The 72,089-nt window shown below is 36.5% G+C and overlaps 1 protein-coding gene across 4 annotated transcripts; it reads right to left on the bottom strand.

Moving 5' to 3' along the window:
- Positions 1-12,159: 12,159 nt before the first annotated feature.
- On the bottom strand, positions 12,160-67,922 carry DNAJC10 (DnaJ heat shock protein family (Hsp40) member C10). 4 transcript variants are annotated; one of them, XM_039239637.1, is made up of 24 exons: positions 67,725-67,922; positions 66,982-67,206; positions 65,912-66,261; positions 64,517-64,679; positions 62,914-62,964; positions 44,288-44,370; positions 43,929-44,060; positions 43,469-43,562; positions 42,363-42,440; positions 38,507-38,550; positions 37,726-37,863; positions 33,495-33,584; positions 32,646-32,759; positions 29,869-29,983; positions 26,953-27,080; positions 26,529-26,645; positions 23,464-23,565; positions 22,320-22,475; positions 21,257-21,390; positions 20,233-20,286; positions 19,827-19,974; positions 16,416-16,535; positions 14,526-14,630; positions 12,160-13,440 (listed from the first exon to the last, which is right to left on the bottom strand). In XM_039239637.1, the coding sequence occupies exons 3-24, from the start codon at positions 66,113-66,115 to the stop codon at positions 13,429-13,431; spliced, it is 2,382 nt and encodes a 793-aa protein (XP_039095568.1). In that variant the 5' UTR covers positions 66,116-66,261; positions 66,982-67,206; positions 67,725-67,922; the 3' UTR covers positions 12,160-13,428. The 4 variants fall into 4 exon arrangements, with proteins under 4 accessions (XP_039095568.1, XP_039095565.1, XP_039095566.1 ...); XM_039239634.1 differs by lacking the exon at positions 66,982-67,206; XM_039239635.1 differs by having other exon boundaries at positions 66,982-67,824.
- Between the last annotated feature and the right edge of the window lie 4,167 nt (positions 67,923-72,089).

The raw sequence follows: 72,089 nt of genomic DNA, 5'->3' as shown, positions 1-72,089 counted from the left end.
ATTTTTCTGCCATTATCTAGGTTGTCTTTTTATTCTGTTATTTTGCTGTACAGAAGCTTTTAAGTTTGATGTAGTCCACTTATTGATTTTTGCCTTTGTTCTTTGTGCTGTTGGTGTCATGTCCAAAAAAAACCATCACCAGGGCCAAGAATGAGGAGCTTCTTCCCTATGTTGAGTTTTATGGTGTCAGATCTTATGTCTAAGGCTTTGACCCATTTTGATTTAACTTTTGTGAGTGGTGCGAGATTGAGATCCAATTCATTGTTCTGCATGTGTTTCTCCGGCTTTCCCAGTACCATTTGTTGAAGATGTCATCCTTTACTCATCGAGTGTTCTTGGCTACCTTGTCAAATATTAGTTGACTCTATATGTCAGAATTTATTCCAGGGCTTTTTTTTCTGTTCCATCGGTCTATGTGTTTGCTTTTGTGGCAGTACAATACTGTTTTTGTTGTGACTTTGTAATATAATTTCAAATCAAGAAGCATAAGTCTTCTGGCTTTGTTCTTTTTTTCTCAAGATTGCTTTGGCTATTTGGTATCTTTTGTAGTTCCACACAAATTGTGATTGTTTCTTCTATTTCTGTAAAGAACGCATTTGGTATTTTGATGAATATTGCATGGAATATGTAGATGGCTTTGGGTAGTTTGGACATTGTAACAATATTTATTCTTTCAATCCATGAACATAGGATATCTTTCTATTCATTGTGTTGTCTTCCATTTCTTTCAACAAAGTCCAGTAGTTTTCATTGTCCAGATCTTTCACTTCTTGGGTTGAATTTATTCCTAAGTATTTTATTGTTATTGATCATATTATGAATGGATTTTTTTAGATGATTTATCATTCGTGTAAAGGGATATAATTAACTTCTGTATGTTGATTTTGTATCTGAAACTTTACTGAAATTGTTAATTTGTTTCAGCAGTTTTTGATTGACTCTGGAGTTTTCCATATATAAGACCATATCATCAGAAATAACAATAATTTTACATCTCCCTTTATGATATGAGTGCCTTTTATTTCTTTATCTTGTCTAGTTTCTCTAGCTAGAACTTCCAGGACTATAGTGAATAGAAGTGTGGGAGTGGGAATCCTTGCCTTGTTCTGGATCTCAAGGGAAAAGTTTTAAATTTTTTTCCATTGAATATGTTAGCTGTGGGCTGGTCAAATACAGAATTTATTATCTTGAGGTATATTCTTTGCACATTCAATCTTTTAAGGGTTTTTTAAAATCATGACAGGATGCGTCGTATTTTGTCAAATGCTTTTTCTGTATCTATTGAGATGATTATGTGATTTCTATAATTTATTATCTATTTACTGATTTTTATATGTTGAACCATTCTTGCATCTCAGGGATAAATTCCACTTGGTCATGGTGTACACTCCTTTTAATGTGTTCTTGAATTCAGTTTACTAATATTTTGTTAAGAATATTTGTATCTATATTCATTGGGAGTAGTGGTTTATAGTATAGTTTTTTTTTTTTTCTTATGGTATTCTTACCTGGTTTTGGTATCAGGGTAATGCTGGATTCATAGAATGAATTTGGGAGTGTTCCCACCAACTCAATATTTTGGAAGAGTTTGAGGACTAGCATTAATTCTTCTTTAAATGTTTGGTAGAGTTCCCTTGTGAAAAACTGTCTGATCCTGGAGTTGGATTTTTAATTTTTTTTTAATTTTTAATAAATTTATTTTAGAGAGAGAGTGTGAGGAGGGGGGATGGAGGAAGGGAGAGAAAGAGAGAGGGAGTGAGAGAGAGAGGGGGAGAGAGAGAGAGAGAGAGAGAATCTTAAGCATGCTCCATGATGAAGCAGGCAGGGTCCGACATGGGGCTTGATCCCATGACTGGGATCCCACGACCTGAGCAAAAATCAAGAATCAGACACCCAACCAACTGAGCCACCCAGGTGCCATTGTGTTGAGTTTTTTCATTACTGATTCAACCTCTTTAATCATTATGGGTCTGTTCAAATTTTCTGTATCTTCAGGATTCAGTCTTGGTAGGTTGTGTGTTTCTAGAAATGTATGTAGTTCTAGGTTATCTAATTTGTTGGCATGTGATTTTCATAATAATCTTGTATGACCCTATGTATTTCTGTCATATCAGTTATAATATCTCCTCCTTAATTTCTAATTTTGAGTCTCATTTTTTCTTTCTTTTGTCTATTTCTAAATATAATTTATTGTCAATTGGTTAATGTACAGCATATACAGTGTCCTCTTGGTTTTGGGTGTAGATTCCTTGAGTCATTGCTTACATACAACATACAATGCTCATCGCAACAAGTGCTCTTCTTAAGGCCCATCACCTATTTTCCTCTCTTCCCCACCCTACCTCCATCAACCTTCAGTTTGTTCTCTATATTTAAGAGTCTCTTACTATTTGCCTCCCTCCCTCTGTTTGTAACTATTTTTCCCCTTCCCTTCCCTCCATGGTCTTTTGTTAAGTTTTTCAAGATGCACATATGAGTGAAAACATATGATACCCATCTTTCTCTGCCTGACTTATTTCACTTAGCATAATACCCTACAGTTCCATCCATGTTTTGGAAATGGCAGGGTTTCATTCTTTCTCATTACCAAGTAGTAATCCATTATATATATAGACCACATCTTCTTTATCCATTCATCAGTTGATGGACATTTAGGCTCATTCCATAATTTGGCTATTGTTGAAAGTGCTGCTATAAACATTGATTCATGTGCCCCTATGAATCAGCACTCCTGTATCCTTTGGATAAATTCATAGTAGTACTATTGCTGGGTCGTAGGGTAGTTCTATTTTTAATTTTTTTGAGAAACCTCCACACTGTTTTCCAGAGCAGCTGCACCAGTTTTCATTCCCACCAACAGTGCAAGAGGGTTCCCATTTCTCCACATCCTTGCCAGCATTTGTTGTTTCCTGAGTTGTTATTTTTAGCCACCTTGACTGGTGTGAGGTGGTATCTCAGTGTGGTTTTGATTTGTATATCCCTGATGAGGAGGGATGCTGAGAATCTTTTCATGTGTCAGTTGACCATCTGGACGTCTTCCTTGGAAAAGTGTCTATTCATGTCTTCTGCCCATTTCTTCACTGGATTATTTGTTTTTTGGGGGTTGAGTTTGATAAGTTCTTTATAGATTTTAGATACTAGCCCTTTGTCTGATAAGTTGTTTGCAAATATCTTCTCCCATTCCATCAGTTGCCTTTTAGTTCTGCTGATTGTTTCCTTTACTGTGCAGAAGATTTTTTATTTTGATGAGGTCCCAATAATTCATTTTTGCTTTTGTTTCCCTTGCCTCTTTGAGATGTATTGAGTAAGAAGTTGCTGTGGCCAACGTCATAGAGGTTTTTGCCTGCTTTGTCCTTGAGAATTTTGATGGCTTCCTGTCTTATAGTTAGGTCTTCTATCCATTTTGAGTTTATTTTTGTGTATGGTGTAAGAAAGTGGTCCAGGTCCATTCTTCTGCATGTCGCTGTCCAGTTTTCTCAGCACCACTTGCTGAAGTGACTGTCTTTATTCCATTGGATATTCTTTCCTGCTTTGTCAGATTAGTTGGTAATATGTTTGTGGGTCCATTTCTGGCTTCTCTATTCTGTTCCATTGATCTGAGTGTCTGTTTTTATGCCAGTACCATACTGTCTTGATTATTATGGCTTTGTAATACAGCTTGAAGTTCAGTACCCTATGTCTTTTGATTGGAGAATTTAGTCCATTTACATTCAGCATTATTTTTTTTTCCTTTTTTTTAAACTTTTTTTTAACATTTTTATTTTATTTATTTACTTTTTACAGATAGTTTATTGTACATTCAGCATTATTATTGAAAGGTGTGGATTTAGTGTCATTGTGTTCTCTAGGTTTCATGCTTGTGGTGATGTCTCTCGTCCTTTGTAGACTCTGTAGCATTCCACTCAGAGTCCTCCTTAGGATGTCTTGCAGGGCTGGTTTAGTGGTCATGAACTCCTTTAGTTTTTGTTTGTCTGGAAAAGCCTTTATCTCTCCTTCTATTCTGAATGATGGCCTTGCTGGATAAAGGTTTTTTGGCTGTATATTTTTCCTATTGAGCACGTTGAATATTTCCTGCCACTCCTTTCTGACCTGCCAAGTTTCAGTAGATAGGTCTGCTACTCTCCCTATGTGTCTACCCATGTAGGTTAAGGTAAGAATGCTCAGAATTCTCTCTTTATCTTTGTATTTTGTCAGTTTCACTATGTTGTGGAAATGACCTATTCCTATTAATTCTGAACAGAGTACTCTGTGCCTCTGGATTTGGATATCTGGTTTGTTCCCCAGACTGGGGAAATTCTCAGCTATAATTTGTGCAAGTAAACCTTCTGCTCCTTTCTCTTCTTCTTTTTCTTATGGAACTCCTTCAGTACAGATATTATTATGTTTCACTAAATCACTTAGGTCTCTAATTCTCCCCTGTGGTCTAGTATTTTTTTTTAATCTCTCTTTTTCTCAACTTCATCATTTTCCATAATTTTATCTTCTATTTCACTTATTCTCCTCTGCCTCTTCCATCCTTGCTTGTCACCGCATCTAGTTTATTTTGCACCTCATTTACACCTTAATTCATCTTGACTATTTTTTAGTTCCTTTATCTCTGCAGCAATAGATTCTCTGCTGTCTTCTATGCTTTTTTCAAGCCCAGTGATTAATATTATGACTTTTATTCTAAATTCTTGATCACATATGTTGTTTATATCTGTTATGAACAATTCTTTTTCTTAATTTTTATTTTTAGTTTTTGAGACAGAGACAGAGCACAAGTGGGGGAGGGGCAGAGAGAGAGGGAGACACAGAATCTGAAACAGGCTCCAGGCTCTCAGCTGTGAGCACAGATCCTAACGTGGGGCTTGAACTCACGAACTGTGAGATCATGACCTGAGCCAAAGTTGGCAGCTTAACTGACTGAGCCACCCAGGTGCCCCTGTTATGAGCGATTCTTTAGCTGTCATTTCTTCTTGGAATTTCTTTTGAGGAGGATTCCTCCATTTCATCATTTTGGCTTGTTTTCTGTCCCTTGTGTGTTTTAAAAGCTTGTTATGTGTCCTGTACCTGTGAGCACTACTATATTAAAGAGGGGTCATACACTGTCCAGGGCCTGGACCTTCAGGAGGTATTTTTGGAGTATGTTACCTGCTCTCTGTTCTTGGGACTCTGGTTGTTTTATCTCTCTACTCATAGTGGTGGTTTGAACCCTCTACCAGGTGTGCTTTCATTTGTTTAAAAGTAACCCTGGAAAAAATTAAATAAAAAAAGGAGGAGCAGTGGTGGTGGTAGAGGCCTTATCCCGTTCAGAGAGAAATGACAGGGGAGGGGAAAAAGAAAACAAAATAAAACTGATGAGGCAGAGAAACTATAGAGCTTAATCCAGAGATAGGAAATTAAAGAAGGAGGAGATACAGAACAGGCATAAAGAGAATAGATCAAATATGTCTGCCTAAACAAACCAACAATAAGAATTACTAGACTAGAGAAGGGAAGGAATAAGAAGAAGCAAAAGGAAGGAAAAAACATATATATTAAGAATTGACCAATATTTAAATCAGAAAATGTAAAACTGCTGGGTGCCTTGCAACTGGTGGCTACACTGGTCTGGAGGAGGGGCTGTCTGATTGGTCAGTGTCAATCTTGCTCTGGCAGATACACAGTTAACAGGTTTGGAGAGTCGTGGTTTGGTGTAGGTGGGTCCTGCCACCACTGTGGTCCCTTGTCTGATCCTTGAAGCCCCAGCTTGGTGATGCAGAGAAAAATGACGACACCTGGGTTTCTCCTCCCTGGACAAGGGGTCCCAAACCACTCTATTCAGGTGGTCCTCACAGTGCTGCGTGTGTGTGAGCAGGCCATTTTGTCTTTCTTCTTTTTTTTTTTTTTTCCCCCCGACTCCACAGTCTCCTGCGCCTCCTAGGCACTCTGCTGGGATTCAAACCCTGATGTCATAAAGGCCCCCTCTCCGTGTACCCTCATTCCAGGGTAGAGCCACTCTGCCCGCCAACTAAGGGCCTCTGGCTCCTCACAGTGCCATGGGCCTGAACAAGGCGGTTTGTCCCACTCCAGCGACTCTTGCGCCTACCTAGTGCTTCTCTGGGATTTAGCGCCCCCCCCCCCCCCCCCCCGCGGTGTCTTAAAGGATCCTTCTTCAAGAGCCCCAGTTCCGGGGAAGTGCTGCCCACCCCCCTCGGATAAAGGGCCTCCGGCTGGAGGGCACAGGCAGCCTTTGTCTTTGGAGTGGCTGTATCCCTTCTTCCCACAGCACTCAAGGGAGGGGATTTCTTTCTCCAACCATGGACTGTGCCACTGAGCTAGTTATGGAGCCTGGGGCTGGCTCCTCTACTCCCCGGCAGTTAGAAGTTGGATCTTTCTCCCATTTTTTCCAATCTTCTGTCTGTGGTTTTTCTCTTGGCCAAATACATTCCGACATTTCCACAGCCTCTCTTTCTTTTGCCTCTCCTAAGTTCTGCCCTCCATGCCTACACTGCCTGTTATATCTCTCCCAGTTTGTAATCACACACCCATAGCCTGCCAAGCTGTTCCCTTGGGCTCCTGGAGACAACTCTGTCCCTCTGCACCTCAGACTCTTGGAATTCGAAGTCCTCTACAATGCTTTGTTTGAGAGACAAGGGAACTTTGAAGTTCCCTACAATTAATGTAGTATTGTTATCTATTTCTCAAGATCTGTTAGTATTAGCTTAATAGATTTCAGTGCTCAGGTGTTGGGAGCAAATATGTTTTAATTGTTTTATCTTTTTGATGTATTGATCCCTTTATCATTGCATAATGATCTTTGCCTCATTACCATTTTTGCCTTGAAGTCTATTTTGTCTGATAAAATTATGGCTACCCCCAGTTTGTTTGTTTCTTTTATTTCTGTTTGCTTGAAATGTCATCTTCCAGCCCATCATTTTTGAGTCTAAATGTGTCTTCAGAGTTAAAACAAGTCTTCTGTAGACAGCATATAGTTGGGTCTTGAGTTTTTATCCATCTAGCCACTATGTGCCTTTTTATCAGTGAGTTCAGTCTAATTATACCTAGGGTGGTTGTTTATATGTAAGGATTTACTACTACCTTTTGCCTCTTGGTTACTTTGTTTCTCTATTGTTCGTTTTCCCTTTTTCTTTCTTTCTTTTTTGATGTTTATTTGTTTTTGAGGGAGAGAGTATGTGTGTGTGTGCACAAGTGGACGAGGGGCTGAGAGAGAGGGAGACAAGATCTGAAGCAGGCTCTGCACGGACAGCAGAGAGCCTGATGTGGGGCTCGAACCTACCAATACTGTTTCACTTAGATCTTCAGCCTTGTCCTGTTTTTTCACGTGGGGAAAAATTCCTCTGTCTTCATAATTTGTGTGAGTCTGTGCAAGTTTCTCTGTGTAATGAAAGTCAGCTATATCTCCTGTTCTTGAGGGTAATGGCCTAATGGTGAGGTCCTACAGTGCCCTGTATTGTAGTATCTCTTGCTCCCCAGGGCCCGCTGCTTCTGGGAGTGTCTCTAGTGTGTGCTGTTGGTGCTCTGCGGCTGTGTCCTGGCTGCTTTATCCTTGAGGCCTGCTGTCTGCAGAGGTTCTCTCTGCCTGTTGTAGATTGGTCCCTGGCCTGAATGTGGTGCATTTTAACAAGGGGTGCTCTGGCCTATTTGTGAAATAGGACATGTCACCACTGCCACTGGAATCAAGACCTTGGTAAATTTGTGTTGGGAGTATGGTGTAGGCAGGGGTTTGGGCCAGCCTTCTTGGGGGAAGGCCCCACCATGCTGGGACTCAGGCAGTTATGACTGGGAATGATGGTTCCAGTAGAGTGCAGGGGACAGGGCTTGGTGTAAGCAAGTTAGGTAGCAAGTTCCCTGGGTACTGCACTGGTTCCCACAGGTGGCCCTGTGTTTATGGTGAGTGGTGAGTGAAGGAAACAGCTTTGCGAGTTTTTATTCCTGGAGGGATCTCTCTGTGAAGGCTGACTCTCTGCAACATGCTCCAAGAGGAGCTAACCTCCCTAATATGTGACCCATGTTCTCCCTAGATCGCTGTTTCCTCACTGTATTTCCATGGGCTGTTTGTCCTTCCTTTTCTCCAGTAGTTCCAATGTCCTCCAAGCTCTCCCAGAGCCAAACACACTGACCTTGAACACTCCAGGCTTTAAGTCACATTGGTTGTAAGAACTCATGGAATTCAGGCCTCTCACATTCCAAACTAATTGTTATGAGGATTAGTTTTCCCTGTGTGTTAGTTTGTCTCTTGCCCTTCTCTGGGTCTCTGGCTCCCTCATCACTGCAGCAGCTACAATCCTTTTCTCTCCCAAGCTCAATCTCCACACTTCCTATCTTATTTTATGTGGCCTCTTTTTCTACCTTCAGTTGTAGAGCTTTTTCAGCCAGTCTTCAGACTGAGTTTTGAGGTGTTTAGGATGATATGATCGCTATCTCATATTCGTGGAACACAGTGAGCCTCGGGTCATGATACTCTGCTACCTCCTCAGATCTTTCCTTTTTCTTAATGTAGGTTTTTGATCGTTATAAACTTACATTGGAACTGCTTTTGTTGCACCTTATTAAGATTTGATGGCACCTTAAGATTTGATGTGTTATATTTTCATTTGTCTCAAGGTATTTTTTATTTGTTTGATCCACTGATAGTTCACTAGAATGTTTAATTTCCATACATATATCATTTTCCCATTTTTGTTTTTATACCATGAGAAAAGATACTTGACATGATTTAAAACTTCCTAAATTTACTAATACTTGTTTAATAGCCTAACAAATGGTCTATCCTGGAGAATGTTGCCTGTGCACTTGTGAATGTCTATTCTGCTGCTTTTGGGTGGCAAATTCTGTAAATATCTGTTCATTTGGTCTAATGTTTTCTTGATTTTCTGTCTGGATGATCTATAGATGAAAATGAGATATATCCTATTATTGCTATTTCTATCTTTAAGTGTTAACATTTGCTTTATATATTTAGTTGTTCCTAATTTGGATGCATAATTGTTGGGTTGGTCCCTTTATTTTATAATGAGCTTGTCACTTATTACAATCCTTGTTTTAAAGTATATTTTATCTAATAAGCAGTTGTATCAGCTTTTGGTTTTCACTTGTAATTTCTTCTTCACTTCGAGCTAATAATGTGTGTATTGAATCTGTAGTGTTTCCAGTTGGCAAGCATATCATTGGGTCTTGTATTTTTTTAACCCATCCAGCTATTCTATGTATTTTGACTGGAGAATTCAACTCATATATATTTAATTATTGATGGGCAAGCCCTTACTAATATCATCTCTTAATTGTTCACTGGCTGTTTTATAGTTCCCTTGTTCTTCCTCTCTGTCTTGTGAGTTGATAATTTAGAGATTCATTTTTAAATCTATTCTAACTTGTGCACATCTATTATAGGTTTTGCTGTGCAATTCCCATGAGTCTTACATAGAACATCTTTATATCCATCAGTCTATTAGACACTAACAATTTAATTCTACCCTCCTACAAAAAGTACCCTTTTACTCCTTTTGTTTACTTGATGTCCAAATTAAAATTTTTACCTTTAGTATGAACAGAGTTTTACCTTTGTCTTTCAACCTATATACTAGATTTATAAATGGAATCACCAGCATCACATTAGAGTACTGTGATTTTAAGTATATAATTTGGCCAGTGAGATTTCTATTTTCACAAGTTTTGTATTTACTAATTAATGCCTTTTCATTTCAGTTTGAATAAGTCCCTTTAATATTCCTTGTAAGGCTTGTCTAATGGTGATGAATTCATTCACCTTTTGCTTCTCTGGAAGACTCTCACTTTCAATTCTGAAGGACAGTTGCTGGGTGTTCCTGGTTGGCAGTCTTAAGTTTCCTCCTTGCTGTGACATTGCAGCAGGAGATGGGGTTTATGATGAGATTGTGCCATAGCTTCTCTGGCCCACTCCCAGTGTGTGTGTGTGTGTGTGTGTTTTCCTCATTCACCTGATGTGTAGGACTCACTTGGCTAGTGTCTGGATTTCTTTCAAAGGGAATTGTTTTGTACATAACTGTACATTCAGTGTATCCTTGGAAGAAGGTGACAGGGGCCTCCTATTAACTTCTGTTGGAACTATATATACACACACATATATACACACATATGTATGTATATACACACACATATATACACACATATGTATGTATATACACACACATATATACACACATATGTATACACATGTATACATACATATGTATGTATAATGTTCACCTCTCAAAATATTTGGAATAGCAGTTAATGAAAAGTTCTCTATCAGTAATTAACATGGAAAACATTTTCACAGGCATTAGCACAGATCCTTTTGAATAGGTCTTTTGAAACTGTATCTTGTTGAACAGACAGCAGGTGCTAAGGACCAGATAATGCAATGAACTGATCAAAATACCATATCAGCTAGTCTGGCCACCGTAATTTGGGTTAATCACTTTTCACAAAATGGATCCAATTCTTTTCTAACAAGGGGACTGGATGACAGGACATGAATCTAAGTGCAAATCTACTGTTAAATATAAAAGAGACTCAAATTGTGAATTACTGACATTTTTATATAGACTCAATAATACCTTTTTATTTAGCTTGGTGGCTGGCCTGTCATTATTCTTACTGAAAACGAGCTATTCACCAGTGGAATTTGGGTGTATTTAGAAGTTTCAGCATACTACTATAAAGATACATGTATATATATGTGTATACATATATATACACACATCAAGGATATACACACTTTGTACTACAAAGTGATACAAAGATCACTTCCTTTTATCTTCAGAATCAGTTATAGGAATCACTATAGAAAATTTAAAATGCATTTTGTTAATTTATACTATTTAACAGTTATGGTGGACTGAATAGGTGTAATTTAAGACATTTATGTGAGTTTGGTAGACTTATGGACTAATTATACAAAAATTCTGTTAAAATGACTTAAAAATATTACCTCATTAAAGGCTTATATAAATGTAAATGTGTCCCATGGGAAACAACACAGCAATTCTGATCACTGTACCTAAGAAAATTCCTGCTTTGAATAGTCAGAAAATGAAGCACAAAAATTTAAAGAAAACTTTTACAATCTAAAAATAATTTCACTTTTATCTTAATCATATACTTTAAAAACGATACAAAAGATCTTTAAAAAATTTGGATAACTGGAATAAGTAAGCACATTAATGTCAAAAGCACACACTCCACATTCTATATAGCCACATATTTAAATGTATCTAATTTCCAAATACAGATGCCTGACAGAATACTCTTACTCCCTGGTCTACCAGAAATGGTGCTGTGATACCCAAGGCCAGTTACACACAATCATGGTGTTTGGGGAAAAAAAGGGCATGTTTTACCAGGCACTCTTCAGAGTGGCAGTTAAAAGCTTTAATTCTGCCAGCTGTTTTCAAAATACTTACACCGAGATGACTGTAGACAATAGCCTCTTGTATACTGTAGGTTAAATATTATTTCACAGGACTCCCAGCAACCCTGGCTTTAGAGCCAATTCTACAGGCACATACTTAGACCAAGTTACAGGACACATATTGTTTACTAATTTTTTTTTTTATTGCCTAAAATGTTTCTCAGTAAGTCTGGAATTAATTTATGGGTAGTAGTTTAGGTACCCTTAAACCTGCTTCTGGGTTCAGTGTCCGATCCGTGACTTACAGACATGCAGGAGACCGGGACCATCCCTTGGATTCCGTCTACATATGCTTCCAGCATCACTGTCCAGCACAGTGGTATACAAATCACTGGTACATGAATTCAATAAATATTTACAAAGACTTCTTTAGGTCTTTGATTTTGGGATTCTTGTAGAAGCAAGCCAATTTTGAAAGATTTCTAGGCAGTGAAAATTTAATAAGTGAAAGGCACTTGCCATTACTGATTATAATTCAAAAAGGCTGAACTAAGGTTAGAAGTAGGGCAGGTGTTCTCTAACTGCCCACACAGGAGACATGGAATCCAAGGTTAGGACTTCAAGGACACAACTGAGGCAAAATAGGAGAGAATACGAGTCGTAGGGTTAGATTTGAAGATAAAACATTTTTGTAGAAATTACAGTGATAAAATTATGAGGAAATATTAGGGAAGGAGAGAGAGTGACATTAAAAACGTAAAACTCTTCCAATACAATAAAGCAGAATCCTAGGAAGTTTTTCCGAAAACTGTTGTTTAATTCACTGACCTCTTTTCATTGCAATTTTTACTATTCCATAACCTCTGAATTGTAACTAAATAACCGCACATTACTGACAATGTTTTGTGAAAATGGAAGCAAAATCTTTTTTGATTCTTTTAGTCTGAACAACCAAGAAATTAAAAGATCCCATCCTTAGATTTATATACTTGATTTTCTTAAAAAAATAAGTTCATTTTGACAATATTAATCTGGAAACAGGAGCCTCCAGCAGGAAACAACTGGAATATCCACAGTGCCATTATGAGCCATAGTGAAACAAACCTGCAGTTACTCTTCATATTTGAGTAACAAATCAGACAAAAGCGTAAAACCACAACTGTGAGCAAGGCAAACAGAGGATCTACATCAAAAACAAAGTCCAAAAGGCAAAACCATAAATATTAGAACGATGCTTCAAAAGTCAATTACAAAACAGGGCAAACATTTATGAAAGCAATTCAGAAAATAAACGCACACAGATCTTTAAAATATAGAACTCTAAATACTCGCTATATTTGGGATACTCTACAGTGCCCAGTTAATAGCTATAAATATTGTTTTCTTCAGGTTATTTCTAGATGCTGTAGAAATCTATTGGATTTATTTACTGTTACAAAAATTTTTCTCAATTGTGAAAAATTAAAATCGGTTCTTTAATCTTTAGAAAGGAAAGAAAAAAGAAGAAAATCTCTTCACTATAATCCAGCATGAAAATAGGTTATCTGCTTGCCACATCGTATGTTTTTTTTTTTTTTTTAAATGAAACTATGGTCAGAATCCATTTCAGACAATTTTTAAAACAGGTAACTAACTACCAAGTTATTTTTCAGTCCAGCCACAAAATCGAAGGAATAGATCCTAGACATATATGTACATAACAGAGCAGGCTCCTGTTTGAGCCAGCCAGTCTAAGTATCATTTCCAGGAGTCTGCAATCTGGGTTGGCCTGTTTGTGTATGGCCATGAGCAAAGAATAGTTTTTATACTTTTTAAAGCATTGTAAACAAAGCAAAAACAAAGGAATATGTGACAACTGTACATGGTCTACAAAGCTTAAAATATTTACGATCTGGCCTTGTACAGAAAAAGTGCGCAGACCCTTCTTTTATACGAATGTTGTACAGAATTCAGACAGTGCAATTACAATTCCAAGATAATGTTCATTTATTCCAACCAGAATGTAGTAACATCCTAAAAAGAGGTCTTCTGATGTCATTTGTTAGACTCTTTTTTCTTCATCTTCACCATCATTAAAGTTCATCCTACAATAATGTAAAAGTGATTGGGGAAAAGCAGCATGAATTTACATTAAAATGTTGGTTAGTTTACAGTACTTTACCTTTTAAAAAATAATTATTTAATGGATTACCATATGAAATATACTTTGCCTAAGTGTAACAATGGGAACAAAAAGGGATATCACTTATTTATAACTTACCTGCTTGTGCAGATACTACCAATTACAGTTTTATAGTCATAGTTAACTTTTTAACTTAATTTCAATTCTAATATTTAACTTAACTTCAATTCTGATATTCTGGCTTATGACTAATAACATTTTCTATTTCAAAAGTTTAAGATAAAAGTCATACTTTAAAACTTCTTGAGGAAGCTAAAATAAATCAAAACACCAGAAAAACATTTTTTCCCCTAAACCCAAGGCAATAAAGATTTGTAACCATCTCTTTCCTATCTTTTAGATTTGGATAAAATGTAACTCTTGGTACAAATGTAAGGCTTTCTATACTGGAGTGTGTGCAGTTCTAACAGGGTTCTATAAAGCCAGACACTTCTAGCCCTGTTCTTTTGTCCTTCATTCGCCTTCTAGGGAAAGAATCCAAGAAACTTCCTATGTGATTTTATTAAGTTCCACTCAGAAAGCACTCCAGCATTAATGGATTCTTTGGTCTGTTTGTGAGTATGTCCTGGAATGACAATGATTTAAAAAAAGAAAAAATGAACAGGTCTTCCAAAGAATAGCAAAGAGGTTGCACTGCTTCTTAACATAAAATTCTAGGAGGGGCCAAAATGAATATGGTTTCTGATACAACCTGACTATACCAAAAGAAATCTGCAATGCAAAGTATGTTATGAGGCTTCAGTATATTTATTCCTAACAAGTCAATGCTTCATTTACATTTTGTAAACAAAATTTAAATAATTTATAGTTCACGATGTGTTAAATGGTTGTATTTATCAATGTATAGAAGCTACATTCAGACTGTCCTATTTTCAAATTGAGAAACTTCAACTTTATGATTTTTTGAGGCTTCCATGTACCTGTTTATTGATACATATAATGTACAGTATAAAGTATGCTGAAGGCAGCTCTAGATTTAGTCCTTACCTTATCTCTCTTCCCATGATTTTGGAGATTTTTCAATTTTTCATATATTAAGGTAGCAATCTCTTTTGCATCTCTGGCATCTATTTGGTCTCCCCAAATGTTTCTCTAAAATAAAAAACACTCTTCTTATAATCTTTATGTATCTAATCAAAACATGACATTTCCACCTAAGAGACTTGATTAAATATTCCTTAAAATTCTAAATGTTTGAAACTCAAATTTCTTCAAGAAAATAATGCTGCAAAAGCAGTTATCTCATAATTTACTCAAATATGATACTCTTATGAGAACATGTAAAATAATTCTTTGGAAAAAATGCATTGCCAACTCTAATTGCCTCAAAACAACTAAATATAAAGAAAAGACATCCCCCAGGGGACTCAAATCATTGTAATCTTATACAGTCATTGGCACAGTTAAAATCTTGACCAACTACAACACTGGGAAGTAACGTGTATCTCCTGGTTCTCATATGCCAACAGTAGGAAGGTGGCTGAAAAGCAGCAAAGGGGGCAGGTCAATATACCAAGCTTTATTTTGGATCTGGAGTCATTTGTTTCCTTCCTCTACACTATCTGTTAGGATCTTGTTTTTGTGTGTAACTGTCCACCTGGTTTGTACTGCTGTTAACTGCAATCATTATTCTGCTTTGGTTTCTAGTCTGGTCTTCTGGATGCCATCTGTCTCTTGGTTTGCACTGGGATATTTTAGGGTCTAATGTCCTCGGGGTTCCCTCTAGACACATGGTAACATCTTTTCAAAGAGCTCCGTCTGTATAAGGCCTGATTAATTCTGAGCCTGCTCATTATATTTATACTTTGATAATAACCTCATTCTACCTGAGGATGAGCCCTATGTATGTTACCCATTTCTCAGCTTTTCTGAATGAGAAAGTAGAGCTAGTGATTCCAAAGGGATGAAGTGGCTTCTACCAGGTCCTGGTAGAAGCTCTGTTACTCTCACTGAGTTGTTTACCCTAGGCTGTTCTTAGATTAGCCTCCTGGACAAATCAAAGTCCTTCACTGAAACACCTAGTTGACAATTCTGGAGTTATAAAATTCATCATCTACTTTCTTTAACCCTATTTCAAAATATAATTTCCAATAAACAGCTTGAGATCTTAAGCTGATATTCCTTCTCAAGAAGTATAAAAATATTTATTTGCAATGTTTTACCATGAATACATGGTAAATCCGTATTTATTTAATTACAGTTCTATTGTCAAAAATGTCATTCTTTTACTCAAAAAAGTCATGAGTACTTTCAGTTAGCCACTAGAGTGGCTGAAAGATATATGCATTTATATAAATGATAGTGGAGGTTATCATCTGAATTTTAAGATCCACTGGTAGATGTTTAGTTTTCTTTTTGGGGGGGAAAAAATCATATTGTCAGTAGCTCAAAGAAGGGAGTTGTGATCAAACCATGGACTGTGACTTTTATTTGCAGTCTAAACCACTAATAAATATTCCTCAAGACAAGTAGTCTACCTTAAAAATATGATAGTATTCTTTTAATTTTTTCCTTTCCTGGAAAAAAAGAATTATAAAGGTAATATGTTAATTGTATTAAAGTAGGAAATACAGAACTTCACAGAATATAGGTATCTTGAATTCTCTACTCAAAAAACTACTCTAGTATTCTATGTCTCTTTAGTACTTGCTGTAATTCATCAGTATAAAAATTTTAAGGCAGTGGATCATATCAACTCTGAGACAGAAAAACTTTTAAAGTCATTTGAGGTATATGTAAAAAGAAGCTTCAGTAATATGCAATTAAATAAAAAAAGCCAAAGGGAGAAGAAACTAATGAAAACCTTCACACTAATAACAAACCTTTTCAACTTGGTCTGCTACAAGAAAGGCACATACGGGAACGTCCTGTACGTACCTTTGTTTTTTCATAGGGATAAAATTTAACAGTCGGATAGGCTCTGATCCCAGCTTTCTGGCAGGTTTGAGCATAAGCCTGACAGTCTACTTTTCCAGCTTTCACTTTTCCTTTAATCATCTGAAAAAAGAGAAATGGGGTTTGCCATTCAGCGTGGCATAAACTATTTTGGCAACCACAGACAATATGATACTTAAATTTTCACATATTTATAATACTAATGACTTATTTCAAAAACTTAAGTTTTAATTCTTTCCATACTAATAAGAGTGCTTCCAAATTTTTAGTTGCTCTTGTCAAAAAAAGCTCCTTCCTGGTCCCAAAATCTTGTCCATCATGGCACAAACACCTGATTCTGTCCTCACCCGCCTTCTTCTGTTCTCTGGTCTCACGTGCTGAGGTAGCAGAAGGAAGGCTGACGACACCTACGTTCTCCAGTTTCTATAAGGTGTCTTACATGCTCTTCAGGGTATGTGCATGTGGTCAAAATAGGATTCCTTTCTTAATTGTACTGGTTCCTCTAGCTACCTCCTTGCTTCAACCCCCCCCCCCCTTTTTTAAGCAGGTTAAGTCTTTCATTACTTTTCCTCCCTCATCATCTCCTTATTTATCAACAGATTTTAGTCTAGCTTTTGTTCTTCCACTCCTTTCACTGAAACTGCTTTAAGTTCTGCAGTGACTATCTGACCAAACTGAATGGATACTTTCCACTTTTAATGGGTACCTGACATTGCTAAATAGGTCTTTCTTTTTTCTTACTTGGTATTTATCACTATTCTCTCTTGGCTTTCTTAGTCCTCAGGCTGTTCTACCTCATTTCTAGCATGGGGACCTCTTTGTACACCTGTCTATAAAATTATAATATTTAATCACAGTTGTATCTATGGTGAATAATATTTTCACTGTGAGCAATCTCCCAGGAAAGTTTTATATATAAATGTGCTGATATGTGCTGCTGACCCCTAACCTCCCCTGAATTCACACTCACCTATGTACTGACCTGCTTCTGCTAAATAAGCATCTTGCACACAAGATTTCTAACATGGATCCTCTCCCCTTAACCTACTCTTCCTTCTATCCTACTATTCACTCATTCAAGCCAGAAACTAGGGCCATCCTAGACTTCTTTCTCTCACATTTATCACAATCAACTGAACATTAAGTCCTATTCTTGTATCTCTTTGATATTTGTCCCACTCTTTCTATCATTACTGCCTTCATCCCAGTTCAGATAATAATCTCTCACTTTAGGACAGTTAAAATACTTTTGCTGCCTCTAGTTTTGTGGTCAATGCTGGCTGACTTAAGAGGGGGTGTGGCAGCAGCAAAGCTGCACAGAGAAACACATTTATACTAAGGGTCAGAGAAATCTAAATATGCTGGTTCCAGTTATTTCCAAAATGTTTATTTTATATATTAGCTGACTTGTATCTTCAATTACTTATAAAGGAACACCATATTGTTTCTAGTGCTCTCACTATAGTTCTCTGGCCTTGCTGGCCTGTGTACTCTTCCACCCAATCTGCTCTTTCTAAAACGTAAAACAGATTCGACCATGTCCAATAGTTCTCCCCTAGTGCTTATAAAGAACTTATTCTGAACAATATGAAATCACAAAGAAAGAGGACCAAACCTCCTCCCCCATTACTTAGTGAGCCTCAGTTTTTGCCATGCCCCTTCTGTCTTTACACTCTGGTAATACTGGACCAACAGTGAAGATGACTGAACACGCACCATTCTCTAGCATCCCTGCATCTTTGCAAATACTGTCCTCTCTTCTTGGAGTACTCTCTAGCCAACCCTTTCAAGTGCCAACCTCGTGGTCATCTTGTAATTCTCATCTCCAACCCTAAGTTTTCGGGGGAGACTTTTGTCTTTTCCTGGCAAGACTCTTTCTTCCTCCCATGTCCTTGCTTCCCTCTTACTTTGTATTACATACACTTATTAGCATGTTATCTTCCCACTAGAATAAAACCGCAGACATGTGACTTTTGTCTTTCAATTTCTGTAGCCCCGGTATTTACCACAATGCTTCTCACCTAGTACTTAGGATTTGTTAAATGATCTTTTTCGTATTTAATAACTTTCTGATATATCCAAGATATAGCTGTGTTACAAAATATATAACTCAGCTAAGTTTTTCAGTATACAAAAGAATGAAAACATTTTGTTAGAATTACTGGAGAAAAAGGAAGCAGAAGAGGAAAAGAAGATCAAGTGAGTGGAAAAAATGAAGAACTTCTTTGAAGGATGATCCTATAACTAATCTTTTATGACATCTAGGAGCTTTGAAGTCCCTTTGCTAAAAACTCCCCATGGCTTGGGATTGTCAGCTTTTGCATTAGACTGGTGAAACTGGAGCTTCCTCATACTAAGTGAGTGTTTTGTAGCCCAGGGCAAAGCTCCCTGAAGCAAGAAAGCTAACAATCAGGATTAGGTCATTAATAGGATGATGGAGACAGAAACAAGGAAAAATCAGACTGTATTCAGTTTATGCATCCAATTACATTTTATAAGCATTTACTGAGTTAGACAAGACTTGTACCTTGCCCTCAAGAAGCTCCGGTCTTATGGAAGAGACAGATATCTAAATATTTATCCACTGTGTAAATACACCAAATGGAGTACAAGACAACAAAGTGACAATGACTGAGAAGGACAGAACACAGAAGTGCCAATGAAGCTGGGTTTTGTAGGCTAAGGAGAAAAAAAAAAACAGATGATGAATAAGGAAAAGACATTTTAGAGAAAGAGGATAGTATGTATTTGTTCAGCAAACCTGGAGTATTTTGCTGTGTCTGAACTATAAGGCGTGGAGTGGGGACAGAGATAAAGCTGAAGAGGTAGGTAGGAAGGGTCCTACCTACAATCAAGGGTACAAGTCAAGAAACAGTTAATAGGAAGCCAGAGAAGTCAGTATTTTAGAAAGATTTGCAGGGCAGGACTGAAAAAGGCAGACTGGCAATGTAACACTAGTTAAAATGCACACATGAGAAATCTAGAAGAGATGAGGGCTTGAAGAGAGAGGCTAGCAGTGGACATTGAGAGGAGATGACAGATTTGAAAGGGTCTTAAGAGAACTGACAGGATCTAGTGATGATGGCTTGATGGGCAGCAGAGTAATGGTGGTGAAGGAAATAGGGAACAAGCAGAAGTGAGTTGTCTCGAATGGTTAGGTAAAGGATGTCATCTGTCAAAATAGAGATGTTAACTGAAAGTATTAATAAAGAAGGAAGAAATCTACTGCAAAGATTATACTCATAGAAATGAAACAGGAGCTTTAAAAACATCACAGGAAGCTTCTAAGAAAAAAACAATCATATTTAAAATATAATTTTATCTAATTCTTATTTTATCTAATTAAAACGTGCATGTAACTACAACTTACTTAAATAGACAGACAAAACTTACCCTCGCCAAGAGCTCAAACTCTGGAGCAAAATTTTGGCAAGGTCCACACCAAGGCGCATAAAAATCAACCACCCAGTGATTTTTCCCTTGTATAACTTTTTCATTGAATGTCTGAGGCGTTAGATCTATGGATGCTTGAGGTAAAAATCTGTGGCAAGGGACCAAAATTACTTTTCGTTATATGAAACCAAGGAAAACATCTAAAATATAATATAGTAAAAGTTTCTAAGTGAAAAGTGACTTCACAGAATGACAATAAAGCATAACTTTGGTAAATTATAATTCTTTAAGTAGTTTAACATGTGAGAGCCTTAAAAAACTTACAGTAAATTTAACTACAGACATAAGACGAAGGTAAATAGCACTGAATCTATTTTATGCAATGATGCATATTTTGATTACTCACCCTAGACCCCAAATTCTCAGGGAATAAGCATCTCTATTCCAACCACTGTAACTACTGAAAGAAAGGAAAATGTGAAAGCTTTAAACACTATTTTCTATTATTGGATATGTTCAGTAAACAGTCTCATTAAAGCCATTTTACTACTTAGCATCTCTCTTCTCAGTTAAATCTACCTATAAATGCTGCTTATATGGTTCCCAAATCCATTTTTTCCTAGTCTTGATGTCTTTTTGTGCTCCAGATAGCCCTAAATGTTTAGCTGCCTGCTAGACATCTCCTATAGAAGCACGGGAACGGTGAAACTCAAAATGTCTAAGATTTCAGTTTCTGAACCTTTACTCTGGTTACTATGTCTGTCAAATTCCTACACACTTTTTTAAGCCCCATGTCAAAAGCCACCTCATAAATGCATCCTTTCATGATTTCCTCTCATAGCTGTGATCCTTTCCTTCTTTTGAAATTCATGGTCCATTTTTACTTTTTAAAGAATTTTCCTTATATTCTGCCTTGCACTGGAGTTTTCTACCTCAAATACCACGTGGTGTTGTAGAAACTATGGGCACTGACATAGACCTGGGCTGAAACCCCAATTACAAATCTTAGCAGCTCTGTGACTTGAGTTCACTTATCTGTAATAGTAGGAAGGGTAGTAATTCTTATTCCTCAAGGTATATGTGAGGACCAGTGGAAAAAATGTGAGCAAAGGATCAAATATAGCACCTGAAAGCAAACACTGACTTAATAAATGTTAGTACTTCCTCTCTTTATCTTCTTCTATACTCGAGTGCCAGCTTCATTAACACTGGGATTGTTCAATTCTCTTTTCATCTTCTGAGTTTCTCCCTAGCATACTGTCTTAAAACATGGTGGACTCCCCAAAAATATTTGTTATTTTATCTCTACACCCAACATGGGGCTTGAATTCATGATCCCAAGATCAAGAGTGGCATGCTCTTCTGGCTGAACCAGCCAGGAGCCCCTAATGGTTCTAATAAATGTCTTTAAAATTTTAGGCAACACTTACTGATACTGAAAAGCTTTACTGGATTTTTGGGGAAACAATCTTATCTCAGGGTATCTCCGAACATTTTCTTGGGCACAAAAAGAATGATACTGTTGGCAGTCTATACTGCCCACATTGATCAGTCCAGTTAATGTCTATAAAAGAGAAAAAGAGGAGATATACAGATGAACGTGATAATTAAATTACCTCCATAACTATGTTTACAATAGAAAAATCATTTTGAGAGGATTATTATTTACCAGTGATTTTCACCAGATAAAGATGGGTAAGGGTTTAAAACCTAACAGAACACTTACAGTAATGAACTGAAAATGTAATGTAGTTAAGACTTTACAATTACTGCAGGTTAAATAATAGATTTCATGTACCTTGTGGGGGTGGGGGGAAGGGAATGAAGTATTTCTAAAATTTAGTGCTAGAAACCAGGAACTAATGAAGGTCTCTGCAATGGTATTTCAAAGAGTTATTTTTCAAACAGAAACCTTCATTGCAGCACATTGACTCATGCCTGAATTAAAATTTAAAATAAAATTTAAAAATTTTATTGAAAAGAGCACAAAATTGTATTATCTTAAATGTTAAGATACTAGAAATCACTTTTAACTCTTCTGTTCATTTTTTTTCTGAAAAATATATAAGTTGATTTCTTTTTCCATTCTCATATTCAAATAATTTTTTCCCAATCTTTCATGATTAATAGCACTATGTCTATTTAAAATTCCAAATGTTTTACTGATCAAAGCTATTTTTTAAGTCTCACAATATTGTGAAGAAACTGTATTGTTAAGCTCGAACAGTTTTAACAGAAAATAAGGGGATCTTTGGGTTGACTTTGGCAGAAATTTGGTCAGATACATACCAAACAAGTGACACAGGAAAAATAAGGTTAGATTACTCTATACCATTCACCTACCAGACAGAAACAGAATTGAAATCTAAGTGGTGTAATTAAAGCTACTGGGAGTGATAATCTAGAGGTGAGTTCATCTCAGTTTTAAAACAATTCTGTTAAAAACACATTAATGCTAACGGTTTAGATTTAAAATAAACTACTGTATTATACCCGGGCCATTCTTTTCCATTCTGGCATTAGCACTTGACATGGATGACACCATGGAGAGTAGAAATCAACCATCCAGACTTCATCATGTTTTCTTTGTTTAACTAGTTCAGTGAAAGTGGTGGGTGTCAGGGAGATCACTGAAGGATTCATAAGATCCTAAAGAGAACACAACTTTGATTATAACAGATATAAAAGGTATTGATATATTCTGGGCAAACTGTTATCACTTAGTAAAGCTCCTGGTTTGCTTTTTGTTTTTAATTTGAGAGAGAGACAGAATCCCGAGCAGCCTCTATGCTCAGCATGAAGAAAGACACAGGGCTCAATCCCACAAGCCTGGGATCATGACCTGAGCTGAGATCAAGAGTTGGATGCTCAACCAACAGAGCCATACAGAAGCCCCTTAATTCCTGTTTCTGAAGAATCAAGACATACTTATATTTAAAAGACAATCTAAAGTGAATTATTTTAAAAAGGACAAATGATTCCTAATTAAGTTTGGACTTTGCCCATCAATCTTCTGAAATCAAGATATATTTTCTTCTTACTACTATATATCATTAAAATCATCTTCGGTAGGGAAAAGAGGCAACTGTATTTAAGGTGATAGGAGATGGGACAAAAAGCTCTAAGAGGTGCCCAGATGTCTTCACAGGCCATATAGTTCTATTCTAGAACCAACAACCGGTTTGGAAATAATCCTTTAATTATTAGTGGAAAGCCTACTATTCTATTTTCCTGACAGTCTGACTGGAGATACTGCACAAGCTCCTTAACAACTCACTTGCTCCAAATGCTGTTTTAACAAAGCTTCAGTCTAGATGGGGTAATAGTAACAAAAGCGTTAGCTTCACTGGGGAAATAATTGTAACTAATACAACACAAAACCAAAAGCTATTTAAAAATAATTTAGGGGTGCATAGGTGGCTTAGCTGGTTAAGAATCCAACTCTTGATCTTGGCTCGGGTCATGGTCTCAATGTTCATGATATTGAGCCCTGGGTCAGGCTCTGCGGTGACAGCACAGAGCCTTCTTAGGATTCTTTCTTTTCCTCTCTGCTCCTCCCCCACTTGCTCGCTGTTTCAAAATAAAATAATTTAAATTACCTCTATACTTGACAATATTATAAATTAATTTAAAATACCTCTATGAATTCCAAGATCTGTTCAGCAGAGTGATGTCCTTCATATTCATGAACATTGGACTGGTTGAATACCACTGTTGTTGGATAAGCCTGAATGTTATACTGTTAGGAATGAGAATACATATGAAAGATTTTATGCATTTTACCTATTGGTTTCAAATTTATAAACAGCTTGCTTTTAAATAACAGTAACACTTAAAAAGTTCATTAATAAATTGCTAGGTTATTGAAAAAATTTTAACCTGGCTAAATCTGGCAAAGCAAATAGATTTACAGTTGCACTGATAAACTACCCTTTTTTTTTAAATAGCTACTCCATTAGCCATAGAATCCATGGGCAATGAAACACTGAAAAATGAGTATGGGACCTTTTGACTCTCCTGAACTAAGATGGATAAGGCTGTAAAGAGCAGGCTTATCACTGGTTGAGTCTTTTTGAAACCATATTTCATTTGTCTAGAAGAAAATAAAGGAAACAAAGGAGCAAGGATAATAATGTGTATCCAACCATATTTTAAGTTAAGGAATTATGACTTACTTCCTAAGAATATGGTCACCTTTTATTCTTCATTCAAGATAGTTTTTATGGTACAAAATACTCTAATTTCCTCCTCAAAATTAACATAAATACTGGTCCAGGAAGCATTTCTTTGAAGTTTTAATTTTAATTTTTCTAAAAGTTAATAAGGATATCTCTGAATTTACTGTACTAAACTTTGCACCCTTAAAGTTGACAAGCACTCAAGAGTAAACTGGAATCTTTGACTAGAATTCAAAAATAATTTTAGGAAAAACAATGGAAATATTTATCAAAATTTTGTAAAATGAGTGTAAATTCAAATAAGTCATTAGATGTAACTGTTGTTTTGTTAATCTACTTAATGATTAACATGTGTTGGGAATCTTTTCAGCACTTAAATATGTAGTTTCCAGTCTATTCTTCACAACAACTCTATTCAGAGGCTAAAATACTAAGTCAACTTTACAGATGAGAAAACTGAAGTGTCAAGAGGGTACGTGACTTGGTTAAGGTCCACCAATTAGTGAGTAATGACTCCTGGCCTCTATTGCAGGTGAATTTGACACCACAGTTTTAAATCCTCACATTTTACTCAATTATCTAAAGAATATTTAATAGTTTAGATTAAAAAGAAAAACTAGAAGAATTCAAATTAAGATAGTTTGCTTAGCATCTTTTCAAAGTCACATATAAGACATTCAAAACCAAAGTCCTTATTTTTTAAACATAGTTCAGTTAAATTTCAAACAGAATGAAGAGAGAAATCATCTAACAAATACCCACACATCTCTTCCCTATGTTTAAGGAAGATTAACTTCTTTATCACAGTCAGATTGCTAGAAGTTCTTTTTCTTTTTTCTTGATCCAATTTCCTTTCCTTCCTGAAAGTAGGAGCAATCAATGCCCTCAATAAGTATATATCCATCCATCCCACTTAGGTTTTCATACTTGGCAACATGCTCATGTATCCCTGGGCAGTATAGTAAAATGTTTGCCCATTTAAAATTTTTCTGTAATTCTATCATACTCTGTAAGCTATTTTGCAACTTGCGCAGTGTAGTTTTGAGACTTACCCATGCTGGTGAAGATAGACCTAGTCTTAAATGCTCTATGATATTCCATTGTGTGACTGGATAATTTATCAACATACTTACAATTGTCAGATTTCTAAATTTTTGTTAATTTGAAGGATTGTTGTAATTTGTACTTTTCTGATATCTAGTGAAATGCAACATTTTTTATGTTGGAATTCTTTTTAAATATTCTGGCACTAATGCTTTGTCAGTTACATGTGCTACAAAATAGTCTGTTGTCTTAACTCAGAGTGTCTTTTTCTTTAGCAAAAGTTTTTAACATTTAATATAGTCAAAATCATTCACATTTTTAGCTTGTGTGTGTGGACTGAGAAATTACTCTTCACACAGATGTCATAAAGATTTGACCCTACATTCACTTCTACTATGTTTTTAAAACCTATTGTTTTCTTTTCTCTTCCTTTTCCCTCTTCTGTTTATTAAAAAGTTTGCTTTTATAAAATATTTAAAATATACACAAAAGCAGAGAGCAATAAATTCTCAAGTACTCTTGTAGCTACAACAATCATCTGCCCATGGCCACACTTATTCCATCTAGTCTCCCTTCCAACTCTACCCCTACACCAACATTATTTTAAAGCAAATTCCAGATTTATCATTTCATCCATATATCATATTTAAAATATATGGACTTTCCCCTAAATCCAACTACACTATCATTTTCACACCTAAAAATTAGCAATTCCTGATAATTATCAGATACCCTGTCAATGTTCAAATTTCCCCAATTATTGCTTGCTCCTCTTTTTTGCAGTTGGTCTGAATGGCATCCAAACAAGAAGACCTAATTTCTTCTGCTTTTCAATGTATCTGTCCAATAAATTAGGTGTTTGCCCTGTAAAATCCTCCACATGCTGGGACTTGCAGATCTCATGCCCATGGTGTCACTTAACATGTTCCTCTGTCATTAGAATTCCTTCACACTGATGTCACAGCTCAATTTGATTTAGGTTTCATATACTTGTTCTAAGTATGTTTTATAGGTGGTATTATATATACTTTCATCATGAGATATATAATTTCTACTTATTCTTGGAATGAAGAATGAGTATTAGTTAACCTAAGAACATATTTTTATGTATACAAAAGTTTCAAAAAGCTTGTTCCTTTTTAAAATTTCTAGCTACTAATTACACTTAGGAGACAATTATGAGGAAAACCTAGACAAAACTATAGACTGCCAAATAGTGATAGTAAATAAAAAATTATAAAGATTTTAAATAATGAGAGATCATGTATTTTATCAAATGTTTTCCTGTTTGATAAACAAGACCATGCCTACTTTCAATTACTTATGCTGTCTATACATGTTTTAATCCAATCATAATTTTATATCATTTTGTTGAAATTGTTCAAATAATGTTACTATTCTAAACAAAGATATACATTTGAAAGAGAAAACTATGTTACAACAATGGTGATTAGAATAACTACTTCATATTTAGCCTTACCATGTTACAGAGTCCCTCGTGAACCGTACAGTCTAGTGTACCAAACTTAAGCTGACCATAAAGATGCTTGGATGCTTTGCGTAACTCTGGCAGTAAAGCTCGACATGGTGGACACCACTATGAAAGAAAAAAATAATCATAAGCACTGAACTAAATGAAACAAAAAGCCACATTTCTGCAACAAGCAATATACGCTAGATAAATCATACTTAGTGGCAAACTGTGTGTGTGTGTGTGTGTGTGTGTGTGTGTGTGTATTTAATTCTTAGAGGGGCAAGTACATCCCTGCTCTCGTAGAAGCAATATGTGATAGTGGCCAAAATTGAGTAACACAATTCTAGTGCCCAACATTACCTAGCAAATGTCTTTTTGCTGTGACAAGAGAAAATCTGAAGCATGGACATTTGACAGAAAAATAACTTACTGGTGCAAAGAAATCAACGAGCCACGGTTCCTTGTCATTGGCAGGAAAATTCTGAGGTCCTAGTGTGGTAACATGAGAATTAACACTTTCTTTGGCAAAGGCAAGTATATCATATAGAATCTTCTTTCCTTCGAAAGTGAGTAAGAAGAATTAAAATCCATGTTTTGCCTTTCTATCCATAGAAACAGTTCAAAGTTTTTAGACTTTAAATATTAAAAGATAAACTTATTGACTAAATTGATTTTGGTGAGGTTTCATCCTCAGAGGCAGAGTAATCAGTTCTTTGCAACATATGCTGTGTTCTTTATGCTTACCTGAACTATTACTGTTGCCTACCTACTAAATCTGTTTCTTCTAACTCAACTTCCCTTACAAATTCACTGTATTACCAACTGCCCAGTAAAAATATTTATGTGGATGTCATATAAACATTTAAAGAACATTAAAATTGAAGTTATTTTTCCCCAAACTTGCTCCTTTTCTCACCTTCCCTATCTCAGCATTGGTATAATTATCCACCAGGTGCCTAAGATTTCCCAGAGTGATACCTATCTTCTTTCTTAGACCAAGATCAATTAGACTACTGCCTAAATTCAGTCTTGCCTATTACAATAACCAAACTGTGGTCTTTGTGGACTATCTTCCTTAACTAATCATTTTTTACACTGCTACCACAATCACTTTATAAAACCATTTATCTGATTACACTGTTCCTTGCTTAAAAACCTTTGATGATTTACTGTTGCCTAAACAATATACTCCTTGGTTTGGCAAAAAAATATTTTATCCACTTTCCCTATTCACTCAGTAGGCAATATTAAGTCAAATACCTATTATGTGTCATCCTGGTTTTAAATGTCACAGGGCATGCAAAAATAAAAAGATATAGGCCTTCTCAGAGTGGGGGAGAGAGGGAGACACAAAATCCAAAGCAGGCTCCAGGCTCTGAGCTGTCAGCACAGAGCCTGAGGCAGGGCTCGAACCCATGAAACATATGATCATAACCTGAGTCCAAGTCAGAAGCTTAACTGATTGAGCACCCACGAGGCCCAAAAGTGAATTACTTTAAAAAGAAGAGTGAAGGGAATAAACAACTAAATATAATTCAAAATACCTTTCTCCAAAAGAAACGTATTTACTAATAAGTTATTTACAGTGAGTATGTTTATACAAAGCAAGTTACAAAGAACCACAAAAGACCCCAAAGAGCCAAAGCAATCTTAGAAGGGAGAACAAAGCTAAAAGTATCATGCTCCCTGATTTCAAGATATACTACAAAGCTGTAGTAAACAAAACAGTATTGGTACTGGCACAAAAACAGATTCTTAGTTCAATGAAACAGAATAGAGAGCTCAAAAATAAACCCATGCTTATGTGGTCAATGTCTGACAAAGGAGGCAAGAATATACAATGGGGAAAATATAGTCTCCTCAGTAAGTGGTGTTGGGAAAACTGGACAGCTACATACAAAAGAATAAAACTCAACCACTTTTGTATACCATACACAAAAATAAGCTCAAAATGGATCAAAGGCTTAAATGGGGAACCTGAAACCATGGAAGTACTAGAAGGAAACATAATCTACCATTACCTTAGCAATAATTTTTCCAGACCTGTCTTCTCAGGCAAGAAAAACAAAAGCAAAAATTAACTATTAGGATATGCCGAAATAAAAAGCTTTGCAGAGTGAAGGAATAATAAAAAAAACAAACAAAAACAGCCAACCTACTGAATGAGAGAAGATATTTTCAAATAACATACCTAATAAAGGATTAATATCCAAAATATACAAAGAACTCCTACAACTCTATACCAAAAAAAAAAAAAAAAATTCCAATTAAAACTGGGCAGAAGACCTGAAGAGACATTTTTCCAAAGAAGACACACAAAAGGCCAACAGACCAATGAAATGGTGCTCAACATCATTAATCGTCAGGGAAAAAGAAATTAAAACCACAATGAGATATCACCTTACACCTGTAAGAACAACGAATACCAAAGAGCAAGAAATAGCCAGAGTTGGCAAGGATGTGGAGAAAAAAGAACCCTCATGTAGGCACTATGGAAAAGAGTATAGAGGTTCCTCCAAAAATTAAAAATAAAAATGCCATACAATCCAGTAATTCCACTACTGAGTATTTACCCAATGAAAGCAAAAACACTAATTTGAAAAGGTATCTGTACCCCATGCTTATTGCAGCATTATTTACAATAGCCAAGATATGAAAGCAATGCAAGTGTCCATCAATAGATGGATAGAGGATGTGTGTACGTAAACAGACTACATCTCTCTCACTCACACACACACACACACACACACACACACACACACACAGGAATATTATTACTCAGTGATGAAAAGAATGAGATCTTGCCATTTGTGACAACAGAGATGGACCTAGAATGAATGATGTTAAGTGAAATAATGATATTAAGTGAATGTCTGAGAAGACAAATACCATATGATTTCACTTATGTGGAATCTAAAAAACAAAGTAGAAACAGACATAGAGAATTGGTGCTTACCAGAAGGGAGATAACTGGGGGGTGGGGGTGGGCAAAATGGATGAAATGAAGTGGGAGCTACAGACTTCCAGCTCTGCAAATGCTCTACCCCTGAGCTATACCCCCAGGCCTTACAGACTTCTAGCTCTGGAATGAGTTAGTCATGGAGTACAGCACAGGGAATATAGTCAATGGTATTATGAATACCATCATATGGGGACAGATGAGAACTACACTTGTGGTGAGCATAGCATAATGTACAGAATTATGGAATCACTGTTGTACACCTGAAACTAATGTAACACTGTGTGTCAACTACATTTCAGTTAGAAATAACTAAAGAAGTAGAAAGTACAAATAAAATTATTATTTGAAAATACATATACTTTTATCATTTTTTCCCCTTCTTACCATGATGAATTTCATATTCTTTGGTTCCTTGTCCTTTAAATACTGCTAGACATGGCTGAAACACATAGAGATTACTACAGATGTCTGGTGCGGAGGAGCAGTCAAACTTGCCAACCTAAAGGAGAAAATTTAATTTGATGAAAACAAAATCTTATGCATTCATTTTTTAAATATTCATAAAGAAATGCCATTGCTCTACCAAAAGTTTCTAAACAGAAGTTAACTGGCCGTGAAAATAAGAGATAAAAATAATTAATTTACATTGAACACTGAAACTAAATTTAGTGAAGGAAAAAAAAGCCGCCTAGAACATTCAAAAACTTGAGAGAAAATTTTCTAAAAAATATGAAGTTGCTTAAGAAATTCACTCTTCTAACCATGTAGAGGATACTTATATAATCTTGGAGTGGGAGAGATAGAAAACTTTTTAAGGCCTCAAAAGCAGAAATAAGAAAAAGCTTGACAATTTCATACAGTGCGAAAGAAAACAGCATAAAGAATACTAATAGGCAAATGATAAACCATGAAAATATGTGTGCAGGATTTTAGAGGATCCACTAAGAAATAAAAGATAAATATCCTTTCAGAAGAAAGAAAATAGGCCAGAGACAGAAAATAGAGAATTATGATTTGTCAATAATCACAAAAAACTTTTTCAACCTCACTATAAAGCAAATAAATGAAAATGAATATTATTAATATATCGCTTTTGGTCTATAAGAATGGTGATTACAAAAAGTGACACCATGATTGGCACAGGTGTGGAGAAATGGTTACTCACATGTTGCCAATAAGAATATAAAATGATACAAACATTCTGGGAGGACACTTGTAATGAGGACAATTTAAGAAAAAATCTTGGTTAAAAAAATTCCTCATATTGCATTTTGCAGTATATGTTTCTGATATAGAAATAATAGAAAAACATTAGTAAGATGGGTCTGTTAAACAATTATGGTATAACCTTATAATGAAACACTACCTAGTCTCTTAGAGATGAGGATATCTATATGATACAAATGTCTATATTCATCATATATATTTAATACAGATATACAGTTCATATATATATGTGAACTAAAAACTAAGTTCATATATATACATATAAGAAAAGCATAAGGAGTCTTATAAGGCATTTAAGAAAATACATGATATTGTCAAATGGAAATTCTACATGAGAATATAGTAGTTCCCCAGCTTATCAGTGGTTTTACTTTCTGTAGTTTGTTTCCATTGGTCAAACTATAGTCCAGAAGCACACGATTTTCCTTCTAAACCACTGTCAGGTCGGTAGTAGCTTAACACTACATCTTAATGCCTACGTTATTCACCTCACTTCATCTCATCATTTAGGCATCTTACCATCTCATATCAATTCACAAGAAGGGTGGGTGCAGTACAATAAGATATTTTGAGAGAGAGACCATATTCACATAACTTTCATTATAATTATCCATTTTATTATTGTTAACCTCTTACAGTGCCTAATTTATGAATGAAACTATTATAGGTATGTACATATAAGGAAAAACATAATATATATTGGGTTTGGTACTATCTGTGGTTTCAGGCATCCACTAGGGGTCTGAGAACAGATCTCTTGCAGATAAAGGAGGGACTACTGCATAGTGAATCCATTTTTATTTAAAAAGTTCATGTATAAATTTACATGTATGTCTATTACAATAGCCATTACAATATGTAGTATGTGTACGTATGTACCTATGCCCACATACTACAACATATGTAGAAAAAGTTTGAAAGGTTACATCATATATTTATAGTAGAGCTATTAACAGTAGTGAGAATATGGGTAATTTTTAAATATTTATCTTATTTCTTTAAATATTTAATTCATCTTTGTTCTTGTTTATATATCCTAATTTTTAAACTATGATTACAAATTACTTAAATATGAATTTATTTTATTTTTTAAAAAATGTTTTTAATTTTATTTTTGAGAGAGAAAAAGAGAGTGAGAGAGCGAGCAAGCAGGGGAGGGGCAGAGAGAGAGGGAGACACAGAATCTGAAGCAGGCTCCAGGATCTGAGCTGTCAGCACAGAGCCAAATGTGAGGCTCAAACCCATGAACTGCGAGATCACGACCTGAGCTGAAGTCGGACACTTAAATGACTGAGACACCCAGGCGCCCTTAATTTTACTTTATTAAAAAAAAATGTTTACTTTGAGACTGCATGCATACATAAGAGGGGGAGGGGCAGAAAGGGAAAGAATTCCAGGCAGGCTTGAACTCATGAACCAGAGCCTGATGTGGGGCTTGAAATTATAAACCATGAACCGAAATCAATGAAATGAGTTAAATGAAAGTTAACTGCTTTTAGATATCACTGTTGATTTAACAAAAATTTTTTTTCATCTTTTATTTCTGAGAGAGATTGAGAGACAGTGTGAGCAGGGGAGGGTCAGAGAGAGAGAGAGATACAGAATCCGAAACAGGCTCCAGGCTTTGAGCTAGCTGTCAGCACAGAGCCCGATGCGGGGCTCAAACCCACGAACTGTGAGATCATGACCTGAGCCCAAGCTGGACGCTTAACCAACTGAGCCAACCAGGCGCCCTATCACTGCTGATTTTTAACAGGCAAACAAAATTACAACAGAAAAACAAAAGCATTTAGGGTTTTTTTTTTTTCCATTTAGGGGTTTCTTAACATAGAATCTCAAATAAACATATTTATGTTCCTTAAAATATAATTTTATATATTAAATTAGTAAGAAAGCACACTAGCTGAAGGCTAAGCAGAATGCATTTTTCTTACCTGAATATGTTCACTTTTAAGAAGAGTTTTGAGTTTCTTCAACTCAGGATCATTTGAATCTTCATGTTTTCCAAAATTAAAAAATAAAAGCCACCGATGATGAGCCAATCGATCCTTAGAAGCGATAAAAAAGGGGAAAAAGTGATAAAATAATGTCAGAGTCAAGAAATTCTAACGGTTCTAATCTTTATTTCTTTGATTTAAATTTTAGCCACCCTACCCATTACTTCAAAATATTGCCTAAAATTCAGACCCATTTATGCTTTGTCTATTTCTTTTCAATAATGCAATGTAAATCAATCCTCTATTAAAGAAAGATTTAAAATCACTAAATTATGAAGTCTTAAAGCAGACAACTGTACCAAAAATATGGTTTTAACAATATGTAGCTAAAACTTTGTGGGTACAGAAGCAAGCTTTTTCAGGCTTAGCAAAGTTTGGTAGGGATACGACTTAGAAAGTTCTGAGATCAAGAAGCAGGAAAAAAGGGTTGATTCTACTGCAAACTGAGCATTTCTAAAGCTGCTTCTTAATTCTCAGTGAACAACATAAATAGTTCTGTAAGCAAGAACATGAAATTCCAAAACTGCTGCTTTGTGATAATCTTGACTTTCCTGACACTCCTGCTGAAAGCCTTCATTCAGGACTGGTTACGTTTTCCTGAACTCTAGATCCACCATGAAGTTGCAACTCCAGCAATTAGTTTGCCAGAGATTAACTGATGCTTATATAAAATCCATTGAAACTGTTACATTCTGTCTAGTGATGAATGAGACAAATGCTGATTTTAAAATATTAGAGATGTTACCAACATTTACTACTATTTATTATTATTAACAGAAATATTACCTCTAGTGTATTTGCCGAAAGTAGTTCAAAATCTGGAAGATTATGCATTATTTCCAAGTATATTTCTTTAGCATCCAGTGAATTAAGGAACTAAAATAAAAGAATCATATTGTAATCTTTTTAATCAATATCCATTTATTTTAGTGTCTTTTTTCCACAGAACTCTTTAAAAAATATCACAAAAGTTAAAAACAGTTTTTAAGCTATTTATTCTAAATGTAGTTTTTAAAAAGTATATCATATTTTAGCAATTATTTAAAAAGTATGTAACTGGGCTGTTTCTTAAAAATACTGATGTAAAATTCTTGATAATTGAATTAGTTAATTGTGGTGCACATTCTATAATAATCCTCATGATAACCTGGAGCAACCTCCGATTTACTGGGGAAAAAACTGTATTATGTTCAGATTAATTTTAATGCTCATCATGTCTTGTGGAAGGCCAATGCTTTACAAACTTTTTAAAGAACTGTTAATTAAAACATTAGCATATTTGATGACCCAAGACAACTGTATACCCCAACCAATAATTAATCAGGAATTAAGAACTTATAACTGGAAAATTTGGAATATTCTTTATTATATAGGTTTTCAAAAACAAAGTCCCAAAACCTAACCACCTAGAAGTTTTGCGGAGTAAAATATCCTGATAAACACCTTATCTTAAAGGTTTAAAACACAAAGAAGTTAAAAAGGCACACATCTTTTGTAACATATTTCCTTTATTTCTGTGTTTTATCCTTAGCACATTTTTCTCACACACTCCCTGCTTATATAATCCTCAAGGAAGTAGCTGTTACAACAAAGAATGAAATAATGGTGACATCAGGGAAACATATGGGGGCTGACAAAAAAAGAGTTTAATCATGAACCACCTATGTCTGATCATTAAAGTATTACTTGAAAGATCTAAAACTCCATCACAAACCTGTTGGAATTACCATGGTGTTCAGAGCTCAACTATGCTCAACATGAGACTAACCATTTGGATAGAAACGACAAGTATAAAATAACACAAAACTGCTTTTCCTGTTTCTTTTCTTAAAGCTTATTTTTCTGTTTTTCTTTTCTTAGATTTTTAGCATATTGTTTTTTTTTTTTAATTTTTTTTAAAAAATTTATTTCTAGGAGAGAGAGAAAGAGAGACAGCGTGAGCAGGGGACGGTCAGAGAGAGGGAGTCACAGACTCTGAAACAGGCTCCAGGCTCTGAGCTGGCAGTCAGCACAGAGCCCGACGCGGGGCTCGAACCCACGAACCGCAAGATCATGACCTAAGCGAAAGTTGGACGCTTAACCGACTAAGGCACCCATGCACCCCAGATTTTTAGCATATTGTTAAAGATCTATACGAAATATTTTCTGTTACCAAAGGGCTTAAAAGGCCCAAACAGAAATCTTTCATGCCACAGTACTATAACTCATTGGCATCAGTTATATTTATTGGGAAGATTTTACTAAAACTCCTACAGCAGCTTATATAAATATGAAAGTGACTAATTCACTAGAATCTCATGATAAACCTGTTTGCTGTAGGGTAAAATGTGGCAGTCACACTTATGTAGGATATTGTCTAGCCTCTGAATTTCTTCTTTCATCCCTCCTTTCCTCCCTCTTAAAAAAGCTATTCATTATACATAGAATATGCCTCCTATAAAATACACATGTAAATCACTTTTAAAAAGTGTCAATTTGGTGGACACTTTAATTAGATAACATACTAAATCAGTTGAGACAATAGCTCTCTGCCTCAAAATAACCTAATTATAGCACCCAGAGTCGTCTTAATATCTAACGCAAAGTTACATACTTGTTTTGGGATTATTTCCCAATATGTGTTTGAGGAGACAAAATGAACAATTTAATAAAACTCTACTATATTACAGTCACTGCCCAATAAATCAGTTTATTACAAACTGAATTTTTTTCATTATTGATGGAATGCAAACAGAAATACTGGGTACTTTTAAATGACAGATAACCACAAAATTACCTTTGATAATGGTATTTTGGGTTTTAGAATTACATTGGATATGAATGGTGGAAAACACTGTTATAAATATACATTTTAAAACAATGAGGCCATACTGTAATGATTCACTATATGTGGACATTTATCAAATTAAATGAATTTTCTACTCAATTACCCAGTACAATTCTGTCCACAATAAGGACTTGGTAAATAAACATTTGCTGAATAAACGGACTAGGAAAGGGTGAAAAGATGGATGTCAAGTCCTATAACTGGAATTTACCTGGGAAAGACATAAACTACATATGGCATACAAGTAAATAAACTCAGACGCCAATAAAACAAACCATCATGCAGAAAACACTGCCACAAGAACAAGCCAAGATTTGCCAATAGTGAAAACGGAATGGTATTTAAGAGATAACCAAGAAGATGTTTAAATGAGACCATACCTTTTCTGAGTCAATTCACTTTGAGACAGACCACTAGATATTTTACTTTTTAAAAAACTCGAATGCTTTTACGAGTGACAAAGACTATTTAATTCATCACTCTCTGTTACTACAGTATTACCAGAAATCACTCATTTATGTCTCCTAGGGTTGTACCTGAGCTTGCAGTTTTATATCAAAAAGCAGAAAGATTTCACTAAAACATGAAATCATGGTACTGAAGGCAAGAGCTTGTATTAAGGGAAGAGGCATGCTCGTAAACTGCGGCACGTATAAACAGAAATTTTCTATAGGTGCAATCTGGCAAAGGGAATTGAAATTAAAATAGCTGTGGCTATTTTGTGCACAAAGATGAACAGACAACACTGTTCATTACAACATTGCTTATAACATGAAACAGTAGGTAACCTAAATATCAAGAGAAGACTGATTAAACTAAGCATGTCACAGTCTATGGATTGCTACTTAGGGACTGTTGATTTGTATATACGTATCTCTAGCACTTAGTATATAACACACATGGGCAAATATACACGTGCCAGATAATCCTCTAGGGAGTTGAGTGAAAACACAAATTTAAAAATGCATTGTGGGAGAAAAATAAAAATAAGAAGGTAAGATATTAGTGTATACTATAAGGTCATAAATGCTCTAATATCAGTGGAAGTGGGTTTTAGAAAGACTTTAAAGAGCTACAAATTCTCCTGACAAAGGTTACAGAATATGAGAAAAATAAGAATCAAGAAGGACTCCAAGGTATCTGTCCTGAATGATAAAGGATGGGGTTTTTATCAGCTTAAACAGGGAAAACTGTGGGTGGAGCAGATTTATGGGAGACTACTAGGAGTATAGTTATAGCCATCTAAGTTTGAGACATCAATTCATATCCCAGGGGAGAAGTTGAATAATTCAGGCAGTAGAATATATCTATCTGGAGTGGAGGTCAGAGGCCTGGGCCACAGATAAAACTAGAGAGTTGTCAGCATGAAGTCATCATTGCAGGTATATGTTAAGTTTTTATCAAGATTCAATGGCGCTTATCTGTGGGTGATTTGGTTTTAGTGAATTTTGCATCTGTCTTTATATATATATTTTTAAAGATTTTATTTTTAAGTAATCTCTAGACCCAGTGTGGAGCTCAAAGTTACAACCCTGATATCAAGAGTCACATGTTCCACTGACTGAGCCAGCCAGCCTTTATACATATCTATACGTTAATGAATTTCTGTAATGAATATGTGTTATCTTTGTCAACGTCAAAAAAACAGAATTAAAATACAGAGACAAAAACTTATCGTTTGTCTTTTATTATATTCTTTTGAGGTTCCTTAGCGATCTATCCAATTTCCCATGATTTATCTCAGCTTCTTTGGAACTAGCTTGAACCTTGGTCTCTTCATTTATAAAATTATGGAGGTGAACCATACCGGTTATTTTCAAACTAATTGTATATCAGAAAATCTATCAGGGTGCTTTAAAAAAACAGATACTGACTCTGAGCCAAACCTATGAATGATCTATATTTTAACATTAGAAAATACACATTTAAATGAAAACCAATGAAAGTTCATACAACCTAAGAATGTTTTCCAAACTTTTGGGTTGTTAAGTGTAATGGTCGATACCACTGTAAAAATAATCCTTATAAGTAGACTTACTATAAACAGAACCCCCAAACTTAAATATTTGTTCTAAATAATTAAATGTTTATTATAAATGGACTCATTTCCTTGTTCACTGTTTACAAAATGGTATATCATGTTTGAATGTGTGTATTCACATATGTGTAAAGAAATTAAGTAATTCATACCAAAATACTGTTTTTCTCTTTGTTATTTAATGTGGCGCCAGGAGGAAAATAGGCAGTAGTACTTGTTGTAATGTCCAAACTTTTACAAAGGTTGTCCTGCGTGGCACAGTCCATCCATCCTACGTTAACAAGGCCATCCTACAATGGAAAGAAACAAAAAATAGGTCATGTGTAAGTTAAAGTTCAAGGATTTAGCTTTATTTAGAATGCTCCAACTTTTCTATTGTAAATTTAAAACTTAAAAAAAGTTTACTTGGAATATAAATGATGCAGATTTGAATAACATGATTACATTGGTCTAAAAGATAAAAAAATTATACCTAACATACACAGAAAACATATTTTTGAGCACACACAGGTCTTTCACAAATTTAGTAACTGACAAAACTTCCAGGTAGCAAAGGGAGCTCCAATAGTGTTAAAGTATCAACAACACATGTATTATATCCCAACCAAAGCATAATAAGAGCTAAATATGCAACAAAATAACAAAACAGAACAGTAAAAAAATACAGTTTGGAGATGACACAAACACTAAATGTAAATCCCTTTGTTTAAAGAAGAATTCATTACTAAATTACAGAATATTTAGAAGTGAATAAAAGCACCAAAATTCTAGTCAGAAAGAAAAGTTTTATTAGCTATGAATACATTTATCAAAAAAGAAAATCTACAAGTAAGTAATTTAGTGTTCAAGAAATTATAAAGAAATATTTGGACTCAATTTTTAAATGTCTATCTTAACATGGCCGTATAGTTTTGCAAAATAGCTGATGCTTACCAACATGCCACTGAGCCTGAGTCGTGTCTGTGATGTTAAACAATCTAGGGAGGAAAAAAATTATGACATAATTTTAGCTTTATTAAGTCTATACTTTCTTTTGACTTTCCCACCCCAAATACCACGTGATTCTAAGGCAACTGATTGGACTCGAATGGCAAATAATGACATATTTACTAAGTTTCATTCTACACATGTGCGTGCATGTGCATACTCACACTCAGATTTTTTTCATTCTCTTCAGTTAATTTCCCAGGGTTTCTAGCTAAAGGGATCACTTTTGGATCTTACTCTCAAATCTCTGCTCCCATCAACAATCCCACTTACCCAAGAGATCTCATGATTTGGGGGAAATAAAATGTCATGAATGTATTTGATAAAAATATATAAAGAATCTTTAAAATACAACACAGTCTTTTATTTATTTAATTCCAGTAATTAACATACAGTGTTTGTTTCAAGTGTAAAATACAGGGATTCAATAATTAGTGTTCATCATGGTCAGTGGACTCTGTAACCCGTCACCTATTTCACCCTCCATCCCCACCTCCTCCGTTAACCATCAGTTTCTTCTCTATAGTTGTCTGTTTCTTGTCTCCTTTTTCCTTGTTTCTTAAATTCCACATGAGTGAAATATGGTTTTTGTCTTTCTCTTACTTATTTCACTTAACATTATACTCTTCGTATCTGTATCTATATGTCCCTTCTTTATCGATTTATGTATTGATGGACACTTGGGCTGCTTCCATAATTTGGATATCATTAATGCTGTAACAAACATGGGGGCATTTATCTTTTTGAATTAGTGTTTGCATATTCTTTGGGTTATTACCTAGTAGTGGAATTAGTGGATCATATGGTAATTCTATTCTTAACCTTTTGAGGAACCTCCATACTATTTTTCACAGTGGCTGTACCAGTTTGCATTTCCACCAACAGCACACGAGGATTCCTTTTTCTCCACATCCCCACCCATGCTTGTTTTTTGTAGTTCTGATTTTATCCATTCTGATAGGTGTGAGGTGATGTCTCATTGTGGTTTTGACTGCGTTTCCCTGATGACGAGTGAAGTTGAGCATCTTTTCATGTGTCTCTTGGCTCTCTGTGTGTCTTCTTTGGTAAAATATCTTGACTATTTGGGGTCTTTTGTGGTTACATACAAATTTATGATTATTTGTTTTACTTCTATGAAAAATGCTATTGGTATTTTGATAGGAACTGCATTAAATTTGTAGATTAATTTGGATAGTATGGAGATTTTAACAATATTTGTTCTCACAATCCATGTGCATGGAGTATCTTTCCATTTCTTCGTGTCATCTTCAGTTTCTTTCATCAGTGTTTTATAGTTTTCAGAGTATAGTCTTCCACCTCCTTAGTTAAGATTATTCTTAGGTATTTTATTATTTTTTGGTGCAATTCTAAGTTCTTAATTTCTTTTTCTGCTGCTTCATTATTAGTGTATAAAAATGCAAAGATTTCTGTACACTAATTTTGTATCCTGTGACTTTACTGAATTTAATGATCAGTTCTAGTACTTTTTGGAGGACTGTTTAGGGTTTTCTATAATACAGTATCATGTCATCTGCAAATAATGAAAGTTTTACTTCTATCTTATTGATCTGGATGCCTTTCATTTCTTTTTCTTGTCTGACTGCTGTGGCCAAGACTTCTAGTACTATGTGGAATAAAAGTGGTGGGTGGACATCCTTGTCGTGTCCTTGATCTTAGGGGAAAAGTTCTCAGTTTTTCATCACTGAGTAAGAGGTTTGCTGTAGGTTTTTTGCATATGGCCTTTATTATGTTAAGGTATGTTCCTTCTAAACCTACTTTGTTGAGTTTTTATCATGAATGGATTTTGAGTTTTTATCATAAATGTATGTACAAATGGTTTTTATGTACCTACTGAAATGATCATATCTTTATCTTTTCTCTTCTGATGTAATTTATCACCCTGATTGACTATGTTAACGTGAAACAACACTTACATTCCAGGAATAAATCCCATGTGATCATGGTGAATATTTGGTTAGACTCCATTTGCTAATATTTTGTTGAAGATTTTTGCACCTATGTTTATCAGACATATTGGCCTGTAGTTCTCTTTTTCTGTCTGGTCTTCTGGTTATGGTATCAGGATACCATATTATGTTATATAATGTTAATCTCATAAAATGAAAATGGGAGCTTTCCTTCCTAGAATATAATACAATTTTAAAATAACGTTTTCTTCATTTTCATTTTCATGAAAGTTCTTAAATATGAATGTTGCAATACAATGAGACAGATTTACAAGTAAGGAAACTGTCACACCACAGAGCCTATAAAGACAGGTAAAACCAATTTACCTGGGATGAAAAGTAAAAGAATATCAGACAGTTTAAGTTATGTTAATGTGTGGAATGAACAGAAATTTGTGCATTATGCCAAAATAAAACAAAATCCCTAACTGATAGACTAAAGGGTTATTTTCTGCTTGAAGGCAATACCTTCCTAACATGGGCCTTGCAGAATAGGGTGAATGATTCATTTTAGCTGCAAGGCAACTTGTTTGCAACAGAGCAGCATAAAGCTGATAAGTAAATTTGTGTCAATGAATTTTTTAACACTGGGGCCAATTTTTAACCAATCCCATTGTTTGAAGAGAGTTTGTGGTTTGGTACATGGGGTACTGAATTTTCAAGTTAATTTGCTGGTGGAAAGGTTCCTAGAAATGGAAAGTTATCATCTTCAAATATATAATTTTATAAAGCAAGCATATATACATTTTTTTATATGTTAAGTATGAATAAAAGTCCATAATACCAAAAAATTATTGTTTGAGGAGAGTTATATCTGTCAACAACTACAAGTTGGGGAGGAGCAGAGAGAGAGGGAGACAGACAACCCGAAGCAGGCTTCAGGCTGTCAGCACAGAGCTAGAGGCAGGGCCTGAATTCACAAACTGCAATATCATGACGTGAGCCGAAGTTGGAAGCTTAACCGACTGAGCCACCCAGGAAACCCAACAACTATTTTTGCAAACTGCCAAATACTCTGTGGCTATCTGAAGGTTTAATTTATAATGAGTGTAACTGAGATGGAAAACTTGTCCACCAAAGTCATAAATGAAACTTTAACAAATTAATAATTTTGTAACTTATGTGGAAAATAACAATATAGATAAGTATTCATTAAATAAAAAAATTATAATCAGATATAAATTATAGTTTGAAGTACTGAATAATCAATTATGGTAGCATACTTAAGACTGACCTAATCAAATGGTACAAACTTCCTGTTAAAAGATTAACAAGTTCTAGGGGAGCCTGGGTGACTCAGTTGGTTAAACATCTGACTTCAGCTCAGGTCATGACCTCACAGTTTGTGGGTTCGAGCCCTGCATCGGGCTCTGTGCTGACAGCTAGCTCAGAGCCTGGAGCCTGCTTCAGATTCTGTAACTCCCTCTCTCTCTGACCCTCCCCTGCTCATGTTCTCTCTCTCTCTCTCTCTCTCTCAGAAATTAAAAAAAAAACTAAACTAAAAAAAAATAAAGGATGAGCAAGTTCTGGGAATGTGATGTAGAGCATCGTGATTATAGCTAAATTACTATATTATATACTCGAAAATTGCTAAGAGAGTCGATTTTAAATGTTCTTACCATTGAAAAGAAATGGTTCTTATGTGACAGGATAGAGGCATTAGCTGATGTTATGGTGGTACTCATTTTGCACTGTATGTAAGTGCATCGATAGGTTGTATACCCTTAAGTTACACAATACTATAAAGCAATTATATCTCAATAAAACTGGAAAAGATTGTCACCTAAAAATAGTGTCATGATTTCTTCAACATAACAAATAATAAATAAAATTACCTCCTCCTTTGGAACAAAAAGTGATCAGCCACCCAACACCAGCAGCAAAAGCAGTTTCTATGGAGTTAACAAAATTTCCTTAAAAGAAAATAAAGCAAATTACCTATTTTTTGAATTCAGGAATTCATAAACATCCTTGTGAAGCATGTCAAATTCCTATACTGACTCTCCATTGTTTTCATCATATAAATTTAAATTCATCATTTCACTAAGAACCAAACTAAAATTGGTAACTATGATCTGAGCTTTGTCTGCCCATTCAGCAAGCCATGTTTTCCCCCAGGCCACCCCATCCACTGCCCATCTTTTTGTTAAGGTCATGGTGAAGTACTGCCCATTTACCAAGTTCATAGTGATCTTTAAAGGCTTCCTCTTCATTTTCATGACAGATTGGGTTTGACTTGATTCAAGAAGTATTTTCTAACCCTTCCTCTTTTCCGTTTCTGAGTTTTTATATTCTTCATATTTCTCTTAAGTTGCCTCTATCATAGTAGTTACAACACTGCATTTTAATGTTCTACTAATGCCTTCCTTGATAAAATAATGAGGCCCCGAAGCAGGAATTTTATATTACTGCGTCTCTAACATTTAACACGGTTTCCAAGATATAACTTGTATTTAATGAATGACATTGAACACCTTAATAGATATGAATACTACCATTTCATGGGTAGAACAGAGAAGTTAAATAACCCACCTAAAGCCACTTGATGAATCAGACATCTAAGATTAGAAGAGTTTTTAAACTTTAAAATTAAACTGGATGGGTAGGAATTGGTGACTTGATACAGTACATTGGAGAACAATAAAACACTTTGTTAACTAAAAATTCAGTTGTACTTAGAAAGTTGTTGTTTCACCTGGCATCAGATCGTATTAATTTCCCACATCTTAACTGTTTGTTTCTATACAAGTAAGATTCATTTGTTAAATACCAATTATTTAGCAGAGATCAGAATAACAAAACTCCCTTCTAAAAAAACATGGAAAAGATACTTTAAAATTTCAATATTATGACCAAAATGTTAACCCTGTTAATGGAAAAAGCTTAAAATACCATTTTCAAAGTATCCTTGAAAATCAAACAAAGAAGAAAATAAAATTACCTGTCCATAATTCTGTCACTGTGCTTCTAACATGCTGCATGGCGAAACTCACCAAACTTTCCTTTGATCTGTCACCATGATATTTCACAGCGGCCTATTATTTTTTTACAAAAAGAGAAGCATCTTTTACTATTTCTTTGAAAACCTCACTAGAAGTATTACTGAATACTTTCAATTGTACATTATTTGACATATGATAAATAGTACATTTATAATGATTAAATTGTGTTAAGACAGAAACTGATGGTAAACATTTAATTTTGAAATAAAAAAGGTCAAAGTAATGGCATTTAAAGCATTAATATAATCCAAAATGTTTATTATGACTAGAGTCTAGGTAGATGGCACCTAAAGTAAGATTTAAAAATCAAAACATTCTACAAAATTACATATTGTTTCTTCACTAGTATTTTCCTTGTCATGAGGTTCCAAATTAAAAAATGCCAACTTTACCCCTTACCATTCCAGACCTAAAAATGAAGAGGCTGGGATAACTGTTGACCCCTTTCATTCGGCAAAGCATTCTATCATCGCCACAGTTAACAGCACCGATTCGAAGTAATCCATCTACTTCTTTAGCAAAGTCTCTCCACTGAGAAAAAATGAACAAGAATTTCTCTGATAAGATAATCTGTCTTCCTCTGAACACTTTTCAAGTTACACATTTTTAAAGAAGAGTATTTTTTATTAATAAAACCATACATATATGCAAGTATAGTTATCATTACTGTTAATAGAAAAAATCCTAATACATTAAAAAAAGTACTCAACAGATTAGAGGTAGTAAAACTTTAATAATCAGGATGTAAAAATACATACTGTGGGAGCTAAATCATGGCAGTGTGAACATCCTGGGGAGTAAAAATTCACAAACCACAGTTCTCCAGAATTAACAGCAGCATCTAAAGCATATAAAACCAAAACAACTTAGAATTATTTATTGAAGGTTTCTACATATTTTAGTTAAAGCTTTGTTGCGATCAGAATGAAGAAGGCAGTCCTACACCTTTCAGACTGCCTTTGTCATTTTCTGTACATGTTTTTCTATATAAAGAGAACATACTACAGTTGACCCCCGACCAACATGGATCTGAACTGTGTAGTCCACTTATAGGTGTATTTTTCTGACACAGCACAGTACTATAAATGTATTTGCTCTTCCTTATGGTTTTAATAATTTCTTCTCCAGTTTATTGTAAATATACAGTACATAACATATATAAAAATATGTGTTAATTGGGGCGCCTGGGTGGCTTAGTTGGTTAAGCGTCCGACTTTCACTTAGGTCATGATCTTGCGGTTCGTGGGTTCGAGCCCCGCATCGGGCTCTGTGCTGACTGCCAGCTCGGAGCCTGGAGCCTGTTTCAGTCTGTGACTCCCTCTCTCTCTGACCCTCCCCTGCTCACGCTGTCTCTCTCTCTCTCTCTCCTAGAAATAAATAAAATATTAAAAAAAAAAATATGTGTTAATCAACTGTTACGTTATTGGTAAGGCTTCTAGTGAACAGAAGGCTATTAATAGTTAAGTTTTGGGGAAGTCAAAGGTTTTATTTGGATTTTCAACTGCAGGGGCAGGGGGCTCAGTTCCCCCAACCTCCTCATTGTTCAAGGGTCAGCTGTGTATCAACTATCAAACTGACAATACTTTAAAAAAACCTTGAATAAAGAGCAACCCTGAGTTGCAGGACAGTTGACACCATGAAACTGTGAAAACAGGTGGCACAAGGTATCAGCAGCCAAACCTCATATAGGAGTTTGTGTGGATGAGAGAAATGAAGAAGAGAAACGGTGAGAGAGACAGGGATTCAAATTCATCTACTATCTGTAGCACAGCTTAAATACATGTGTCAGTGAATTCTGACAGCTACTTCAAATTCTAAGGCAATGAAATAAGAGAACTACACAAAACAGTAGACTGTGGGGATTAAATTTAATCTTTGCTCATAAGTCATTTACCTTGGAAAACTGTATTATTAAAAAGCATTAGATCAAGGTTTGTAACAATTTAAAACAAGTATGTATTTGCTAAAGTAATACATGTGAATACCACATGATATCCAGTCAACAACACATTATGCATTATATTCTGTAAAATGACCTGATGCAAACTCTTAGAGAACATAGGCAGTAATTTCTTTGGACACTGGCTGTAGTGACATTGTTCTAGATATGTCTCCTAAGGCCAAGGAAACAAAAGCAAAAACAAACTATTGGGATTACATCTGAATAAAAATCTTTTGCATAGCAAAGAAACCATCAACAAAATTAGTAACCTCCTCTATGGGAGGAGATATTTCCAAATGAAACATGTGATAAGGGGGCTAATATCTACAATATATAAAAAGCTTATATACCAACACCAAAAAAACACCAATCTAATTAAAAATGTGCAGAGGATCTGAACAGACATTTTCCCAAGAAGACAGACAGATGGCCATTAGCCACATGAAAAGATGCTCAACATCAGTAATCATCAGAGAAAAGCAAGGATGAGATACTATACACCTGTCAGAACAGCTAGAGTTAAGAAGACAAAAAATAACAAGTGTTGGCAAGGATGTAGAGAAAAAGGAACACATATACACTGTTGATGAGAATGTAAATTGGTGCAGAGAGGCTCCTCAAATATTAAGAACAGAACTACCATATGATCTGATAATTTTACTACTGGGTATTTACCTAAAGAAAACAAACACACTTATTTGAAAGATAACATGCATCTTTTTGTTTACTGCAGCATTATTTGTAACAGCCAAGATGTGGAAGCAGCCCAAGTACCCATTGACAGATTAATGGATTTAAAAATGTTGTGTACATGGGGCACCTGAGTGGCTCAGTTAAGCATCGTACTTCGGCTCAGGTCATGATCTCGCAGTCTGTGAATTCAAGACCTGCACTGGGCTCTGTGCTGACAGCTCAGAGTCTGAAGCCTGTTATGGATTCTGTGTGTCCCTCTCTTTCTGCCCCTCCCCCACTCACACCCTGTCTCTCTCTCAAAAATAAACAAGTATTTAAAAAAATTTTTTTAAATGTGGTTTATGTATACACAATGGAATATTACTCAGCCATAAAAAAGGATGAGATCCTGCCATTTGTGATAATATGGATGAACTTAGAGGGTATTATGCTTACTGGGCAGAAAAACAAACACCATAGGATTTCACTTTTATGTGAAATCTAAAAAACAAAACAAATGAATAAACAAACACCAGAATCAGACATAGAAGTACAAACTGATGGTTCCCAGTGGGAAAGAAGGTGTGAGCAAAGGGCAAAATGGGTGAAGGGAAGTGGGAGATACAGGCTCCCAGTTACGGAGTAAATAAGTCACAGGAATAAAAGAGTTACAGAGAATATAGTCAGTGGTGTTGTAAAAGAGTTACATAGTGACAGATGGTAGCTACAACTGTGAAGAGCACAGCATCATATAGAGTTGTTGAATCACTATGTTGTAGACCTGAAACTAATATAACATTCTGTGTCAACTATATTCAAAAAACAAACAACATTTTTTAACCCTGTAAGGATGCCTTCTAACATTCAAGACAAAAAGGCAAAGACAATTTGCTTTTGGTAAAAAGTGTTTCTGTATAATTCTAAATCAAAATCAGTTATTAGTAATTTTTAAGTAAGTTTCATAAATTATGTAAATTATAGTAAGATACCAAAACAAATATACCATTTTATTATTTTTTTACTGTTTATTTTTGAGAGAGACAGTGTCAGTGGGGGAGGGGTAGAGAGAGAGGGAGACACAGAATCCAAAGCAGACTCCAGGTTCTGAGCTGTCAGCACAGAGCAGGATGCAGGGCTCGAATTCCTAGACAGAGAGATCATGACCTGAGCAAAGTCAGACGCCTAAGTGACTGAGCCACCCAGGTGTCCCTCAAACATACTCTTTTAAATATGCATAACTAATTTAGGTCAGATAGAAAGGCATAAGATTCAATGTTTACTTTCAATTCTAAGACACATGGCTCTATGGAAAAGAAGTTAATCTGTATATTACAAGTAAAGTGTCTAATTTAGGATTTTCTAAGTTGTTCCCTGGCAATACTCTAAGTGGTTAAGATAACTGCCACATTGACTTAGGCCACCAACTGATAATAATTTAGGTAAAATTTTAATAAACTTTCTGCAAACTTTAACAGAAATGGGATTATTTCATTAGCTATAAATAACTAATGAGGTATTTACATATGAAGAGATAATGATTAGACAAAATAGGACTGTAAGTCTTCAATAAAATATGACGTACAACAAATCTGAATGGCATTTGACACAAAACCTTGTTCACAGTGAAAAAACGTCTATTTGGGACTTTGTTTTCATAGAGCATTTCTAACATTTGCTGGGTTCCCACTACTGTTGAATAAGATGAAAACTATTCTTAATGCCATGTTATTAAAGCTTTTCCAAAACCCAGCGACATAAAATAAAACAAGCATATTTTAAAATGTGATTTTTAGCTTCTAAATTCCACAATTACAGTAATACCCATTAGTATCCATACAACCACAGCTAATAACCTGTTATCCCAGAAAAATGTAAAAATATAATGAGGTCACAAAGAGAAGAGATAACAGAGATAGATCTAAGAATGAAAAGCATAAATTACAAAGTGAGAGAAAACTAAAGTATAGCGTATATGGTCAATACAAAAACACGGATGAATAACTCTTATGCTAAAAGGTTTATTTCCCTTAAGAAAAAAGAGCAGCACAAGCACGGGCTTTGACATGAATTTGAGTGCATGTCCTATCTCGTACCGTGTTGGTCAGGAAAGGTTATGATACAGAAAACAGAGGACTCCAGTTATGTCATGGGCTGACAATAAAGGTTTACTCTACCATCTATCACAATCTATACTGGGTTGGCTGCAATTTCTTACAAATCATTTCACCACTGACCCCTGGCTGGGAGCAGGCTCTATTTTGAACACTGCTATTTCTTATGACAGAGCAAAATGATGAACACATGCTAGCTTTCAAAGCTTCTGCCCACAAGTGCCATCCATTACTTCTGTTTGGATTTCACTGGCCAAAGCAAGTCATATCGTCATGCCTGAGTTCTACAGAGCGGGATGTATAATCTCCATCGCGGAGAAGTATCTCAAGGAGAAACAATCAACATGGATGATTAAAATAAAATATATCACAAATACCTATTAGCTGAACTTAGCCATCAGTTTTCTTCCCTAAAATGCAGTTTGTAATTTCTGAAAATAAAACTGATAGTATCAATATTGAGAACCGTTGTGAGGATTCAATATGATAAATATTAGTTGCCTGAAACAGGAACTTGGCTCACTAATTATAGCAATGTTTCAATATCATTCCCTTCCACTTACCTACAAAGCATTCTTATATGACCACATATTACTTGACAGGACTTTGTCATAACAACTCACAAAGAGGCAGTTGGCACTCTTTTGAAACAACAACAGCTCTATGACGCTGCACTTTAAAAAAAAAACTTGCCCACAATTTTTGTCCCTCAGAATAAAGCCTTTTTAGAGGACATTTAATGTAACCAGTATGTTTGGTTCATAATAACAAGACCCTGAAAATAACAGTAACTACTCTCTAAAGAAAAGTTTTCTGACAAACTCTAATTGAACAAAATCCTAGATTTTCTTTGTTAGGAGATGATGGGGATGTAAAAAAAGATAGAAGATGATGGGGATGTAAAAAAAGAAGAAAAAGGAAAAAAGAGGCAGAGGTGCAGTGAGCTCCTCTGTCATTTCTTGAGCTTATCTTCAAAAGGATGCCTATACTGCAGGTACTATTCAGAATGACTCCTTAAGTCCTAAGACCAAGATGTCCTCTGCTTTTGCAGATACTGTCTAGAACCTGCTTATAAGACTGATATCAGACTCTTCTGTGACATAAAAAGATAATATGCACTATGTTTAAGGGGAAGAATGAGAACATTTTTAAAGCTTTCAAAGTGAGCTTATTAAACACATTTTCTCTTCTCTTCTATAGTTCATCATTCTAGAAGTCACTCCTGATAAAAGTGAACTATGTAATTTGGACTAACTCTCCCAATACAACTGCAAAATTGGACAAAATAGAAAAGATTTCTGTTGAAAGCATCAGTGAATTTCCAATGTAGTAACAAAATTAGAGGGCCAAAGTATGGGAGCAGGTGGAAATCACAGAGCCAATGTTTGTCACCTCTAGAAAAGGTAGTTGATAGGCAAGATACTGAGCAGATCTTTCAATATATTCAGGAGGAGGATAGAGGAACAAAAATGGAGTGTAGGAAACACTGAAGAAAGGGTCCTGTAAATCAAGATGAACTGGAAAGTTATCAGTCCTCTCAAAGTCCAAAAAACTCAGCTTTTGAATAGCTGCAGTCCCTGTTTAGATAAAGCTGATCTGAGATTGTTAGTGACCTCACCCCAGAAGAAAGCAGAACTCCTCCCTGGAGAAAAAGAACATACATAACTTTAAAATATCTTCGTAATTATTTGTGTGATTAGTTATACAAAAGACAAGCCTGAGTAACCCAAACTAAGAGAAATAACTGGTAATAGAAATAGATCTACAACCAAGTAGGCTAATGTGATATTTACACAAGTACAAATTGATACTACTGTCTTGCCACCTCACCTCCGCTTCTTCAACTAAAGCTTCATTCAGGACCAGCTGGTCTCAGCCCAGTAACACACACAAAGTAGTGTCAAAGATGAGATGCAATGGCCACAATTATACCCTGAACCTATAGTATTAGTTTATAACTGCTGAAAAGTTACCTCTAAGGTTTTATGGCTATATTTTAAACTATTCTTTGGGGGTTCTATATGAAATATTAGCAGTTCTTAACTGTTCTATAGCGACACATCTGAAAAAAGTTTGAACCCATATGGAAGGTAGAACACCATCAGCATATCTGCCAGGGCTGGAAACGGCGGCAAAATGGCTTTTTTGAAACCCCAACACAGCAAGTTCCCCAGAGGAGGCGGGCCAAGGAACCCAAATGCTAAGGCTGGCTGGCACTGTTCAAATGGCCCTCAACTCACCCCTCTGGCTGAACCACGGCACTGCCGGCTGAACCACGGCACTGCCGGCAGATTGGGTCCTAGAGCATCCCAGGCTCAAGCCCTAACCTAGCACTCTGCCACACCCTAACCCTAGCCTACCCCTCAGGCTCACTGGCTCCCCGCACCTGAGCCTGCCCTGCGCATGGGCCATCACTTCAGCCCTCCATGGAGATCACAGGACTGGTGCCGCTTTGGCCCTGGCGGCTTTCTAGGAAGCCGCCCTCACCGTATCCAAGGTGAGAGCTTTACGGGGAGTCTGAGGGGTAGGGCTAGGGTTAGGGTGTGGCAGAGGGCTAGGGCTAGGGTCCGAGCCTGCGTGAAGATAAAAGTGGGACGGGATCCGGAGATACAGAGGGAGGGGAGGGAACCCAGCTTGCGTGCAGCTGTGGTGATGAGCCGAGGTGAGTGGTGGTGAGCTGCAGTGAGTCCAGGGGAAAGGAAAGAGAAGCTGAGATTGCTCACAGAACCGTCCCTGGAGAAGAGAAATCCGTGGCTTGGAAAGAGTGTTTTTTAGTTCTGGCTGAGGTGCTGACTTTGAACTAGATGCCCCTGGTCTTAGAAGGCGCCAGAAAAAACTGTACTGCAGTGCTCCCGGGACCATCCCTGGCGGTGGTGGCTGGGTGTGGACTCTGTGGACCTGAAGTTGCTACATAACCCGAAGGTACTCTGGTTGTACTGCTGCTTGACCCCAGAGGATCAGAGGCTGTGACACTTCCCCCACCCCCCACTCAACCCTCCGCAGCAGGGAAGCAGCGACCTGTGGGACTGTTTAGAACGGTATAAACAAAGCCCAGGGAATGGGACCTGGAAACTAGGCGGGGCGTGGGGCATAGAACTCAGCCCACCTTGACTACATCCTCAGCACAGGGAGATCGGACCCAAAGCAATGATTTGCAATGCTTGTTTGAGAAGGGACTGGGGCGACGCCATTCTTCTCCCCACAACCACCAAGGCGGGGCCTCAGGGAGCAGTCTGCGGACACAGTGGAGGGGAGACCTGCCTACACCAAACCATGCCCATCGCCTCCAGAGAGCTGTTCTGTTGTGGTGGTTGTTGTTGCTGTTGTTGTGGTTTTTACCTGAGCCTAGGTTTACCTGTTTATTGGTTTTGTCTGTGCATTTGTCTACCTTTGTTCCCTCTGTGGTTATCTGTTTTCTTTTTACAGGGCTGCCTCAAGAAACAAGCAAAACTACACATGGTGGAATGTCCCAAATACCTCTTCATGTAGGGAAACAAAATAACCAAATGTTCAACAAGAGAAACCAAGAGCCACCAATCAAAGAACACTTCCTGAATAGACAGGCCCTTAACAGTCAAACAGCCCTCTCTAACACAGCAGAACTCGCAGGGGCAGAGTGTACAACAGGCTTTTAAAATTAACAAGAGATAGAAAGCTAACCAAAATGATGAAACGGAAGAACTCTCCTCCAAAGAAATTCCAGGAAGAAATGATAGATAAAGAACTGCTCAAAATAGATACAAGCAACATAACTGAACAAGAATTTAGAACAGTAATTATAAAATTAATCGCTGGGCTTGAAAAAAAAGCATGGAGGACATCAGAGAAACTATGGCTACAAACACTATGGAGTTTAAAAATAGTTATGATGAATTATAAAATGTGATAAATGAGATTCATAATAAATTGGAGGCATCCAATGCACGGATTGAAGAGGCAGAAAGGAGAATAAGTGATTTAGAAGACACAATTATAGAAAAAGAAGAAACTGAGAAAAAAAGAGATAAACTGATCCAGGAACATGAAAGAAGAGTTCGAGAGCTCAACGATACAATTAAATGGAACAATATCCGTATAATAGGAATCCCAGAAGAGGAAGAGAGAGGGAAAGGTGCTGAAGGAGTCCTGGAACAAATTAAAGCAGAGAACTTCCCCAACCTGGGGAGGGAAGTAGATGTTGAAATTCAAGAGGCACAGAGAACTCCCCTCAGATGTAACGTGACTCGATCTTCTGCACAACATATCATAGTGAAACTGGCAACATATAGGACAAAGAGAGAATTCTGAAAGCAGCTAGGGAGAAAAGGGCCCTAACATTCAAAGGGAAACCTATCAGAGTGGTGACAGATCTATCTACTGAAACTTGGCAGGCCAGAAAGGAATGGTCGATCTTTAATGTGATGAACAGAAAAAATATGCAGCCAAGAATCCTCTATCCGGAAGCCGGTCATTCAGAATAGAAGGAGAGATAAGTCTTTCCAAATAAACAAAAACTGAAAGAATTTGTCACTACTAAACCAGCCCTACAAGAAATCCTGAGGACTCTCTGAGGGAAATGTTGCAAGAATGCAAGATACTACAGACACCACCACAAGCATGAATCCCACAAATGACACAATGACTCTAAACTCATATATTTCAATAATCACACTGAATCTAAATGGGCTGAATGTTCCAATCAAAAGACACAGGGTAGCACAATGGATAAAAAAACAAAATCCATCTATTTGCTGTCTACAGGAAACACATTTTAGATTGGAAGATACCTTCAGATTAAAGGTAAGGGGATGGAGAAATATATATCATGCTACTGGAAGTCAAAAGAAAGCTGGAATAGCTATATTTATATCAGACACACTGGACTTTAAAGATAGTAACAAGGGATGAAGAAGGGCATTATATAATAATTACAGGGTCTATCCATCAGGAAGAACTAACAATTATAAATGTCTACACATTGAATATGGGAGCACCTAAATATTTAAAACAATTAATCACAAACAAAAACAACCTTATAGATAAGAATGTGCTAATAGCAGGAGACTTTAATACTCCACTTACAGCAATGCATAGATCACAAACAGAAAATCACTAAAGAAACAATGAACTTGAATGACACATCGGATCAGATGGATCTGACAGATAATATTTAGAACTCTACATCCTGAGGCCATGGAATTCACTTTCTTCTCAAGTGCACATGGTACATTCTCCATTATTGTTCACATACTGGGACATAAAGCAGCCCTCAATAAATATAAAAGAATTGAGATCATACCATGCATACTTTCAGATCACAATGCTATGAAACTTGAAATCAATCACAGGAAGAAGTCTGGAAGACCTCCAAAAACATGGAGGTTAAAGAACACCCTACTAAAGAATGAATGGGCTAATCAGGCAATTAGAGAAGAAATTAAAAGATATATGGAACAAATGAAAATGAAAATACAACAATCCAAACTCTATGGGATGTGGCAAAGGCAGTCCTAAGAGGAAAGTACATTGCTCTCCAGGCCTATTTCAAGAAATTAGAGAAAGTGCAAGTGCAAAATCTAACAGCTCACCTAAAGGAACTAGAGGGAGAGCAACAAGAGCACACCAGACCCAGGAAGAGAAGAAAAATAGTAAAAATCAGAGCAGAAATAAACAATATAGAAACCAAAGAAACAGCTGAACAGATTAATGAAACCAAGAGTTGGTTTTTTGAAAAAATAAACAAAATTGACAAACCTCTAGGCAGGCTTCTCAAAAAGAAAAGAGAGAGCACCCAAATAGACAAAATCATGAATGAAAATGGACTTACTACAACCAACCACTCAGAAATACAAGCAATTATCAGGGAATACTATGAAAAATTATATGCCAACAAACTGGCCAACTTAGAAGAAATGGACAAATTCCTAAACACACACTCACTACCAAAATTCACATGGGAAGAGATAGAAAATCTGAACAGACCTATAACTAGTGAAGAAATCGAATCAGTTATTAAAAATCTCCCAACAAATTAAGAGCCCTGGACCAGATGGCTTCCCTGGAGAATTCTACCAGACATTTAAAACAGAATTAATACCCATTCTAAGTCAAACTCTCACTTTTCACAGACGACATACTCTACATGGAAAACCCAACAGACTCCACCAGAAGCCTACTAGAGCTGATCCAAGAATTCAGCAAAGTTGCAGAGTACAAAATCAACATACAGAAATCGGCTGTATTTTTATACACCAACAATGAAGCAACAGAAATAGAACTATCAAGAAACTGATCCCCTTCACAATTGCACAAAAAAATATAAAATACCTAGGAATAAGCCTAACCAAAGATATAAAAGATCTGTATGGTGAAAACTATAGAAAACTTATGAAGGAAATTGAAGAAGACACAAAGAAATGGAAAAACATTCCATGCTCATGGACTGGAAGAATAAATATAGTTAAAATGTCATTACTACTCAAAGCTATCTACACATTCAATGCAATCCCAATAAAAATTGTACCAGCATTCTTCTCAAAGCTAGAACAAACTATCCTAAAATTTGTATGGAACCACAAAAGACCCCGAATAGCCAAAGTAATACTGAAGAATAAAACCAAAATGGGAGGCATCACCATCCAGGAATTTAGCAAAGTCTGTCATCATCAAGACAGTATGGTATTGGCACAAAAACACACACATAGACCAACGGAATAGAACTGAGAACTCAGAATTGGACCCAAATGTGTACAGCCAACTAATCTTTGACAAAGCAGGAAAGAGTATTCAATGGAAAAGACAGCCTCTTTAACAGATGGTGCTAGGAGAACTGGACAGCAACATGCAGAAAAATGAAACCAGATCACTTTCTCACACCATACACAAAAATAAACTCAAAATGGATAAAGGACCTGAATGTGAGACAGGAAACCATCAAAACCATAGAGGAGAAAGCTGGAAACAACCTCCTTGACCTCCACCGCAACAATTTCTTACTGACAAATCCCCAAAGGCAAGGATATCAAGAGCAAAAATGAACTAATGGGACCTCATCAAGATTTAAAGCATCTGCACGGCCAAGGAAACAATCCATAAAACTAACAGGCAACAGACGGAATGGGAAAAGAGAGTTGCACATGACATATCAGATAAGGGTTAGTATCCAAAATCTATAAGGAACTCACCAAACTCCACACCCAAAAAACAAACAATCCAGTAAAGAAATGGGCAGAAGACATGAACAGACATTTTTCCAAAGAGAACATCCAGATGGCAACAGACACATGAAACGATACTCAGCATCCCTCCTCATCAGGGAAATACAAATCAAAACCACACTGAGATACCACCTCACGCCAGTCAGAGTGGCTAAAATGAGGACTCTAGATGCTGGCGAGGATGTGGAGAAACAGGCACCCTCCTACACTGTTGGTGGGAATGTAAACTGGTGCAGCCCCTCTGGAAAACATTGTGGAGTTTCTTCAAAAATTTAACAATAGAACTCCCCTATGACCCAGCAATAGCACTGCTAGGAATTTACCCAAGGGATACAGGAGTGCTGATGCATAGGAGCACATGTACCCCAATGTTCATAGCAGCTCTCTCAACAATAGCCGAAACATGGAAAGAGCCTAAGGGTCCATCGACAGATGAACGGATCAAGAAGATGCGGTTTATCTATACAATGGAATACTACACGGCAATGAGAAAGAATGAAATCTGGCCATGTGTAGCAACATGGATGGAACTTGAGAATGTTATGCTGAGCGAAATAAGTCAGGCAGAAAAGGACAGATAACATATGTTTGCACGTATAGGAGGATTAGGAGGAACTTAACAGAGAACCATGGGTGAGAAGAAGGGGAAAAATAGTGGGGGAGAGGGACGGAGGCAAACTGTGAGAGACTCTTGAATGCTGAGAACAAACAGGGCAGATGGGGTGGGGTGGGGAAGGGGGGATGGGCATGGAGGAGGGCACTTGTGGGGATGAGCACTGAGTGTTATATGGAAACCAAGTTGACAATAAACTATTAAAAAAATAAATAAAATTTTCTAAAATGCAATGGAAAACTGCAATAGAACTGTATTTTTATATCCATTTTCACATAAATCAAAGTCAAAATAAATCTGCTTCCAAAAAAACCAAAAAGGTATCCCTAGCTCTACAATCCAAAAGCTTCAAAACAGGAAGTTTGCAAGTTTGCAGCAAGCTCTCCTGGAATCCGAACCTGTCCTGAACTGATCTGGGGTTATATATTATTCTTACTCTTCTTTTTTAGTATACCTACTTATACATTTCTTGGCAGAAATTATGTTTTAGGAACACTTATGTGTCTCAGTCACTTAAGCATGCAACTCTTGATCTTGGCCCAGATAATAATCTCACGTTTCTAAGACTAAGCTCTGTCCTGTGTTGGACTCTGGTGACAGCATGAAGCCTGCTTGAGATCCTCTCTCTCCCTCTCTTTCTCTCGCTGTGTCATCCCTGCATATGCACATTCCCTCTCTCTCAAATAAATTTAAAAAATATTGTTTTTAAAAGGTATAATGCCCCACATTCTGCAAAGAACATTATTTGATACAGTTTATACCGTGAAAATTATTATTAAAATTTTTTAATTTATTTCTGAGAGAGAGAGAGAAAGAGAGACAGTGTCAGCAGGGAGGGTCAGAGAGAGAGGGAAATACAGAATCTGAGATAGGCTCCAGGCTCTGTGCTGGCAATCAATACAGAGCCCAACGCGGGGCTTGAACCCACGGACTATGAGATCATGACCTGACCTGAAGTTAGACGCTTAACTGACTGAGCCACCCAGACACCCCTAAAAATGTTTTTTTTTAACATGTATTCATTTTTGAGAGACAGAGAGAGACAGAATGCAAGTAGGGGAGGGGCAGAGAGAGGAGACACAGTATCTGAGGAAGGCTCAGCTGTGAGCTCAGAACCCATAAACAGTGAGATCATGATCTGAACCAAAGTGGGACGCTTAACTGACAGAGCCACCCAGGCGCCCCTGTATTGTGAAGATTATTAAAGGGAAACTTCACTAGAGTCAGAGGCTTGAATATGAAGCCATACCTCTCAGCATCAATTACAGGAAGAATTGTCAATTATAGACCACTGACAGAATCATCATCAACAGAAAAGAATGATCAATTATAGGCCCCAACAAAAAAAGATGAACTTGAATTTCTTATAAGACACTGACTACTCCTACATATCAGCCAGTGAGAAACTGTCATTACCTCGAACTCTTGCTTTCCTCCAACAGATTTTCACTCAGAACAATCCCTCCCAACTCCCTCCTTCTCCATAAAATAATGTTCCTCTCCTTTGTTTGTTGCACTTGCCTACGATTTTGCCCTAACTTGCATATCCCAAAATGCAGTTCTGTAAATATACCCATTCTTTTGCTAGTAAAAAAAACCATTTTATTGTTATATTAATATTACTTGGTGATCAGCCCTGGGATCCAGACAGAACCCCCAACAACTAGGAGACTGGCGAGCAAACAAGTGCAGTAACCACAGAGCCAAATGAGCTTATTGCTTCCTTATAAACCTGGAGTTTTTTCCTGGATTTCAAGTTCTGTTCTCTGTGTTCTGAACTCTCCAAGATTTATTCGGGATTTGTTTTAAGGCTTTGTCCTTGAGAATACTTGTTTGGCTTTTGGTCCGACTCCTTTTTAGAACCAGACTGTTCCTATTGGAACTGCATCGACCTTTCATTCAACTCCTTCTTGTGACACACCATTTCTATAGAAACTGTTCTTGCCGGGAAAGTGCTAGCCTTCAGTAACCTCTTTTCTGGAACTGGACTATTCCTGGTGGAACTGTGCTGGTCTTCGGTCTTACTCCTTTTGGATTCAGGCTGTGTTTATTGGGAACTGTGCTGTTTAGGCATTTTTCTTTCTGCCTTAGAAAAAAAACCTCTAGGGGCGCCTGGGTGGCTTAGTCGGTTAAGCGTCCGACTTTCGCTTAGGTCATGATCTCGCGGTTCGTGGGTTCGAGCCCCGCGTCGGGCCCTGTGCTGACTGCCAGCTCGGAGCCTGGAGCCTGTTTCAGTCTGTGACTCCCTCTCTCTCTGACCCTCCCCTGTTCACGCTGTCTCTCTCTCTCTCCTAGAAATAAATAAAACATTAAAAAAAAAAAAATTTAGAAAAAAAACCTCTAGAAAAGGGATCCCAGTCATCAAAATGCTTTTCAAGGGCACCTCTACTTTTAGGACCCCAGCCGGTTTTATGTTTAAAACTATGGTCCTTCCTCATGTATACTTCCAATTAGATGAACCCACTTAACTAAACATAATTTAGAACTTCAATGGCCATTATGGTAAACTTTTGATTTCCTTAAACTTAACTTTTCTCAAAAGTAAACTGGAAAGCCATGGCTCTACAAGTGTCAAAACTGAATGGGATGCCTCTACTGACTGGCATTTAGAAGCATCCAAATGTTATCAAGAACCTAAAACTGCCTCTACAAAATACAATTTCTACACTAAATGAGGCAAACAACTAAAAAAAGACAACAAGGCTTCCAAGGCCTCCCCTCCCCAAGCCCATCTGGTCTCAGGACTCCTGGCAGCCCCTCCTGCTCAAGCCCCTCCTCACTACCATCATCCTCCCTGGAGCCTCCAACTCTACTATACCCTTGGTTTCCTTGTTCAAATTCTCTCACTGAACTTCTCTTCTCTTCAGAATCTCTCCTGGCTTCCTCCTCTCCTAAACCTTTTAAAACCTGCCCCCTTAGAGACTTCTGAGGATCCAAATAATCCCCAAATTTCTTATGTTCCCTGGACTAAGGATGAATCACAAGTCAAGTTTCCTAAAGTGACTGAAGACCCCTATAGATTTGCTGAAGATTTGAGCAGTTATTTAAACTTACCAACCTGGTTTCTCAGATATACATTAGTTAGTCTATGTGCTTGTTCACGAGGGCCAGGCTAAAAAGTGGATGAAACTAGCCCAAAGGGATTCAGACAAACAGACCCCTAACTTTTGGCAAGATTTTAGAACACTTGGCTGGAAACCTCTGCTGAGAAATTACAGTAGCCTTTCCTAAGCCTGTTAATTGGAACTAAATTTAGGCTTGCACAAATACCTGATGAACCTATTCATGACTATTACAATCATTCAAACCGTCTTTACAGAAAATTCTGATCTTGCTGTAGATATTGAATCCACACAGGTAGCATTTAACTTTATGTTTATTAGTAGGCTGAATTGGGGTCTTTCTCATTTAATTAAAAGAACCAAGATGAACGGGAAATTATGTCCACTCTAGATTTAATTTGGCAAACCAGCTTGCTTGCACCCTACATGAATTACCTGAAAGACTGCTAAAATTCTTAATTTTTAACTCCAGCAAATGAAAGCCCCCTAAGCGAACCCCAAACCCCCTAGTTTCTATTACTGCAAAGAGCCAGGACACTGGAAAAAAGATTGTTACCCTCTTAAGTGCTTCAGACATCTTCAGCCCTCTAGCCAGTCTTTCCAAAATGCTCTTAATTCCCAATGATGGGGCTTTAAGGAACTCCCAGGGGTCTTCCCTATCTTTCCACTTAATCAGGTTGGAGAAATCACTCTCAGATTGGGAATCAATTCCTCTCTGTCCTTTACACCAAGCTACAGTCTTGGAGCTCCATCTCACTGCTATGAAATAGATTTGCCTCAGCAGTTCAAATAGTGGGGGGGTCTTGAATCACCCTCTGCAGGTCCCTATCTCTGATACTATCCCCTTTTGTCCAGGCCCTTTAAGAAATACACACTTTTTTCCCTCCTTAGTTCTGCCACCCCATTCAGTTATCAGGCTGAGATTTCTTAAAAAATATTATGACAGAACTGCTTTCTCCCAAAAGGGGGAAATACTTTTATAATTAGACATTGGTAACTAAAATACCCAGCTAGGTAAGTTCAATGACCCTTCAACATCTTTTATTATATCTGACAGTTCCACAGCTGACTCTGAGGACAATGATCATTTGTCCCTATTGGATCAGCTACCATCCTCTTTATGCACAAGATCTTCAACAGATACTGGCAGAATCTATAGAGCATCTCCCATCAAGATTCAAACAGATCACTCAAAACCCCTCCCCAGAATTAATGAATACTTTAAAGAAGCCCTTCAAGGCATCCAGACCATAATAGAAGATTACAAGGCTCAGGGCCTCAGTATTCCGTACACTAGAGCCCATGACACTATGGGCACTTATTTTACCTATGAGAAAACCTAAATAGCCAAAGATGGAGGTTTGTTCAGGAGCTCCAAGTAATAGATACCATTGTTCTCACTCGGCACCCTCTTGTTCCTAACCCCCATATGGTACTGACGTCTACTCCTACACAAGAAATTTTTCACTATCTATTATCTGTGTAGTACACTTTTAGTATTCCAGTTGGTAAGGCTAGCCAATTTATTTTTGCTTTCATTCTGGAAGAATAGAAATGTACCTGAACAATAATACACTAAGGTATAACAGAGAGTCTTTCTCATTTTTTCCAAATCTTAAAAGCTGACATGGATGACATAGTTTTCCGCAGGGTCTACTTTGCTACAATAGGTTATCTGCTTCTCTGCTGCGCTTCTCAAACCTCTTCATAGGAAGACAGTATCTATCCCTTAAAACTTTTGGACTTATTGGGACATAAAGTCTCCAAAGAAAAATTGCAGTTTGCTCAAACTCAGGTTCTATACTTAGGGTACCTGGTTTCAGAACAAGGACTACATTTGGATTCTTGAAATCTTCACTGCATCCCACTTTCCCCAAATCTAAAACTAATATCTAATTATGTTTTCTTGGACTGACTGCCAATGTTGAAACTGGATTCCAAACTTCCCTCTTATAGCTAAACCTCTATATGCTTTACTAACAAAAGGAAAAAAAAAAAAAGACAAACCTATTATTTAGAAGATCAAGAAGACACAGCTTTTATGATTTAAAAAACAAAACCTAAAAGCCAACTTCCCTTTTCCCTCTTTGTATGTGAGAGAGAAGGAAGCCTTTGCCTGCATTCCCCAAACCTCTGCAAAAGGGGGAAACCTCTTCTGATTATGGCCTTTCAGAAACACCCTCATGAAGATCCTTTTATCAAATTATATCTTTACCTCCTTTTCCTAAAGGATTAGAAGGTTCAGAATCCACAAGTCTTTCTTTCACTTGATTTATTATCTGACTCTGGAACTCTTATCTAAATTCATGGCCTCTCAATTTGCAACCTTACAGGCTGCATTATTAGGTAACATTTGTTTCCAAACAGTTCTTTTCAGACAACACTACTGTTATAATATATCTTTGAGGTTTTGCTATTTTTTTGAGGTTCTGTTATTTTTTGCAACAAGTTCATTAGCTATTACTTCATTTTTATACTTGCACTGTATCCTCCCAAATGCAGTTGGTTAATTCACTGTGCTTTTGCAGTATTCACCGGTTTGCTTTCACGGCCACTTTAAGTGGGGACTTCCAGGAGGCATACATAACTCTGTAGGGAGAACTTCTCCCCGATGTGGGAGTAAGTGCCAATAAATATTTTCAGTTACCTACATTCAGAGCTAGGGTCTTGGTTTAAAACCATCATACGATTTGGAATATTGTTACTTCTTGTTTTGTATAATATAAGTTTTGTATTTTGTTGTCTGCTAATCTTTTGTAGAAATCATATGCCCATAAAAAAGATCTCCAATGCTTACTTTCTTTATAAATATGAATTATACATGAGAAGTGCATAAGAGTTCTCTTTCCTAACCTTCCTTGTTATTCAAATGAGGCCATAAGTGATTTCTAACTGTTAAGTACTTTCCTGAAAGGTCCTTCTTGGCACTGAGGAAAACCATTATATATGGAAAAACTGACTCTTGATCAGGGCTGCTTTCAGAAAAAGATCAAAAGGGAGGAAAGTGAAAATTAATAGAGGAAAACCTCACTAAAGTAGACTGGGAAAGTGAAAAGGGGGAAATCACACCAGTCAACATTAATTACAGGAAAAACTATCAACTGCATACCCTGACAGAAGAATCATAACAGGAAAAAGTGATCAATTATAGGTCAAAACCAAAATTGTAGTAGTTAGTACCACTACTACCCCTGCAAATCAGCTAATAAGAAACTGTCATCACTTTGAATTCCTGCTTTTCTAATGGACTTTTATTTAAAGCAACCCCTCTGAACTGCCTTCTCCTCCATAAAACAAAACAAAACAAAACAAAAATGTTACTTTTATTTGCTAGAATGGCCTATGGTTTTGCCATTGCTTGTGTGTCCTGAATTACAATTTTCTGCTATTCCTGAATAAGACCATTTTTGCTGGTAAAACTATTTTATTTTAAAAGTTAACAATGTCACATTATCTTGCTACAATCAAAAAAAAAAAATCTAAATTCCAGGGGCTCAGTCGGTTAAGCATCCAACTTCGGCTCAGGTCATGATCTCACTGTTCATGGATTCGACACCTGAGTCAGGTTCTATGCTGACAGCTCAGAGCCTGGAGCCTGCTTCGGATTCTGTGTCTCCCTTCTTCTGCCCTCCCCTGTTCATGTTCTCTCTCTCTCTCTCTCTCTCAAAATAAATAACTAAGCACTTAAAAAAATAAATTCTAAATTCCAAATATATCTGTCCTCAAGAGTTTTAGGTAAGAGACTGGTCTTGGACTAGTTTTAGAAAATCATATGCCCATAAACTTACCAAATTCTCTTCTATCCAATGTTATGATTTCAGGATCATCATCATAAATACCTAATTTAAAAGTAAAAATGATAAAATTAATGGTTCATCATAAAAATAAATTACCACATAAAAATAGATTACTTAGGTCTTGTTTGAAACACCAAAAAGCAGACTACTATACTACATCTCAAAGTTGAAGAAAGCACAATAAACAGAAAAACCAAGAGTAAATGATACCACTGGTGATACATCTAAAGAATGATAAAAAACAAAAAATTAGTTTCCTGATATGGACTGCTGCAGCTGTTTGGGGGTTCCTGATAACCATAATTTTAACTCCACAGAAAATTTCTATTATTTTTTTTTTAACTTTTTATTTTGCAATAATTATGACTCACAAGAAGTAGTAAAAATAGCAGATTTCCATGTACCCTTCACTCGGCTTCCCCTAATGGTGACTTATGTAGTTTTAATAAAATATCAAAAGTAGGAAATTGACACTGAATCCTTACTGTTAACTAGGGATTTCACTTCTTTTTCTGATTATGTTTTTTAAAAATAAACTATCACTAAAGCATCATTAGAATGTTTACAGAGATAAAGACCAGCTTATTTAATATAAATTTTATTTATCATAATTAAAACCAATGTGAGAAAATTTCATTTCTACATATCAAAATAATACTAGTGATGGATATAAACCAGGTGTCAGCAAACTTTTTCTGTAGAGGCCAGTTAAATAGGCCTTGTGGGGCACACAGTTTTTGTCACAACTATTCAATTCTGCCCAGGAAGTGAGAGAAGCTGTAGACAATATGTAAATAAATGGGCATAACTTTATTCTCATAGTTTTTTGATTAGCTAAAACTTTATAAAAATAGGTAGCTGGCCAGATTTAGCCCATGAAATGTAGATTACTGACATGATATATACTATTGAGCTGCAGTGAATATACTAGAAAATAGTATTTTAAAGAGAAAAAAGGCAGTCCTGAGAAACAAATACTTCAGATATGAATTTAAAATATTTTATGTAGTCTAACATAAAAGCATACCTCAGTTCTTAGTGTGCATTTGAGGCTAATCAATAATGAAGAGAAATATTGGGTAAGCAAATGCTCCCTCTTTACCCACCTTGCGGGATCCCTGTGTTTACTTTACCCACCCTTGATTTCTTTCACTTGCTTCCTCCCTCCACTCTTCCCTCATTTCTTATTCCTGTCAACGCATCCAACTATTATTAATAAGGCTTCCACAAGAGAAGGATGGCATTTCTACTGATTGACCACTATTAAAGGAAACCTTAGCTTTTCTTGGAAAATATGATGCTTTGAAAATAACAAAAGGTCTTAGTATTTAACATCTACTGCAAATATTTTTTAAATTAAATAACATCTTTTAAAAGTATCTAACAAGATCATAACTAAAATACCTTTACATCTGTGCAGACAATATCTACATACCACCTGGCTTTGCTTTTGAATTCCGCTTCCATGATACATTAAAAAAATTCAAGGTGATACATATTAACTGTGTAAGTTTAGTGATGAAACAAAATTAATTTTCTAAATTTACTCAAATAAAAAAAACAAGATTTCATACAGAGTATCATATCATCTTACCAAAATCATAACGATAATAATTCCAGCTTTCATACTGGCCACCTTGATTATCTGCAAGTCCTTTTTCTCCGTATTTATCATACTTTTTCCGCAGATCTTCATCTTTAAGAACTTCATATGCTCTATTTATTTTTAAAAAATCACTATGTGCATTTGGGTTATTCTATTAAAAAATAGTAGATATAACAGTTGTTTCAGATATGTGATCAAGTACATTCAAAACCTCTATGAAGTTTTAATTTAACCTTGAAATTTCTGGGAGAACAGACACCAAAATTAAGGAGGAGGAATACAATATGAAATGGGTTATCATGGGTTGAAATAAAGTATTTTGAAGAACAAAGAAATTTCTAAGTTATTTTTTTATTTGAAGCAAAATCAACATATTATCTAAGAAAAAAAAAAGTGCCCCAATCCATCAGATGATTAAATGAGACTAATATTAGAGTAAAACTCAAAACTGGATTGGAATGTTCCTCATTTGTTAGTCTTTCACAGAATTAGTTTTTGAAGAATGCTTTCATCTAAATAGTTATAAAAGGTCTACCATGTTTCACATGGAAGCTTAAAAATCATATTCTGAAATTTTAAAGAAAAATATGAAAAAATAAAAATTCTAAACATAACAGAAGGTAGGTCTCAGGGAAAGAAGACCAACTAATAGGTTTTAGGGAAATACTGATTCTACTGCTGAACTTTATGCAATCAAAATAAAATAACCTTATTTTAGGAACTCTATATAGAAAACAGAAAATTATAAATCATACCTTTCTCCTTGATGAGTTAAATCTCATTAAAAATTTAGATAAACTATAAAAAATACCATAAGTATTAAAACTAATTTAGTTTTGAAATATGACATTATTGAATACATAATCAAATATTTATGATTGGAATTACCTGGATTTGGCTGCTCTTACATTTTAATTTGTAATAATTTCTGACTCTGGTGTGAGATTTGTGCATGGAGAAAACGGTGCAAGTTGAAGCATGTTATTATTAGTTGTTACTGCCATTTTTGGCAAGAATCTTCCTAATTCTAAGGGAATAATTCTCCTGTTACAGTTATGAAATACTTGATTTTAACTTACTTCATTAAGATAAACTACTTCAACTACTCCATAGACATTATCGTTGGTTTTGGAATTAACATCTGTAATGGAACTGGTACAACTCAGTTTTCAAATTAAGACGGAACTGCATTTTTGATATCAATATTTTTTCAAACTGTTCTCAATCAGTATTTTGCTGGTTCTTTTTTTAGTACAGAAGCTGAATTGTGACTTTTGACATGTGATTCTTTTTAAGCATTTTGAGCACTTAAAATTTAACTCTTTATCAAAACTTCACTGAAATACATTGATCAGATGTATTTAAAAAGAAAACTTTACCTACCGGGTTTTTATCAGGATGTAGCTTCAATGCCAATTTCTTGAAAGCTTGTCTTATTTCTCTACTGCTTGCAGTTTTGGATACTCCAAGTAAACTGTAAAAATCCTGATCTGTGCCCACTAAAACGGTCACATACACTATTAGAAAACACAGAATGACCCTTTTGAAGTCTCTGAAGTAGTCATTTTTATTAAACCAGACTCCCATTCTTTTTCTTATACAAGTTCGGATTTAAGTGAACATTAAGATACACCACCAGTTCCAGTTGATACAATATGCAAGTTTGAGAACTTCTGTTCACATTACTCCAAGAGCGAATCAAGCATCAAGAAACCGTGTCCCAAAATGTCAATCTAAAGAGAGGAAACCAGGTAGTTAAAAACACATTTAAAAAACCCAGCAATAACACTAGTAAATAACATGGCCATTAACAAGCTCCATTTGATGGCAAATCAGGGTGAGCTCCAGCCTCTAGTCTTTGGGGGCTCCTTCACTGCTTCCATATCCAGGCAGCCAGATTTGTTAAACCACTCAAGATAGGAGATATTGTAAAAGGTAGTGTGCAGTTGTAGCTAGCTACACCACTTTAAAAATAAACAAATTCAATGATTTGCTCTGATCAGCACAGAACACAAGGCTAGGAAAAAACCGTTTCCTTTTTTACCTAGCTTTTATTAAGCACTGCTCTTTTGTAATACCACTTCCTTTTTGGCTACTTCTTTACCACTTTAAGGCTACATCGTTTTCATTTTAATCAGATTTCACTTGTAGGAAATATCCTTTGGAAGGACTAGAAGGAAGTATACGGTCCTTTCAAAGAGTATTTTTCATATATCTTTTCCAACAATGGCAGTGAATTTATAAACGGTTAGACAACATACTTAGTACGGCAAGTTTGTTCCGAGTTTTCTCAAAAGGTGCTTAGACTACACTTAAGTAGGGACTACTTTCTATAAATAGCCGAATAAGAACTACAAATTAACACTATAGTTTTATTGCAAAGTTGACATTTGAGGCAAAAATGGAAAAAGAAACAGAAAAAGAGAAGGAATCAGTTATTTTGACATGCTCACCTGTGCAGGGTAAATAATCTCCACTTCATCAGATCACAAAAGATCTCAAAATACTTTGGAAAAAATCTAACTTTCTTAGCATTGTTTCTCTTTTCTTCATTTAATCCTAAGCGTCTACATCTTCTCCTTACCTGCGAATGGTCTTTGGCTCACTTCTAACTCCTTTTCATGCAACCAAAACACACCTTTGTAACGTATAGTGATGGAGAGTAACAAATATTCAGACTAAAAAACAAGAGGAAAACAGAGAACATATTCTCCAATACCACGATGGGACAAGCAAGTGGTGTTCCTAGCGGTCGTTCTCAGCGTGGGTGTGGTTGACTACATCTGCGTCAAGCTTCGGGGACAGGTGGAAGCTGCAGGTAAATGCAATACGAAGGATTTCTGGCTGCCATCACCCCAGAACAGGATGCGGAAAGAGGGGAAAGATGGGGACATCCCGTTAAAGAGACTATTGAGTGCTGCTGGTGTATGAAGTCTCTGGCAGGACTTGGGTGAAAAGATCCTGAGTAACTGACTTAAGTGAGAGAAACTGTAGCAAGAAACGGGGAAACGAGATTGGAAGAAGGGTGATGATGTAGGTAATCAGAAAAAGATCGGGAGCGAGAGCACAAACCCCGTCTCAGGGGCGGAGAGGAAGGGAGGGGAGATTGAGGTGCAGAGGCGTTGCGCTCTCCCTTCCAGGAGGGCCCAGGCTGCCGCCGGCTCCAGCAGAGCCCCGGGCCCCGGCCCATGCCCACCTCAGTGTAGCGGGGTCGCCTCCGGCAGCTACTCCCCCATCCTCAATTCCCGGCGGCGGAGCCCACCCGGCCGAGCGCAAGCTGTGCGCGCGTGAACAAAGCACGCCCTCTCCGACCGCCGGGCCGCCGCGCGCGGGATGGGGGAGGACGAGCCGCACCGGCAGCAACCAGCGCTGCAGCTCCAGTCGGCTCCTCGCGCCCCGGTCCCCACGGCGAGCCGGGGCGGGGCCTGGCGCGGGGCACTATGGGAAAGGCGTAGAGGACGCCGGGGCCTGGGAACACCCGCAGCCGACTCGGAAGGGGCGGCGGCAGCAGGGTGGGGAGGGCAGTTTAGCTTTGGGTTGACGTGGCCATCAGCGCGGAATCCGGCTTCGGCTCCGGGTTGAGTAACCTGCTCAACCCCAGAAATCCGCGCCCCCGCAGTAAAGCCGCTGGCGCACGCGGCGGGGCGGACGTGGGTCTAGGGAACCCGCCTCTTCCGGCTTCCGTTGCTATGGTGACGGGAAAACCTGGGGGGCGGGTTTAGGCGTGCAATTTCCCTGTGGCCATGTTCTTAAAGGAAAATCAGAGATATGGGGCATTTTTCTGCTTGTTGGGTGGGTGTGGGAGAAAGGGGAAATTTTGTAGGTTTTAAAGAGGAGCTTGGCTGAAGTGACATTGATTATAGTGTCACTATGGAGGGCTGAAGAGGCAGTAGTAAACTGGGAGAAATAAAGGTGTGTGTGTGTGTGTGTGTGTGTGAGAGAGAGAGAGAGAGAGGAGAGAGAGAGAGCGAGCAAACATTTGAGCATTTTATATAGTATTGTCTGGTTTCCTAGTCATCCACGCTAGAAACTAGGGAGTTATCCATACTTCTCACTCTCTCACCTTTACATTTAAGTGATAGGTACAAAACCTTCATTTTTGGTGTGTGGAACACAGAACATTGGAAGTAGCTACATTTGCAACCATCAAAAGTAAAAAAAAATTATGAGGAAGCCTGTTTAAGACATTGACCTTAATATGAAATAAGTTGTAATTGGTAACAACTTCATGAATAGTAAATAAAATGTAAGCTTACAAAAAACTGATGACTATATGGGATCCATAGCTGAACTAATACATTGCAAGAAAGAGGAGGAAGGAGGTGAACAAAAGCAGAAATATTGGAAGAGCCTAATGTATTAGTAAATATATGGTAGGAACTGGTCTAAGTACATATGTATTAATTCAGTCCTCCAAATAATCTTATATTATTCTGACTATAATTATATCCATTTCACAATTGAGGAAACAGGTAAATATGTGATAGACCTGGGATTCGCACTTAAGCAGCTTGACTCCAAAGACTGCAGTGCTAATCATTATGCCACACTGTGTGTGAACCAACAAAATCTTTAGAGTAAATTGGAAAGCAAAATAGAAAACTGGAGAATCAAGTAGGGAGCCTATCACAGTGGGTTTTATGCAATAATGAGAACATAGACTCTCCTTTTGGTAACGAGGAAGCTCCTTAAAGTTTTTAAAATAAGAGACTAAGGGTATATTTTAGATATTCTGGTAGTTTTTGGAAATTGATTACAAGGGAACCAAATGAGAAAGGAAGAGCAATTAGGAGAGTGAGTGCTAGAGAAGGTAAATTTGGCAAGAGATGGTTATTGCTTGGATATGGGAAATAAAAGAAAGGAAGGATCTAAGGTTAGTTCTGGTTTAAGTAGCTGAGCACATGCACTGACTGAGGATTAGAGGGAAAAAATAAAGGATTCTGATTTGGATATATCTATTTCAAAGATCCTAGATTATGTCCAAGTAAATATACCCAGCCTAAAACTCATGGGGAATGTTTAGACTGAAGAAAAAAAAATAGGAAGTTATCAACTAATCTGTGGTAGTTGGAGCCATGAGTATAAATAAGATTACCTGGAGAAAGTATGCAGAATAAAAGCTTTTGAGTGAAGGATACAATCTTGGGGAATTCTAATATCTAGAATGTTACACAATAAAGGAAACCATCAACAAAATGAAAAGACAGCCTTTGGAGTGGGAGAAAATATTTGCAGATTATATATCTGACAAAGGGTTAATACCTAAAATACATAAATAACTCCTACAAGTCAATAGCGAAACACTCCAAACAATATAATTAAAAAACAGGCTAAGGGGGTGCACCTGGGTGGCTCAGTTGGATGAGTGTCCAGCTTCCACTCAGGTCACTATCTCATGGGTTTGAGCCCCATGTCAGGCTCTGTGCGGACAGTTCAGAGCCTGGAGCCTTCTTCAGATTCTGTGTCTCCTTCTCTTTCTGCCCCTCCCCAACTGGTGTTCTGTCTCTCTCTCAAAAAATAATAAACATTAAAAAACTTTTAAAAAATGGGCAGAGGATCTGAATAGGCATTTTTTTTTTTTCAAACAAGACATATGAAAGGTGCTCAGCATCATTAATCATCAAGGAAATACAAATCAAAAGCACAATGGGATATTACCTCATACTAGTTAGAATGACTATTATCAAAAAGACAAAAAATAGTAAGTGTTGGTGAGGATGTGGAGAAAAGGAAACCCTTGTACCCTGTTGATGAGAATATAAATTGGTACAGCCCCTATGAAAAACAGTATGGAAGTTCCTCAAAAAATTAAAAACAGAATTACTATATGATCCAAAAAATTCTACTTCTGGATATTTACTCTAAGAAAATGAAAACACTAATTAGAAAAGATATATGCACCCTATGTTCATTGTTGCATTATTCATAATAGCCAATATATGGAAACACCCTAAATTTTGATTGAGAGATGAATATGGTACCTATGTAAAACAGAATATTATTCAGCCATAAAAAAGAACGAAATCTTGTCATTTGTGACAACATGGGTGGATTTTGAGGGCATTATGCCAAGTGAAAAAGGACATAAAGAAAAAGACAAATACTGTATGATCTTATATATGGAATCTAAAGCACACACACACACACACACACACACACACATACACACACACAACATCAAATTTATAGATACAGAGAACAGATTGTTGATTGCCAGAGGCTGGGAGTAGTGGGTGGGCCAAATGGATGGAGAAAGTCAAAAGGTACAAACTTCAAGTTATAAATAAGTCCTAGGGATGTAATGTACAGCATGACTGTAGTTAATAATACTGTAATGCACTAAGAGAATAGATGCAAAAAATTCTCACCATAAGAAAAAAAATTCTGTAACTATGTATGGGATAGATGTTAATTAGACTTATTGTGGTCGTCATTTCACAATATATATAAATGTCTGTTATGTTGTATATCTGAAACTAATATTCCAATTTTACCTTAATAAAGAAATTACAAATTTAAAAAAATGTAAATTCTATGAAGACAGGAATTTTTGTTTGTTTAAATTACTGTTGTATCCCCAGGTGCTCTTAATGCACAGTGGGTACTAAATAAATATTTCTTAAATAAAACAAATTAATTTGAGAACCGGGATGAAAAAGAAGAGCTCATTAAAGGAGTCAAAAAAGAGATGATCACAGATGTCAAGAGTGATTCAGGTAAGAAGCTGACTAAGACTTGAGGTTTTTAAAAAAATTTTTTAGATGTTTTATTTATTTCTGAGAGAGAGTGTGAGCAGGGGAGGGTGAGAGAGAGAAGGAGACACAGAATCTGAAGCAGGCTCTAGGCTCTGAGCTAGCTGTCAGCACAGAGCCCGACGCAGAGCTCAAACCCACAAACCGTGAGATCTAGACCTGAGCTGAAGTCAGACGCCCAACCGACTGAGCCACCCAGGCTCCCCTGACTAAGACTTGTTAACTGGGTCTCGCAGTTGGGAGGTCATAACTACTACAGCTAGGACAAATTTGATCGATGGTATGGGTAGAAGCAAGGTTTCAGTGGACTGAAGATTGGACTGGAGCTGAGGAGATGGAAAGAACAAGTAAATAGGACTCTGTTGAAAGTGTGGATGAGAAAAGGAGTGAGGCAACTGTACTACAACTTGAGGAGGATGTGGATTTGGTGATGAATTGGTCATGGTGGGGTAAGTAAGTTATTTGAAGACACATTTCTACTTCAGAAAATTGACATCAGGGATGTCCACCTGCTTTAGGGAAACCAAAGCCTTACTAGCCTCAGTATAATAAATCAAAACTTGATACCACTGTTCTATCATATCTGCATGAGATACATATTAACAGGGGACTATTTTCATTTTTTTTTTTTTTCTTAATTCTGTCTGGGGCATTGCTACTCATTTTTCAAGACTTGTTCACGTTTCTTCTAAAATATAATTTTCTGTGAGCCATTCAAGCACATTTGAGTATTTCATCCATTATTGCATTTATCATGCCACATAGTAATCATGTTTCATTGGTTGGTCTACTATAATGAATTCTTTGAG

The sequence above is a fragment of the Hyaena hyaena genome, unplaced genomic scaffold (assembly GCF_003009895.1).
Source record: "Hyaena hyaena isolate Hyena2069 unplaced genomic scaffold, ASM300989v1 scaffold_159, whole genome shotgun sequence".
Classification (NCBI taxonomy): domain Eukaryota; kingdom Metazoa; phylum Chordata; class Mammalia; order Carnivora; family Hyaenidae; genus Hyaena; species Hyaena hyaena.
Note: the sequence above shows the minus strand (reverse complement) of the source record. Positions and strands in the feature narration are given on the sequence as shown.

Excerpts from the sequence above, each read along its gene's own strand:
- DNAJC10 (XM_039239637.1), bottom strand. The coding sequence starts at position 66,115 with ATGGGAGTCTGGTTTAATAAAAATGACTACTTCAGAGACTTCAAAAGG. Across the intron at positions 26,646-26,952 it reads TCGTTGATTTCTTTGCACCA|TGGTGTCCACCATGTCGAGC; the intron begins GTAAGTTATTTT and ends TTTCTTTCATAG. Across the intron at positions 22,476-23,463 it reads AGATCTTGGAATTCATAGAG|GATCTTATGAATCCTTCAGT; the intron begins GTATTTTAAATT and ends TGTTCTCTTTAG.